Genomic DNA, 72,089 nt, shown 5'->3' on the forward strand with positions numbered 1-72,089 from the left:
TATGTTGACCAAGTTACATAGGCCTAGATCCACAGGGCTGTTTAGAGACACCTAACTCCTACTGAAATAATTTTCATTAAAGGGGGTATCCACTGTGCATAGAATCATAGAAAGTTAGGGTTGGAAGGGACCTCAGGGCGTCATCTAGTCCAACCCTCTGCTCAAAGCAGGACCATCCCCAATTAGATCATCCCAGTCAGGACTTTGTTGAGCTGGGCCTTAAAGATCTTCAAGGATGAAGAGTCCACCACTTCTCTAGGTAACCCATTCCAGTGCTTCACCACCCTCCTAATGAGAACATTTTTCCTAATATCCAACCTAAACTTTCTTTACTGAAACTTGGACTGTTGCTTCTCTCTCACCGTGCATCCCACCTGAATCGCTCAATATTTCAGTCGACTTCATCCATAGGTGTAGAAAATAATACTTCCCTGTCTCTCACAGGTATTCTGGGAATAAATCTATACATACACAGCAAGTAACCAGATATTACAGTAATAGGGGCAAGATAGGTACACAGAGAGATAACTTGTGGGGTAAAAAAGTTAAGGGGACAACCTGAATCAGCGTGATAAATTTAGGATTTAGACAAAAAAGGAGAGGAAGGAGGGATTATAACAGAAAAAAGAATGTGCACTTCAATATATATAAAATATACATCTTCTTAAAAGGAACTATATTTTCTTGGAGTCTGTCCCCCCAAAGCTCTTAGTTGAAATCTCACATCATCTAAGGACAGAAATAAAACTTTTTGCTTGAAATAACTCGGGTAATGGATAGGCTGCCAGCCCTTCCCATTGTAGCAAATTTGAGAGGATGATGCGTTAGATGCCACCCTATTTGCTGTCATGATGGGTGTCAGATATCTATAATTATTATACAAAGGGCACATCTACATGTGACGCTGCATCGCCATAGTGATGTGCTATGGTGCCGTAGTGTCCGTGGGCAAAAACTGTGACGCTGCTACGTCGCCAAAGCAATGTGCTCCCTCATTATAGCATGTTGCTACAGCAACACAGGGGCTAATAATAACTGTGTGCTGCTGGCATGGCGCAGCACAGGCTATAATTGCGCTGTCGTTTAGTACTTCCACGAGGAAGTACTAAATAACAGTGCAGTAACAACAGTGTTGTAAAGGGAGGTGTAGACATGCCCACTGATGAGGACATAACACAGGTCACTAACCCAGTTGAAGAGAGATTATATTAATAGGAAGGTAGGGGTGTGTGTGTGTGTGTGCGCGCGCGCGCGTGTGTGTGTGCGTGTGATATTTTAAAGTGCCTATTTTAAAGTGCATTTCAGAAATATACCAAGCAGAGAGGATAGAAGGAAATAGCAGAAAATATTTACAAAGAATCCTGTTTTAAAGAATCGTAATTACTAAAATAAAAATGGTGCAAGTGAATGTGGCAGTGATTTTATAGCTACATTTTAAAAACCTATGTAGCAAGAATCTAGTGTGACAATTAAATGGATCCAAATATCTCAGTTCTGAAAAGAAGCAGGCAATTCAATGAAACCAGATTACTGCTGCTTCATGCACCTATTCCTGTACATTAGGCAAATCATTTGCTCCCCTATGTACTAGGAACATCACTAATCATGTTTTGCAGAATCTAAGGATTTGGGTTTCTTTTAATTTAATGTATAGCCTTTGGATTACAAAGAATCCCTTGAAAACGTAAACAAGAGTTCAAATGGATGAAGTGCTGTCTTTCCCAGTCTTCGGTCAATGGCTTTGAATAACTTTGGGATCAGCTGGAAGAGGCCAAGATGCTACTTCTAGCTGCCCATTATTTTGGAAGTTGGATTATATATCGTGTGTCATACACTGTCACCACATCTAGTCTCCTGCATTCACAGGCAATCACTAACCCAATGAATCCCCCAAATCACCACTTCAAACCTCCTTGCACAATTGCAAGGAACGCTACCTGAAATACTGAGAAACCCTATAACATGCCACAGGTAAAAGCTGAGGAGATGAATTGGTATAACATGCCTATCTAATACTCTCATTTATAATGCTAGAGCTCATCTCTCATTCTTTGCTGGGTGCATCTACACATGCAATTATGTGAATGAATATACTGCAGCTCAATCTGAGCTGGAATAAACTAATCCCTATGTCACTGTCTACACATGCATTTAAGCACAGTAATTTACTGTGCTGATTAATACAATTTATATCTGACAGAGCTCTCTGGCAGGGCAGTAAATTAATCTATTGCACCCTAATTGCCATGTAAGTGTAGACAGTGACACTTTACTGCACAGCAAATTTGTCAGCTGCCTACTAAAGCATCTTGTGTAGATGCACCCCCCCTTTTCATTCCAAATGACTAACCTAGATCATCAAGGATTATTTAGACACATCTAAGAAATCTCAATGTGTGTATAATGGATGCATAAAAACTCCTTTGAATGTTCATGGTCAGTTTCCAATTCAACTGTGCAAAGGCTAAGATATAAATTTAGGATTACATACAAGCAGCAATCCACACTGGGTCTCTTCATACTATCTACAGGAGGTTTGCACAAAAGTGTCAGGGGTGGAATAGGAATTCCTTGAGGTAGGAATTAAACCCAAGATTGCCAATATGTTCATATGCCACTGAGCCTAACTCTTGGAGCACCCTCTCAAAACACATGCTTCCGCTTTGAACAATGCAATTAGTTGTTTGTTCAGTATCTTGTTGGGTTCAAGAAGGTATACTAATGTTGGGGAAGACCTGCTTCTTTGAGATCATCACTCCTCCTCCCCCTTTGTTTCTCATATTTTTTTCTTTTCCTCTTGCCCAGGTGTCTCTCTCCTGTCCTGCTTTTACATTTTCTCACCCTGCCGCTGTTGACTTCCTTCCCATCCCCTTCACAATAAGGCTCAACACTTAAGGCTTACATTTCAATGACACCAATCCTTGGGAACCATCATTCTCCTTCTAAAACTTATCTCAGTCATGATATTGTACAAATAAAACCTTTAAAAAAAATCTTCAAGCATTTTAACAGAGTCCTTTATGCATGCTTTTAAAAGGTTTTGGAGAAGCATTTATATAGCATTTGCCCTTAGAACTATAATTCAGCTATACCCTTTCCTGTGGAAACGCTATATGCTTTTTGGTACATCCCGCAAAGAAATATATCCTGGAAAAAAATAATATACATTTTTAATAGGTATCTGCTACCCATGTATTTGGACAATATTAACCTGTAGGTTCAAAGAGCTAACATTTCCTCCTTCCTGCAGCTTCATTTCACTCAGGGCACTGATATTTATAGACCTAAGCCTCATATATATTATTCATAAACAGCATATGATCCAAGTTGTTGATAATCTGCTGGTAACTGTAAAGGAATAATTGATGTAAGAACTGTCTGGCCCTCTAACCCATCTCAGATTTGGTTAATTCAGGTTTTTACCCATATGGTTTAGGATCCAGGAATATTAAGCGATAGGTGACTGTTAAAGACATACATCTTGTCCGTCTGTTTTGTTAATCTGAGATTATTTTAATCCCAAAGAAGATGAAATCTGTAAATTGAGTTTGCGACGTCAGCCCCAATTCATTAAGAGTGAGGACTCTGGGGAAATCAGGTGCAATTCATACTAGAGATTAGTGGCCTTTGAAATAGCTTCTTACCTGCATATGTAGCTTTCAAAGGTGAAAGGATTTTTCTCATGGACAGCGATATATACTCACAAGAGCAAAAATACCCTTCCTTGTTTGAACAAGCACAAACACTTATATCCAGCCTCTGCTATGAGTTACATCAGGACTGTCCAAGTTCTAAATGGCTTGGGACCAAATGCCCTGAGGGTCACACTAGTGCAAGCCATAGGCCCCTGCTGCATCCCATATGTGGATGGTTGCTGCACCATGTAATTTTCAGATTTGAAAATCTGACTACCTTCATCTCACATACTGCAGGTGCGTGTGGCCAGCACCTCAGCTCCCTGGCTGTAGGCTCCCTTGCTGCACTGCACCTGCACCCCTGCATAAACAGGGAGCAAAAGCCAGGGGAATGAAGGGAAAAACCCAGAAAACCTCTATGTAGCAACAACTGAAGTGATAGGGGGAATGGTGACCAGGTGGAAACCCAGGGTCTGAAAGTTGGACAGCCCTGGGTCACACCTTTAGAGCAGGGCACAGGAAAGGGAAGATTATAACACTTGCTCCTTCTTGCTGCTACTTCCTCTTCACATGGAACAATTTGTTATGTGGGCCCAATCAGTAGAGTTAAGGGCACTTAGGCTGATATGGCTGTTGAAAACTCAATTTGGTGCTTATTTTTATCTTTAGGCCCCTAGAATACCTTTGAAAAGCTGACTGTTAGTGCCACTTCTAATACATCTATGTGTGCTATTAAGGTGAAACAATGAATTCTGGCTCTTCGTGTGCTGGAGTTTATTGCTCCCAGGTGCTGTCTTTACACATGCACCTGGGATCACAGCATGTTGAGTTGGGTCAGAGCAGACCTGGCTGGCACGGAGCCTGGGGTGTCAGCCTGCCAGCCTGGGGATACTCTGACCCAGTTCTCTGTGCTGCAGAGGGGCTGCCTGGGGCAGAGGAGTGCTCTGGTGTGGGGCTAGCTGGTAGGCAGTCCTGCACTGAAGCACCCTCATGCCCCAACCAGCCACATCAGCACCTACACATGCAGTGCTGTGGACTAAAAAATTCCGCAGCAAGATAGTACCTGTATTCATTATGAGCTTGTATTTAAAATGACTATCCTTCTGTGGAGTTAATTTTCTGCAGCCTAATAGGGACGCACATGTAGATGCATGACGTTAACTGCAAAGCTAATTAGTCTACTCTGCAGTAGATGTCTCATGTAGAGGCATCTTCTACACATGATATTAGTCCAAAGCCAAAAAGCTCACAATTTGCATATAGTTCATTGGGCTGGGCCCCACCAGTCAACAAGATTTCAAGCTATGGTGGCCCCATAGCTCAGCACTCCTCAATACGTGTATGTAGTTCAGATACCCACCACAAAAGATCCATGTGATAATTAGCTCCCACTCATGACTGGAACTGGGTGTTCTTGTCATGAGTTCTGGGATCCTCCGAAAATTTGTATGTAGATGAGATGCAGGGCAATTTGGTCTGGCTTCATCTCATGAAGGCTGGGGCCACACTAAATCAAATATAGAAGACTGAGGGGGGCAACAGAGGGATTTCGGGTGAACTGTTTGGGACCCCATTTGGTGTTGCTCGCTAGACATTTAAGGCTGGTTATAAAACAGGAATCATTGGAAATGGGAAACAAAGGTACAGCTCAGCTGTGGGAGTGAAGAGGAAGTTGAAAGGTATTCATTGTAGTGGCTCACCATGATTTAAAAAGTGAGTCAGTGCAGAGGGGGACTGCACACAATGGCCACTACCATAAGTCTTTTTAAGATGGATTGCACTAACCTATCCTTGTGGTACAGTCTCATTAGCATGTTTACCCACTATGGGAACAGGCCAGGAAAAATCTTCCAGGCCTGGGCACCCTGGGTGAAGGAAGGAGAGGAGTAGTCTGCTTACTTTAGCAGGTTAAAGACAACCAAGAGGGAGGCCATGATGAGCCTGAGATATGGGGAGAGGGTGGAGCACTAGTTGGAGAGCATGCTGGTAGAGTCAAGGGTCTGGCAGGGCTGCCTGCTCTCCCCAGTCCTTCTAATCTGCATGATGGGACACCTACCTCAATGGATCAGGGAGTACCCCAGGATCAACAGAGTATTGATACCTGGTAGCAGCAGGGAAGAGATCAGGGTCCTAGCTTACATGGACAGTCTCAGTGTCCTGTGCAGGGATAAGTAATCAGTCAAGAGTGTTGAGACCCACACAAGTCTACGAAGTGGCTGTAGGGGCCAAGAACAAAGGCACCTGCCTGGCACTGGGTGAACTCAGGGACTTGTTGGCTCTAGTAGTCTCTGTCCTCAGAAGGGGGTCAAGAGCTTTAGGGTAGTTTGACCCCGAGTTGAACAGACAAAAGACATGGGGAAAGATGGAGGACAAAGTAAAGCAGAAGTTGGAACTGTGGCACGTGTGCTGCCTCTCCAACGGGGTGGGGGCATGGTGCTCATGAAAGTGGTGCTGCTGTACACTTCACTGGTCTTCCTCCTGCCAAAATATGTTGCCCACAGAATCTAAAGGGCCATGTGTGTCTCTTTCTAGGAATCCAGATGGGAGAAAGTAGTGAGGAAGATGTTGTACAAGAACAAACAGACCAGGGGCAGGTGAATGGCAGACATCCTGCTGTTCCTCTGGCACAAGTACACAAGCCAGACCTGCAAACTGGTGACCAGGATAGAGACAAAAGCAGTCTGCTTTGTCAAATACTACACATGGCACCTGCTGAGACACTGGCAGGTATACAAACTGCCCAGCAGGAAACCGCAGATCATGGAGCAGCCACACTTATGAAAAGTTTTGGACATTTTCTGGAGCATGTACGACCTGCTCAAATAAGCCCCTGGAAGATGCAGGAAGCAGTCAATGCCAATGAATCTTCTGATGTATCGGTGCCGAGGACTGTGTTAAAATAGAACTGAGTGAGCTGCGGATGTACTTTCAGAAGACGGTAGCAGAAGACGGCGATGAAGCAGCAAATATCATCTGGCAGAGGTGTCACTGGCACAGACTATTCAAAGATACTTCCCCCCTTTGAAGAGAGCAGAGACAACAACGAAGAAGAAAGAGGGTTGAGTGACAACGCAGCAACAATGGAGACAAAGACAGTGACAGTGACATGAACTAAAGACCAAACACTAAAAACTAAAGAAACGAATAGAGGAACAGCATATTTGTAATGGTAAAGGGACTACAGATGGGTACACAGGAGCACGAGTGTGAGATTTGTAATGGGTGCGTTAGAGCACAGATATGTTTATTGTAACGGGTATACAAGTCTGTAACCATGTGCTTGAAGAGTGGTAAGGCCAAAGTATATCAATCTATCGCCAAAAAAAAATTTGCTCAATATGGGCCATGTGTTTTATATTAAATCACTATCGTAGGTTTCCATTGCTAAGCACATGCTATTTCTGGCAGCAGTTTAATGATAGACAATGTATTTAATGAGGGCTCTTTGTATGCAAATGTAAGATGAAAGATTTTTCCCCTTCAGTCCGACTGAGGGAAAAACCCCTTGTCTTGTATTTAAGAAAATACAATAATATTGTTTTATGTAAACGGCTTGGATACCTAGCACAGTTGGGTTCAGGCTCTTAGATCCTACTACAATACAAATAAATCAACCATGATCCATGTCAGATAGTTAACCTGGAATACACTTTTAAAATGGATTAAAATTAAACTATATTAAACCCCCTTGAATGGACATGTTTTGGAAGTGAAGCAAACTAAACTGAATTAAAGCCACTAATTCTAAATAAGATTATCTACCTACAGGTTTAACACAATTTACTCAAAGCCACTTTAAATCCATATCTTCACTTAGTTTGGATTCACTTCTTGACTGTACCAGTGTAGACAAGCCCTTAGCAACATGATCTAAAATGACTTCTCAAAAACAACTAGAGCAATATCCACACAGAAAAAAAATCTCAAAATAAAGCCTGTAAATAAATAACATTTGAAAGTTTGCAAGTTTCTCTTATTCCTTTGTATTATAAAGCTCATTATAAACAACATTAATGCACTGAAGTGAATATTCTCTTAATGTCACTATAACATAATGTAAGTAGCATTCTAACTACAAGCCATGAAATTGAAAGACTGGTGGCAAATTATGGGTCTCTCTCACTTTTTGAAAGTTTCCTGTAACTCAATTCCTTTGGGGAGGGAGAAGGAGGGGATTAATAACTGTAAAAATTCATACCCATGAAAATACCCCCACCCACAAACAAATCTTAAATTTGCACTAGCAACTCTAATTTACAGGGTGTGTCTGTCTGCTTGTAAATTTTAAGAGATGTTGCTGCAAGTACCAAAATACCTATAACAAAGTAAGCCCTTTTATAGTTTAAAAATGTCAAGGCACTTTCTAATGTGTGGTCCACTAGCTCAATCTTATATATAAGAAATGAAGAACAAAGTTATTCAGCATTTGATTCAGTTAATACTACCCCCTCCCAAAATAGTAAAGTTAGAGACATCACTTTTAAGTTTAAGAATATGGTTCATTTTCATAATCTTGATTTTAACTTCACATCAGAAGCTGAGCTTGGACTGATTGCTTGTCAAGATGAAGACAGGCACCAAGTACATTTTTAAACTTAAAAGTAGTACCTTTTGTTTGAAGACCACTAAAACATTTAACAAGGACCAGTAAATCAGTAATATGAACCACCTCACCATGACAAGGTAGTAAATGGTGCAGTTAAGATGACATGACAAATTTCATTACTAGTGTGTTTCCACCGGCCCAAGAGTTACCCGACAAATACTGGGACTCACCTTTTCCATGCTTGGTTTCAACTCAGGTAAAACATTATGGAAAAGTTGAGGTGAATTCTGATTTTAATTAAGGGGAAGAGAAATAACACTGAATGAAGAATGTATTTAAAAGTTATTTTTGAATATCCATACAATTTAAAAATTATGTCTGGACTCCTATCTCTTTCAAATGAAGCAACAAAGTTGTCCTCATTAGGAGAAGTTATATAACTCTGGTTGGGGGTGGGCGATGGAGAGTAAAATCTATCGAACAAGCTTACTTCAGTTGGCTCCCAGTCAGGTAACTCTTGGGCCGGTAGAAACAGACTAGTAATGAAATCTGTCATGTCATCTTAACTGCACCATTTACTACCTTGTCATGGTGAGGTGGTTCACATTACTGATTTACTGGTCCTTGTTAAATGTTTTAGTGGTCTTCAAACAAAAGGTACTACTTTTAAGTTTAAAAATGTACTAACTACATCCAATTTAAAATTGTCACTATTTTCAAATCCTGCCTGAAAACTTTAGTCCTACTTATCATCCCTTGTCAATTTAACCTTGTACCAGGTTCCTTTATTTTCAGTGTTATTGTCAGTTTCCTATATTATCATTTTCATACCTCTGTGCATACTTTTTTCTACAGTATAACTAATTTATGCGATCATTCTGGTAGCTGCAGGTTTAAAAAAAATACCAAATACTGCAAGATGTTTAATAAAAGGTCATGAGATTTAGCAACAATAGCCCAAACCAGTGCAGAGATATTTGAGTTGGTTCTAAGTAAGCTAGCTCATTTACCTGGGTTCAGGAAGGACTATTTGAGTTGAAATGTTAATTATAGAAGCCACCCTAAGCCCTTTTTTGAGATGGGCAGCCTTAAATCTAATAAATACATAAATAAAACTGTTCCAGCAGACACTTGAGTCCGATTAACAAAGCTCCTGCATGTGCAGCAATTTCCGTTAAAAATTATATATAACACCCATGGTCATGATGTACTATTTCTTACATTACACACCCCAAAAAGTTTGGAAGGGTTCAATTTTTGCTCAGAAATTTCTCTCTCAACTGTTTTTCCTCTTAGAACCATGGTAACAGAAGCCCATACTGAGCAAGGGTGTATATAAGTTTCGAAAGGATATACATACAGAAACACAAGATAGATTGTTTTTCAAGCAGGCTGACAAAGCTTGTAGACACAATTTTACACATGATTGAGCATACAAAAAGAGGAGACAGTTTCCTCTCCCTAGAGGCAGAGAGGGAGGTAGGTTGGTTGGTCCTATAGACTCTGAAGGGAGAGAAAGGGTTGCTCATGACCAGACACACTTAAACCGATTTCCTTGTGCCTAAGTGTATGTGGAAACGTACCTGGTGAAGGGCATTCCATGTGCCATATGCTATTGTGGGTGAGGGGGGAAAATATAGTGCTCATAAACACTACCCTGCCCCCACCTCTAAATGTAATGCTTTTCTAGGGTCCAAGAGCTGTCTTGCTGGAGTTTGCTGCCTCACCTTCCAAGTCACCTGTGGCCAACCTTTTTGGCAAGGATGTCACAAGTTAAGTCTTGCTGCCTGCCTGAATATCATTCCAAAACCTGCCCCTCAGTAGCAAGCCCTGAGCCACTGGAATGGAAACAGAGGCGCTCAAGTCTCTAGGCCTCTGGAGCAAAGCAGAGACAGGATGCTGCTGCAAGATAGTCTTTATTGCCAAGAGTCGCATGAAACCTTCCTGGTCCTGTAACCATCACAGTTTATGGTGAGTGAAAATCCAAGCCTGCATATACACATGCTTAGAGGTGGGGGCACTTCCTGCTGTAATTAGAGTGATTCCCAGAGAGATGTTCTAATTAAAACACTTCACTGTTACATATATTAAGCTCCTGCATGTTTAAAAGAGCCATGAGACCCTTTATCTAAACCTCATTCAGTCCCATGGCCATTTTAAAATGCACGAGGGCTTAATCCATGTCATGCTGCAGTGATGCTGGTGCATTCTAATTAGAATGTGGAGCAGGCTTGATTGAGACTGCTCTAACATGTTCTAATTAGAATGCCAACAAACACATGCATCCCAAAGCCCCAAATTTGGCACTGGCTACAGGGCCAGGGAAAGGACACCTCTCTTACAACATCCTTCCCCTGCTTTCCTCCATACAGGGAGAGGCTTCTTGAGCCCCCCCTGCCTCCATTCTGACACCCTCCCTTACCGAGTAACTCAGGGCTCACATACCACACAGCAACTTAGAATGTCACTTGTGATATGTATGCAGTGGGTTGGCCACCCTCACTCTAAATGATTGAGGGATATATTTTGAGCTGTTTCCAGGATGCTGTATGGGCTGAGTGATCATCTGGTTTTGGGAATTAAAAGCCTTTTTTTTCCCCATGGGGTTGACCAGATTGGGATCTATGACTACAGGCCGTCCTTGGACTTACAGCACAATTGGTTCCTGAAAACTGCGTCTCAAGTCAAAATGCTGCAACTCAGAACCAATTTTCTCAAAAGAAACAATGTTATAAATAGGGGATTGGTTACTGAACCAAGGCCGGACACCATATTTTCACTAAAAATATCCCAGAATTTTGTACACAATCAATTATAGATGAGTAATATAGCTATATTAACGTAGTTATATTGTAAATAGTAATCATATTGATTTGGAAGGACTTCTTTGGAGGCAACTGTTGGATTTTTTGAAGGGCTCTTGGCTGGAGTCTTCTCAGGAGTCTTGGCTGCAGGTTTTTCTGGAGTCTTGTCTGCTTTCTTAAAGAAAGTGTCCAAGTAAGTTTGGACAGATGTTCTCCAGGTAGATGAGTGATGCAGTGAACTTGTTCACTGGTGTGGCATCGCATTGGGTCAAGCGTTGTAAAGTCAAAACTGACATCATAAAGTTGAAACGGTGTCGATTTATAAATGTTGTAAGTGCGAAATGTTGCAACTCGAAACATTGTAAGCTGAGGACTGCCTGTATTTGGCTTCCTTGTAGCATTACAGAAATGTAATTTAGCTAGGAAAGTGTAAGATTTGGAATGTTTAGTTCATTGGAACTTGTGGCTGATGTTCACCAATTTGTTTTTGCCCACGCTGAACAACTGACTCAGCGGCAGTGCTCAAGAAAAATGTGTGGGTTTTTACCCAACAGCATTCCGGGTCTTAACAGATGTACTGCCTGCAAGTCAAGGGAAGTGATTCTTCGACTCTATTCAGAACTGGGGAGGCCTGACCTGTAGTACTGTTGTCCAGGTTTGGGCACTGGACTTCAAGAGGTGGATAAAGTAGAAAAAGAGTCTAGCAGAGAACAACAAAAAATAATTAAATGTCTACAAAACTTGATTTAGGAGAACAGGTTGGAAGAACTGGGATTACTTAGTCTGAAAAAATGATTGCAAAGGGATTTGATAACAGTCTGCGTACATGAAAGGCAGTTAAAAAAGGTTAGCGATAGACTATTTTCTGCAGCCATGGGGGACAGAACAAGTGCTAACTCCCTTAAATTGAAACAAGGGACATTTAGGTTGGTTATTAGGAAGAAATTGTAAGACAGCGTGATTAAGCACTGAAACAGACTACTCAGTGAGGCTATGGGATCCCCATCACTAGAAATTTTAAGAGCATGTTAGACATTGAACACCTTCAAGAGTAAATTGGATGCTTATCTTGCTGGGATCCTATGACCCCAGCTGACTTCCTGCCCTTTGGGCAGGGGGCTGGACTCGATGATCTCCCGAGGTCCCTTCCAGCCCTAATGTCTATGAAATCTATGAAACACCTGGATAACATAGCTTGCACATGAACTTGCCTTGAGCAGACGGTTAGACTATATAGCTTTCTGAGGTCTTCCCAGCCCTATTTTTCATATTATTCCATAACCAGGTCAGCTGTCTTAGGTAAATGAGCCCTGGGATATGGGCAATGTACCTTTTCCCATAGGGAAGGAGAGGAAACATGAAGTCTGCAGACTGGGGGTCAACCCTAGCAACTGGCCTTTACTTCTTCATGGAGGGGATCGTACAAAGATTAAAAATGAGCTCTCAGTCCTATGAATAGGTCAAGCATGTCTCTTACTGGTTATATGGTGGGAGCCCTATAGCCTTTAAGTGGATCCAATTAAATGACTCATATGCGCACAAGGGTAGCAGGATACAGCTCCGCATCATCATTAAAGTTGTCGTCCCACCCACTGGAATCAAGCCAGGCAGTCTGACCCGTAGCAAACAATACCACTGTTATCTACTCAGTTTTGGAAGTAAAAACTTAAGCAACTGATAATTATCTTAGGGCACCCATATGTGTGAAGAGCATCTGAATTACCATGCTCCAGCAGACTCCAGTGTCACATGTATCAGCATCCCCATGCTGAAAAATGGCAGCAGGGGCACTTTAACTAAAGCTTGTTCAATGAACTTTAGTTAAAGCATGTCTGGTACCATTTTTTGGGCAGGGACATTGATGCATGTGATGCTTCAGGCGCTTTAATTAGCTTGGCACTTAGAGCCACTCTAATTAAAGTGCCACCCCCTCCCCACTCTTGGAGCATGTATACTGGAGAACTTTTACTTGTACTACTTTATGGCACTACAATATAGAAGACAGAAGAACACTCTTCCCATGAGCTCTCATGGTGAAATATTTTCTGTAGCGAGAGACCTTCTTGGTCCTTTCTTGACTGTTCTCATTAGTTTTTAAAAGGCTGAACAAATAAGAGCAAGGGGAAGATGAATGGACAAGCAGCTCAGGACTGTTTTTGGCGTGCAAGTCAAATTTTCCAAAGTAAACCACTGCCCGATGTCTATTCTTCCACAGAAATGCCAATTATATTAACAAATCTGCCATCTAGAGACAATCTGATGAAGAACGTAAAAAAAACCCAGATTTTTATTTAAAATGAAAAAATTCATGGCATACCATATTCTAAACCATCCAGCTTTAAAACCTCAATTTGTTTAAATCAATCACTGATTTGATTCTATTAAAAGTTAATATAGTACTGCATAAATAACCCCACCCAAACAATTACTAAAGACAAAGAATTGCTAATCTTAAATCAGCCACAGCTGTTATTATTAAAATGCCCAAATTAAGCTCCCACTGTGTCCCATTTGGAGTGCAGTTTCTCAGCAGTTTACCAGGAACTGCTGTCCTTCATTACCTTGATAATGCCTTGTGACAATGGCCTATAACACCTTAGAAGAGGAATTCAAGTGCTCTGAAGAGAGGGCTCGCGTAATTTTCATTTCTACCCATCTTCAAAGCACACAATGTCTTCAACTCCTTTGGTTTTAATGTTCCCTTTGGAAAATGTATCAGTTAAAGACTGTTTCAATAAAATAATAAGTCAGATTCAAGATTTAGCATAAGCCACTGTCTACACAGTTTGTGACAATGTCCTTGTTTTTCTTTCTTCCAGAGTTTTGCTCCAAAGACTGCGTATTGAAGGTAGCTTGAATTTATCCATATTCTTACTGTAAACATTGAGAAATATGCCAGTGACGACTAATAAACCTGACCATACATACCTAAAGGCAAAATAAAGAAGAAACTTTTAGCTATTTATTTATAATTATTTGTCATTAGAAGGGAAACATAATACACACAAAATAAAGTCTCTGCCTCAAGGAACTGATAGCTTAGAAGAATCTCAGCCAAGAGAAAGGAAGTGATGAGGCACCTTCCCATTTTCCAACTCTTATATAAACTGGCTGGAGAAAAACAAATTCCTCTATGTTACCATTTGTAGACAAGACACAATTAATTGTAAATGCTTTTTCTATCTGAGGAACAACCTCAAAAACCCTAATCTGCTGTTCCTTTCTGTTTCTAGAAGCTAAGCTTCTTCAGTTCTACTGCTCATGAATACGGTCCTCTACTCAGCAACCTTTGCCACTGCCGCCTTACCTCTGATTTCAGGACATCCTATGTCGTTCCAGTACCAAAATAATTTGTTTCAGTTGAAATCAGTTAAAAATATGTTTTCTGTAATTTACTTGGATGAAACCTCTTGCATTCTTCTACTATAACTGTAACAATGACAGATGGCAATAAAGTTTAACAATATCTTGTTCCAATCCAGAAATAATTAGGCTTGATGTAATAATTTAGCCTTATTTACCAATTTAAGCTCTTGGTTAAGCTCTCTTATATCCCTTCTAAAAAGCTATTTTACCATTGCAAACACATATCATAATTTTGTGTCAAAAAAACAGAAGCTTATTATAAAAAAAAAAAAAGAATTAGCTGAGATTTCAAATTTGAGCCCCATAAAAAAGAAAGCATTTTAATGGAAAATGTACCAATTAGGAAAAGTCTTCTCTGTATCACAAATCCCTAAATAATTGATTTACAAGTGAATGGTAGATGTATAACGGATTTGTCTTCTGATGTTTCAGAAAGCTGGAAACTGCTTTTTCTAACACAGTTATCAACCATTGGTCAATCATAACAACAAACCACACACTTATAAGAGATGCAAAATGAAAATTATCAAAGTCTGAGTAAGATTTATCAATTGTACTGTTACACCTTCCATGATCAAGAACCTGATTTTATGCAGTGCAAACTAAAAGGACAATAAAATACTTACTGGAATGTGAATGGCTTTGCAAAGAACAAAAAAGAAAGCACTATGGTCATCGCTTTCCTTCCTGTTGTTACTGCAGAGGAAAAAAAAAAAAGTTAACTCAAGTTTTGGATTGGCAAACAGTCCAGCTAAGATGCTTTTCAGCTTTAGGTTATATTCTTTAACTGGATAACTACAGGACTGTCCAAACTGTTGAGAGCCTTTGGTGAAAATCTCAATTCTAGATGTACTGCTGCATTTAACATAAAGCTATTTTACAGGGAACTTCTGGTTTGAAAACAGAGTGCGACTGTCTGCTGTTTGCACTAATGGAGAAAGATCAGTATATCCCCAGTATAGATGCTCCTAATAAAACGAGATTAATTTAACTCAGTACCTGTACCTTCACTATTATCACAGGTATAAGAAAGCGATAAATAATCTTTGCAAACCAAGATTTCTATACCAGTGGAATTTGTATACAAATGCAAATTAGAAATAAATTATTTCAGAAGCAAAATGAAGAGCATATGTATGGTTACTATGCTTTATTAAGATTTGGGTATATTGAACTTTTCACCACTCAAATCTCATTTTGTCACAATCCAGAGAGATGGGATGGTTGTAACTTGATTTTATTTTGGAACAGAATGGCACTTGCATTTTATAGCAGTTTCAGAGCCATTAAAAAGTTTTGTTTATCTAATATCAGAGTTCAAAATAGACACAATAGCTAGGTCCAGAAACTCAGAAAGACTGCAATTACTAACTTGCTGATGCATATTTAATCATCATCAACTTTAGAAAGCTGTCTGTATTTCACTAATCTCTCTAGCTACATCCGTTTTCACTACTAAAAAGGCAATCAAAGGTTATTAATGCTGAAGGATACAATGCAATCAACATGTAAATAGAGCTACAACCTGGTTACTCTCAAATTAATCACAACTTCCATTAATTATTCCTGTAATATTTCTATGAAAGTATATTTTGACTGAATAAAATGTAAATCCTGCTAACACAGGTAAACATGGTTAACAAAAGCTACAATTATTTTTGTGAGGAAGTTATCTGAAACTGCTCAACAGCAACTCTCAGACCAGGCCTACCCCGCAGACTTCTGCCAGCTTATAATTTTGTCAGTAAGGGGGTGGTGGGCTATGACCCATAACTGATATGGCAGAAAACTCTTCTGCAAGCACTGTTATTATATTTGCTCATGAAGGGGTGGTTTTACTGTACTGGAACAAAGTGAAGCTCTGCAGGTATGGCCACGTCCATAAAAAGTGTTTTTTACTGGTGTAGCATACAGATATGCCTAACATTTTAAAGGACTCCTAGTGTTATCAGCCTCAGAAGTGAAACGGAATTTCCCCCCAAAAAGCATTCCCTTAAAAATCAATAAAAGGAAACTTATGCAGAAATATTCTCTTGCACCTGCACTTGATCTGCCCTAATCTCAACTCTTTTGGTAATAATTTTCTTAACATTTTAGAAGTTTATGCACATCAAATAAAATGATTTTCTATTACATGAAAAATGAAGGGAGAATGAAAAAGAAAATTGAGTTTTAATTAGAAAACAGTTTACAGATGAATAATTTAAAAAAATGGTTACATTACTTCAGTTTTTCTAATTACGATTATTTCTGTTCTTTCACCAAACCAGTTATTAATTAAAATATTTATGTAACCATTTCCTTCTAAATTAAGTGCCTTTTCTTCTTTTTTTCCAATTAAGTCTGATAATTTCTCATTCTACTAATAGAAATACAATTTTCATTAAACTCTTTCACCCCTCTCCCCCCAGTAAGGGGGAGGATGCGGGGGGGACAATAATGAATGTGGTGTTCTTCCAAGACACGATAAACATTTTCACATTGCTACAGGCAAAGTACAAAGGGCTAGAGTGCTAATATTGTCAAGGTCATGCACAAGAAAACCTGGGAAGGGTTTGCTATTCTGCATCATTCTTTAACAATCTTTACCACAGTAAAACACAATTTTAAAACTGTTTAAGCCAAAAATTAAGTCAAAAAGCAGAAGTCAAACCTAGCTACTACAGTAGCAGCACTTGATTAAATTATTTTATAGGAAATTAGATCATGCAAGTTTGAGCTCAGAAATAGATTTTCTATATCTTCCTCTTCATTAATGTGAATGTGGTAGAGCATTATCTGACAGAAACCAGCTTGTGTGGACAGACAAAGAAAAAGGAAAGACATTTCTTGGCACCCCTGTCTCCTCCTGAATCCTTGTGACTGAAGTTTGCAGTTATAAGAAAAGAGAAAGTAGGAATGAACCTTCTGTAAAGATTCCTGACACACAACCATCATTATTAGTTAGATTTGTATCCCAATCCAGAAAGGCTCAGAGCACTTGTATATAACATCTATAGTTATATATCTATATAAACTATAGGGGGATTAGGGAAACACCTCAGTCTACAGAGAAATGCATATACATGTAATTTTACTCTCCAGAATTCTCAATCTATTCTTGTTACGAGTAGGTCTGGTTCTTCAAGAGCCGGCTAGACAAAGAGCACTAATTTAAAAAGGATGTCTTGAAAACAGACAGAAAGAGAACAAAGGTGACAAATGCATGAGTCCACTTGACTTCTTTTTGTTTCAATGATGTAGACAACTCAGTAGCTACATGGATAATACAGCTGTTTTCCCATCTTACTATCCAAAACCAGGGAACTTAACAGGCAAGCAAGCAGCTTCTAAGAGAGCCGAGTTGCCAAGTCACGATGGAACAGGATAACAGTGTTCATTAGATACATAATTTTTGGAGCTAGCTTAAGCTACATTCAGGTAACACTCATTTATTTAAATTTTATGACCATCTAAATGATGGTGGCTGAGTGAATACAAATATAAGCCACACTAAATGAGTACAGATAATCCCTGAGTCATGGTTTTTGTTATGCTTCCCTTTCTAGCCACCCACCTGCTGTAAAACAGTTTAAGATTTAAAAAATTCTGGTAAATAATTAAGTGGAATCAGGATGTCAGACAAAACCCAAATAGATTACATTGATACTTTAGTATCGGAAAAGCTACTCCTCCCCTCTACTTCCCTGTGGCACTGCAAAGTTCATCCATAAACAGATGAAGTTACTTGCCAGTGCAGCATTGAGGCTCTGTGTACTTAATGACTTTAACTTGCAGGTAGATAATAAAGCTGGAGTTGACTAAAGATTTGAGGCTCAGCACATTACTATTCCATACGCCTGACTGCTCAACAAGTACAGCTGGACAGATACTTGATATATTGTTTGGCAAGGCATTCAAAGATGGGTGATCGGAATTCTATCTTGAGGGAAGAAGTGTTGTTGCGGCAGTTTCTCTTTATCCATGTCGATATGGGTACCGACCTCTGCATAAAGTAGAAGTTGTACTGGTGGTGGTGCTGGTTCTCTTTGTAAATGGATGCATGTCAGATGTCCATGCTACTGAAAAGCTCACAAGGTACTGCTGATTTGCCTGCAGACCCTTGCAGAGATAGACAAGATGTCCCCTAGGTGATTTTCTTGCAGAACATTCCTATAGTAATAGGGAGTGGCTCCTCTTATTTTAGGCCTCTCTTTTCCTGAGTTCCACAGGATTCTTGTCACCTCTCTTAGTCTGTGTATATGGGGCTGTTAGAAGCATTAGTAATTGGCCTAACTGCTTTCAGGATATTGACAGCAGCCATTGTGCATCTACGTTTCAGAACCAGCTGATTCAGTCAACTGCCATGCTAAGTATCTGACTGAAATTGGGGCATATATAAGGGCTGTCTGGAGCAAGATGCAAGCAATGCTGTCAGGCTAGGAAAGCAACTGGAGGATTAGCCAGCATATATCTGCATCTGTGACATCTGCCAACATAAGTTACAGTCTAGAGATCTAATGAAGAGTCTCAACTGCTGTTAGACAATTAAATAGGAGCTATCTGGTTTTTTAAGACAGAGCTGCTGGTACAGCATTCAGCTTGGGAATTCATTGTTACCCTCTGTCTGAAACATCTTTTTTGCTGACCTACAGGGCTTCATGCAAAGCCCAACAATCTGCATAGACTTTTGGGGTCAGAGGCTGGGACAAACTCAGATTTCAGAAATGATCTTGAGGGATGCTATTATTTTTAAGAAGGGTAATGGACTACTGGATTTATATTTATAAGTGCTATTTTTAATTTCTTTCAGGAATGCCTAGAGCGCAGGATAGGCAATATTATTCTATATTTATATTATTTTACTATAAAAATAAATAATAAAAGTCAGAGAAATGAAATATTTAGAACCCTTTATGCTAAGCCCTGACAACAGAAGTAAGCATATATTACTATTCCAGTCACCACAACAAGAGTATTCCAGATAAATAAATGGGACTGAAAGGACTAAAAATACACTAATTTCCTCTACTCAAAAAGAGATTACTTTGTATCATGTGTGCAATGTACATTTAACACTTTTTTAAACAGAAAGTCAAACATTTGGAAGTTCAGGGCCACAGCAGAGTTAACTGGGTAAATAACCTAGCAAGGACATTTATAAAAAAAATTTCAAAAAGCTCTTGAAGGCTAAGATTTTATGCTGCAGAAACATAACACTACTTTTTTCCTACCTGTGTCCCATTTAAATTTTCTCTCTCCTCACTGCCCCAAACAAATTCTACTTTTTTTTTTTTGGAATAAATTTCTGAGACAACACATCTATAAGGGAAGTTCTTTAAGGCTTAGGCACCAGGAAACCTGTTAAGTTTCTGCAGGTTGCTTTTTCAGGTTGAGACTGTAGGAAAGAAAGAACTATGAGGTTCTCAAATACACTGCAAGAGTCACTGCATAAAAACTTTGGAAAAATCAGTTCATAGAGTGAAAGAAGAGTTTAAGCAAGAACAATTCTCATAAGCTTTGTTTTAAACGAAAATGTGGGATTTACACTATGCTTTTATATTAAAATACGAAATATGCAATTTATTCATACCTGTTACAGCCAGCAGGGCACCAAAGATTTTAATCAAAGCTAGAACAAAGGATATTCCAAAATACCCAGTAAGTGAAAAGAAGAATGCATAACCATAAGTCTGGACTGGATGCTGCAATAACAACAAAAAACCTTTTAGGAAAATGCAAAACAAACCCTGAGGTATTGCAAAATGAAATAAAACTATAGACTTTAATCAACTGCTTGAACAATAATAAGCTGTGCAACAATGCATTCATGCAAAGATTCTTATTTAATCAAGATTAAGAAACAGAAAAAAAATAATGAAATTATGAGCTTCCAAGTCTGGCACTTCTAATAAAATGAATCTACTTTGAACATAACTACAATTAAAAAACCCATGATTTATGTGCAAGGGTCCATTTCCTGCCCCCGCCTCTCCACACCTTCAGTATGCAGCCACATGGGCAACCCCCCTCCACTGCTGTAGTGCATGTCAGTGCACCCAAGCCCTCTTCCCCTCTCCCTGCTGCAGCACGCAGCCTCCACCTCTCTCAGCTCCTTGTGCTGTGTTGAATAACCTCATCCTACTCCATACAGTAAGTGCAGAAAACAGAAGCCAGAAGAGGGTGAGGGAGCCCAGAGACTATAGCTGCCATTGTAGCCTGACTGATGGGGATGACCAGTAGGCAGGCAGGAGCCCAGAGAATGCAACTTAATTCTTTATGGGTCACATATGGGCTGCGGGCCACCAGTTGAACAGTTTAGTTGAACTAAACCAAAACTTATCTTAACTTGAAATTCAATCATAGATTCACAGACATTAGAGCTGGAAGGGACCTTGGAAGATCTTCAAGTCCAGCCCCCTGCCCCAGGGGCAGGAAGTCAGCTGGGGTCACAGGATCCCAGCAAGATAAACATCCAAATGTCTCTTGAAGCCGTTCAAAGTAGGTGCTGGAACCACCCCCAGCAGCAGTCTATTCCAAACCCTGGGGGCTCAGACAGTAAAGAAGTTCTTCCTTACGTCCAGTCTGAAATGATCATGGAGGAGTTTGTGACCATTCGATCTTGGGGTGCTCTGGTGAACAGATGTTCTCCCAGATCCTGGTAAACACCCCTGATAAACTTATAGGCAGTCACTAGATCACCCCTGAGCCTGCGCTTCTCCAGGCTAAAGATTCCCACAGTTCTCAACCTCTCATCATAAGATCTGTTTTCCTGACCTCTGATCATGCATGTGGCTCTCCTATGCATCCTCTCAAGCTTCTCCACATCCATTTTGAACTGTGGAGCCCAAAACTGGATGCAGTACTTCAGCTGCAGCCTCACCAAGGCTGCATACAAGGGGAGAATGATGTCTTGGGATTTGAGAAGCATCTATGGATGCAAGCCAGCATTTTGCTCACTTTACTAGCCACAGCATCGCATTGAAGGCTCATGTTCACCTTGTGGTCAAACATGACACCCAAGTCCCTTTTGTTCACAGTGCTAGCCATAGTAGCACTGCCGAGCCTACAAGCATGCTGTTGATTTTAGTTCCCAAGGTGGAGAACCTTGCATTTTTCGGTGTTAAACACCATCAGGTTCTTGTCCACCCATTTCCTGAGCCTGTGAAGGTCAGCTTGTATCGTCCTCCTGTCCTCAGGTGTGGATGTTTTACCCCAAAGTTTGGTGTCATTGGCGCACTTGGCCAGTCTGCTTCTGACATCAATGTCCACATCATTAATGAAGATGTTGAATAATATAGGCCCAAGGACGGAGCCTTGAGGGACCCCACTGGTCACAGCGCACCACGATGATTGATTTCCATCAACCACCACCCTCTGGATTTGACCATGGAGCCAATTCCCCAGTCAGTGGCCATGGTGAAGCCAAGACCGCAGTTGGCCAGTTTTGCTAAAAGGTGATCATGGGATACTAGATCGAAGGCTGTTCATCTATCTGTTCATATCTTAACTCATACAGTTTTTTTCTGTATGCCTACTCAGAAAGTCAGGTTAAGGGAATGGTAAGACATTCCAAACTACACTAAGGATAGACTTACCAATGAGGAATCACCAAGAAGTACATAAAATGTTAATATTTCCTTAAAACAGAAGACTAGTTAAACTAGTGCTAATAATAAAACCAGTATTTACCTTCGAGCAAAATGTTATTGCAGGACTTAATCCACCAATGCACATCAATCCCAATAAAATGTACACAAAACCTATTGAATAGGAATACAAAACCTGGAATAGTTAAAATAAGAAAAAAATGTTACCAAAGAGAAGTAGAAAATGAAATGCTTCCAAATACATGACCAAATTAACAATTTATGCTAGCTGAATCTGTTGTACAACATCCTCAGAGGGTAGAGTTCAATAAAGAGTACTTATAACTGTATTAAAAAAAGAAATCCTTCATTCATAATTAGTCAGTTACTAACTGGTCAGTGAGGCCAATGCTGATCACGAAAGACATTTCAAATTCATGATTTCATTACTTAAATAAAATGTCACAATCATAGATCAAAACGCATACAGCAGCATGTGTTTAATTTACAGGGCTCTTAGACAATCTACTTCTAAAAAGAACTATACCTCTACATTATATTAAATTTGCAAAAAGTCATGAAATCATTCATTAGGGAATCCTAGAATTAGGGCTGCCTATGCTAGCTTAATTCAAATCTCATGTGTGCATACATTATAATGAAGTCTATAATTACATGAGCAAATACCATTTTTTTCTCCTAACAGGACACCTGATTCTTTCAGTGGTGAAAATGGATGGTACTCACTGGACATGTTTACACTTGCATTTATGGTGGCTTAAATTTACCGTGCAGTAAGTGGGAATAGGCTGATGTGTACATGTGCAGGCATTAAAGTGCATTAATGTTGTGTGTGGACTGACTTGGGACTAAAGTTAGACCTAAGTCAGTCCCCACACAGGGTTATTTTGCAGTAAGGGGTTTACATGTAAATTACTGTGCAGTAACTAATCTGGCATAAATTTTATACCAGCATGATGCAGGTATCAAATTTATGCTCAAGTTGGTGTAAATTGCCATTTTTACTGTGCATTACAGGGGTGTATTTATAGATGTGCACCCACACTGTGCAGTAATTTTGGTTACTATGCAGTAAACGTGAGCGTGGATGCGCCCACTGAAATGGGAAGCGTTTTCAATATTTTACTCTCCTCAGTGGTACTGACATAATCCAAAGTCTGCATCTAATGGAGAACTACTGCTTAACTTAGGGGCTTTTCTATCTTATTCTGCTATAAAACTTTAGTTATATACTGGAATAAATTAAATTATTTTCAGGACAGCCCTGCAGGGACATTTTAATCCCCTTTGTATAGATACAGAGTTGAGGCACAGAGATTGTAATGCCAGGATTTTCAAAAGCACCCAATAATTTTGGATGGCCACTTTATGACACCGAGGCCCAGAATTAAAGATTCTACACCATCCTGCTCAAGTCTTGAAGAACTGTTAATGCTAAAAGGTGGGTGGGTCCTCCTTCTCAGTGTCTTTTTGGTTTCCATCTTAATAGTATGATAATGGCTAACAAAACTCAAATATAAGATGACCCTGGTTACAAGACAACCTCCCAATAATTGGGTCTATATATGGAAAAAAATGTATAAATTTGTTATATTTTCCAGGTATGGAATCTATTTATTGGAGTTTTGCCTTGATTTCCACCCTCTTTCCACTGCTGCAACAGAGAAAATATATCTGGGGAGTCAGGTAGCCCCTTTGCTCCCCCCCACCAAAAAAAAACAAACCTTCTTTCCCTTAGAGCAGGGTCTGACAATAAGAAAGGAGCTGCATCTGAGCACATGGAAGTGAGAGCAAATTTGAAAACACTACCCTAGAAATAAACATACTTGCATATAGGGCAATTATTACAGATACACACAGACTTAGTTTCTCCAGAATTGCTGCTGTTTATTTCTTTTGAAACTGCTACAAGTTTTAGCTCATGTACTCCATAAACACACTTTTAAGCAGCACATTTATATCTACTTATAGAGAGAACAAACTATGCATGATATTAGTCCAAAGCCAAAAGGCTCATGATTTACTATACAGTTCACTGGGTTGAGTCCCAGCAGAGGGGTTTCAAGTCCTGGTGACCCCACAGTACAGTACTGTTCAGTAGGGGTGTGTACTTGATACCCTCCACAAAGGATCCATGTGTTAATCAGCCCCCCACTCAAGATGGGAACCAGGTGTTCTTGTCGAGAGAGTCCTAGGATCCTCCAAAAATATATATGCAGATGAGGTGCAGGGCAACCTGGTTTGGCTCCACCTCCACCTCATGGAGGATGGGGACACACTAATCATGTGGGACAAGCTACGGTTGGGGGGAGGGGGGGAGGCAATAGAGGGATTTCTGGGTAAACTGTTTGGGGCTCCATTCAGTGACGTTTGCCAGACATTTAAGGCGGGTTAAAAACCAGGATTCATTGGAAATGGGAAAGAAAGGTGCAACTCAGGTGTGGGAGTGAAGACGAAGTTGAAAAGTATTCAGTGAAGTGGCTCACCAGGATTTGAAAGAGTCCATGCTGAGGAGGGCTGAGTGCAATCAGCATTACCACATATCTTATTCAGATGGGTTATACTACGACTAATATCATGCAAGGATTTTCTTAACCGATACTGATAGCCAATTATTAACCAGCCATATTGGCCAATTCCAATCCGATAACCAATATTTAGTGATAAAACTCATCAAATGAGCTTTAGTTCAAGTGTCCCTACTGCTATTTCTAAGTGCGGAGACTAATACATGGCAATATTTTAATTAGAGCACATTCCTCCCCCCCACCCCCAGCAAGCACACGTATAAGTGTCCTGTGCCAGTTGCAGCCCCTGCCTTTCAACTCCAGCCTGAGGACAGCTGCTGGAGTCCGAGGCTGCCCAGGGCTGGGTGGTCTATGGGCACTTTAATCAGAACGGCTCTCAAAGCCACTTTAAATTAAAACACCACTGTCCCACTTCCCGGAGACTTCCTTCCCGCCAGGGGAAGGACCCTGCAGCACAGTGGGGAGTGGGGGGAGACCTGGCCAGACTCTGCCTCCAGCCCCCGGGGCACAGACCCCTAGGCACTGCGAGTTAAGTCATGCTGGCCTGGGGCAGGCCGCTCAGGTCCACCCACTGCTCCCTGCCCCAGTCATGTCTGAGGATTTTGGTGCCTTTTATAGCACCCACCTTGGCCCCAGCCCAGAGTTTATGTCACACCAGCACCCATGATACTACAGCAACTACTCCACTCCAGCCTAGCTTGGCCCGCTGGTGATGGAATGGGGGTGTATTCGAGGTGACCTTGGCTTGTAGGAGGGATCCCAGGTTTCTGGGGGCCCCAGCATAATTAATTAATCAGAGAACATTATTGGGTACAATGGCCAAAAAAAAAAAACCTGACACCCAATGTTAATTTTCCTTTTATTGATGCCAGTCCAATACGCAACCAATATATCGGTGCACCTCTAAGCACATAAGCCATGTCTTTTATAGTTTTGCTCAGTGCTGTCAGTTTTATAGCTGATTTCCATTACTGAGCACATGCTGTTTTTAGTAGCAGGTTAATAATAGACAGTGTATTTAAGTGAGGTTTCCTTATATGTGAACGTAAGATTCACATACAAGGTGACCTCCCCCCGATGTTGGGGGGTGGAGGGTGGCAGGGGAAAACTTGTCTATATGTATTTGTGGATTTTCGTAATTTAAGAGGATGTAACAGAATCACATTTACATGCTTAACTTCGCTGACTCAACGCCTTGACTCAGTACTTCGAATTTTAAAAGCACCGTATGTACAGTCAAAGCAGAACTCCTATTGACTAACATTTGCAGCTGTGAGGAACTAGCACCCCTCCACAATGTCAAGTTTAACCACAAAACAATTCCTTTTTCCTTCCAAAGTCTCCTGTCTGATTCACTACTTTCTAACTGCTGCAAAATAATAAGGTTCCTGCATACAACAGCTCCTTTGACTATATACCCTAAATACAGTCCTATAGCATTGCTCATAGTTTGCACTAAATGAGAGAGGGGTCCTGCTGGAGGGGTGGGGGAGAAGAAACAGTACGTAGTCCTGTAATTACTTAATTTTATTATGGTGCAATATGAAAGAGTGAATCAGGCTTATACAAACCACCTTAATTCTGACATTTAACTTTTAGTTGTTCAAGAATGTAAAGATTGCATACTTTTAACACAATTTTGTATGCAATCTCTTAAATTGTGCAATATTTAAATCCTGGGAAACAAACAAACAAATACCATCATATAAAGCCACCCTACCCCTCCCCAACTTGCCAAGTTGTTAGCAGGGTTTGTCTGTATCTTTAGAGACTAAGTTGTAGCAAAAGACCATTGCCTTTTATATGGACCTGCTACAAAAGATGAATGGACATACATATTGTCAATGGATTTCACACTTATTTGCAGTAAAGAGTGCTTAGATATGTGAATGTAAAATTTAATTCCAGGTTCTGGAAAACCGTGTTTTCTTGTAGTTACAGATCCTTCTACCATTATCCCTCCTGATCCCTTTCTACTTTTCTATTGTCTTCTCTGCCTGTGCTTGCTCATGGTTCACTAGGGTACTGTTTCTAGGCTCAGCCTGGGACTTTCTCCACCCCTTTTTGTTCTTTTCCCTAGCCCCTTTTTCTATCCTGCTCTGCTTCTGCCCTTTTCAATTCCAGCTCCTCAATGCTTAGCTCACTTGCACACCACTTGTTCAAATCAGGTTGCAACCTTATTCCCCTGAGATGCCCACAGAAGGAACAGTCTCTTGGACACTCTCAGTCTCCCTTTTCTTAGTTCTAGTGCCCGGAATTTGAATGGTCTCTTTCTGCTGACAATAATCACTGTAGCATGTCTTGTTCAGGTCTTGTAGCTTTGGGTACATCAGGGGTATCAATCTGGCTTGTCATCCCCAACCTGGACCTAAACTGTGGGACTCCTCAGAAGGCTATGCCACTACCAAAATAAGTTTTTAAAGGAACTCTGCACCCAGGAATTCAGCAACAGGGCAAGTGGCAGCAAGGGTTCTGAGTTGTGTCCAGGAGTCCTACTGACCAGCTGACACATATATATGCTTCCCTTGGATAGCACATGTAGAGTCCAGACTCAGACAGGACCTTTATGGAAATGTCTCAGATCACATGGACTTTTCTGAAAATTTAGCGAGTAAACTTTAATATGCTTACTAAGCATGTGCAAACTGAGTTTAAGAGATTTGTACCTTGACTAAACATTGGTACCTTTTCCCAGGAACAGAAAAATGCACAATCTCTGACAAAGGGACTATTCCCTACTAAATCCAAACTCCTTGCTTTGTGAGACAAAGTCTCTTAGGAAAGTTACTGTAAATTCTTTTGTAACATGGGAAAAACAATGCATTTCCCTTATCCTGTTCTTGGGAACAGCTAAACTACATTGCCAACACTTTCCAAAAATATTCAGCTACAGGCAGACATACAGCACAGAAAATTTCAGGCTGAGCTTGGTAATCCTGAAAACAGGATTTTATAATAGTAAGTGTCAGGCAATTCTAGTTGTGACACCACTATCTACATTGGTTATGCTTAAAGAAGCCAATGAAGCAGGGGGAAAAGTAGTTTTAACTTACAAAATGTACACAGCAAGGAAAGTAAGGAGCATAAAAATTAGAATGGCAAGATCATACAGTATGATAATTATCAATTTAAATTAAACTCCTCAGAGACAACATATTACACATATATACACACAAACACATATATATATGCATGTGTGTATATATATATGCATTTGTATGTGAGTATATGTGTAATGTGTGTATATATTTTAGAGTTATCCAATTATACACCTAAGAAAGCAAGTACTTATCCTAACTTTGCAGTCTACTAGGAAAAAGAGGTGCACTGATATATCGGTTTGATATTGGATCGGCATCGATATAAACTGATTGTATAGGAAATTGGCCTGATGTGGCTGATAATTTGGCTGATAAATGCCTGTGTGTGCACGCAGCTGTAGTGTAGCATGTAGGCAGTGAGGAGCACAGCTCACCGGTTTGGAGAGCTGCGTGCAGCTGGTAAGTCTGGTTGGGGGGAGAGGAAGGAGGAGACAAGAGAAGGGCTGTGGTGGGGCAGATCAAGGCCCCTGCGGTGAGGCAGGAGTGGAGCTGGGACAAGTGCTGCCCAGCCCGGGTGGTGCAGGTATGGGACAAAGCCACTGCTTATCCAGGAGGGCATGGGGGGGGGGGGAGGGGGCAGGGAGGAGGGCCTCGAGACCTGTGGGACGGGCTAGGACTGGGGCTGCGTGGGGCTCTTCCTGGCTGGCTCTCTGCAGATCTGAGGGCACATGCCTCCTCCATACCCTCCAGGATGAGCAGCGGGAGTAGTGGCGGGAGCCACCAGACAAGCGGGCGAGTGCTGGACCAGCAGCTCTTAGATGAGTGACATGCAGTGGTGGGAGCCATCTCCCTCCCAACGCTTCTCCTCCCTCCCCTTGGATGAGCTGCAGTTCTGTCCTGCAACTGGTCTGCCCTGGCTGGACAGCACTTGCCCCAGCCCAACTCCTCCCTCACCACAGGGGCCTTGATTTGCCCCACCACACCAGACTTACCAGCTGCATGCAGCTCTCCAAGCTGCTGGGCTAGTATCGGATCAGTATCGGCCAATACGCCTCCTTAAAAACTGGCTATTGGTATCGGTCCCAAAAATCTCAATTGGTGTACCCCTAGTATTAATTCCACTAGATGAAAGAAGCCATCTTAAAAAGAAAATTCTAAAAGCATATTTAAAACATTCTCATTTTGTTTTACAGATTAATGACTTAGTCAACCATGCATATTTTTAACTGGACATCATCGTCATCATCATCATCAACTGAATTCACTTCATAGTTTCACTTCACTAGTCTAAGACAAGGGTGGTAAACTCCTGGTTCGTGGGCTACATTGGCCCATAGTGCTGTGTCATCCAGCCAACAGGGCTCTCCATAGGTCTGGAAGTTTGGAAGCAGGGGAGCAGTAGCACTGTTACGTTACTGCCTAGTTTCCTGACCGTGAAAAACCCCAGGCCCTGTGGGCTGGATGTGGCATCCTATCCTAGTGTGCAGGGCTGGGCCCCTGGGATCCAATCCCTGTGAGTGGGGGATGGCATCAACCCCCTGGGATCCAAATCCAGCACCCAGAGGGTAAGAGCAGGCAGTGCTGAGCCCCACTGACAATCCAGCCTGCAGACCATCCCTGTACCACTCAGTTAGCTGACAAGGCCAAAAGGTTGCACACCACAGGTCTAAGACATCTGTTACACTGATTAGCTGCAGATCTCTTGCTAAAATTTGCCTGTACCTCTAGCAATTTCTTCTCTTCCTATAACATTCTTCTTATGAGGGAGCGAGATAGTACATGTATGTAATGATAAAGTAACCACAGTTATTTAGTTTTTAGCAATGCTCTGCATCTAGGCTCATTCCTTCAATCATATCACTATTTAGGAGGACAAGGGTCTTAAAAGTGGCCAATTACTAGGTTAAAAAAAAAAAAATCACAAAGAACTTCTGGGCTTCTCATGGATTTTGAAATCCCATACTGCTCATTATTAGAAGATACTTAATTTTACAAGCTCTGATTATTTTCTAAAGTAATTTCTAATGGGGTAGTCACAGTGCCTCTGTTCTACACTGAGGACAAACTACTACATTCTGATTAGGTGAAATTTTAATGGATGTGTGTCTGTTGGTATTTGTAGATAGACAAAAATTTTTAGAGAAGTTCATACGAGTTCTCTAATAGCCCTAAACTTTTCAGCTGCATCTTCTGGTTCTTTTAATCTTTGGGCATCATATTTTGTATCTTTAGGGATTGACATCCATGTTTTTCAAGGCAATCATTAAGACTGTTACCACTTCTTAGAAACTAACAAATTTACCATTTGGCTTTTTTTTTTTTAAAGCATCGGTGCTCTTGTGTTTTCACTAGCTGCAGTTATTTTTATGAGCCTTTTATAAGCTTCTTACATAAAAAAAGTTAATTGATTTTAAATCAATGCAAATCAAGCCCATTAGGATTCTGTCTGCCTTTTATCAGTAATTTGAGATAAAGCTACCAAACTACAACAAGCATTGCAAAGCTCATCTGTCTATATGCAAACCCTTACTAGTATAGTTTCCCACACCATTTAGGACGGGGGTGGGCAATTATTTTGTCTGCAGGACGTCTAACAAGTTTGGGTAAACTGTCGAGTACAGAAAGGGTAGCTTTGCCCTTTGACAGGTGCCCTGCCTCCTAGTCACCACCTTAGGACCATAAGTTCCGCCTCCTAACCTCTGACCTTTGCCACCAGAAGTACTCCTTTTGGGAAGGGGGTTTGCCAACTTGGAACTAGAAAGAGAACAAATTATATACTAACAACCAAACATCTACAATGACATATTTTAACATTATTATTTCAAAAAATATTTTTGTCCCGATTTGTGTGTTTGAGTTGTATATATAGAAGTGATTGCATAATAGCCCAAAATGAAGTCTTACTTTTGTATATAGTGAGGGGAAGAGGTGTGGGGGGGCTGTGGGTGGGTATGGGGTTTGTGGGAGTCTGTGGGGAAGGGCGTGGGGGTGTGTGGAGAGAGACGGTGACTAGGGAGTGTCTGGGGGGTGCGGGGGGCCCTACAAATAGATTCCTCCCACAATGCACATAGTCCCTGCTGCCAGTGGCAGCAGCAGCAGGCACAGCCCTCGCCCCACCCTGGCAGCGTACCATCCTGACAAGCCCCAGGACTACACGTGGCCAGGCTGCTGGCTCCATTGCGCCGGGTTTACATACCTGAACCCTATGCGATGAAGTCTGCATTACAGGTCATGCAGCTTAGCCAGGGCAGCAGGAAGAGGGGTGGAGCTGGCCTGGATCCATAGTGCAGAGCTCTCTGCCATTCCCCAGGACCTCTGTGCAGCAATGAGTGGAGGCAGGCCACCAGCTCCATCGTGCAGGGCTTGCCCCAGAGGTGAGTGGTCCAGGCGGAGAACCCAGGAACTATATGCAAGTCCTGCGCCTGCACCAGCCCCAAGCTCTGTGCTCCTGCTGCCCTGCCCTGGGTCCCACTGGCTCTGGAACATTGGCACAGGTCCTGCACTTATACCCAGCTGCTGCATTCGTTTCTGCCTGCTGCCACCACCACTCCCTCCTACCCACCACTAGCATGTCTCTTTATATTAGTTTACATGCATTTTCCTGAGTACTGTTTACCAGACTTTCAATTGTTATGAACCAGACACGAAGTCTTAGTCCTCTTTTGCAAGGCAACTAGATGCCTTGATGCATTTGAAAAAAATATTCAAAGGATCTTCTCCATGTTTGATATACATGTGTTGCACCAAGTTTTCATTCTTGATTTATGTTTCAATAAAAAGTTTGATTTCAGTTAGAGAACACATATTAAGTTCCAAATAGAAGAAACTGTCTCTTAAGAAAAACCTCAAGATACTTTATAGGTTTAATACAGTATGTTACTAAATCTGCAAAACAAGATTTTTTGAAAGCCATACATTTTGAAAGATATGGAGATTTTCACATAATGCCCCAAGTCCTCTACCACAGAAGCCAACAAAGTTTTGCCATCAACATCAAAGGAAGCAAATACAAGTTCACTGATGAACCTAAGTCTGATAGCATTCCAGCTGATGGGGAAATAAGGGAGAGGAACGATACCATAAAGCACTGGGGACAACCTGTCTGGCAGGTATACCACAAATTATCCCTGCACCCTCTGGGTGCCACTCCAATCCCTTTCCTTATCTACTGCTCTGTTTCCTTGCTTCCTGCCCCACCTGTTAACATGCCGCCTGTCACTTTCCTAGTCTTCACTTGCCACACCCAGAGGCTGCCTCTGCCACTTCGGGCACGCATGCCACAGGATGGCCACCCTTGCGATAAAACAGCACAATGCACCTAATGTAGAGGGCCGTGCCATATTTGATTAAAACTAAAGTACATGATCTTATTGAATAGACACTGATTTCAGAGGTGTAGGGTGGGTATATAATCAAATACCATATTTTCTTGCATACAGGCCCCTGAATAAGATACGTACTTTGTTTTTCAAAGGCAGAAGGCAGGCAAAAAAAAAAAAAAAGAAAGAAAGAAATTTCTTGTAATAAGCAACTGAGTAACAGCTAGGTAGTTCTCTGTGGATTGTGTACAAACTTTATCTTTGTTTTTTCCTGGTAAGTGGCAGAAATTGCTTGTACCATATTTCTTGGATACAATGCATACTCCATTTCCAACAGCTGTTTTTGGAAAATAGGTGTTGTATGCAAGAAAATACAGTAAAATACACGCACATTTATGTAAATATTCAGTGCAATTAGGGAGAAACAAATATGCAACCTCAAAAATATTATTTGATCATAAAAATGTAGACAAATGCATGCCTTTAAGGGTCAAAAAAGGAGCAGTGCACCAAATTCACATTCTTTTTATATGCAAGGCAAAAATGAGTAACTTTTCTTTATCATCACATTTTTTGTATCTTGACTTAGCAAGGATTATAATGGTAAGAAATTCTAATTTCATATCTATCCAACCCTTTGCTTCCATTCATTTAGTTCTATTACAGTTTGACTGTCAATGTCGTAATATAGCCGATGTGACAGAACACTAAATTAAAGTCAGGTATTTACCATTTCTGAATTGGAACCATTGTGCAACTTCATAGCTTTTTCCTGTACATTTCCTATAACGGCATCTGCACAGAGGGCAAGGGATATAAGGACCACACCTTCAAGAAAGTAAAGAGGGGAGAAAACTGTTCAGAGTGCTGATTTACTAAACAAGCAGAACAGTAACAAAGTGCCACTTCAAACTTGCCCTCATAAATCTTGAGCTGCAGGGGGTATCATTTTAAAAATGCTAGCTAAAACTATATCTGTTAGAAGTTTTTTTAATTTTGCTTTTCTTGTACTGGCATATAGGAAACCGTTTAATTTGCATTTCCAATAGGAAGGTAAATAATGGTGAATTATCCAGCAGTGACCAATCATCAGGAGTTAGTAGCAAAGGGAAGCAGGGGGGCAGTCACTGGCAAAGAACTGGAACAATGGCGAGTTATCCAATGTGCAAATTAACCAAAGCTTACTGTATGCTTCTTATATAAAAAAATCCATCATAATTCTTCCTTTTCCCCACAAAAAATTTGATAGGGGCACTTAATCCCACAGTTAAAACATAAATAATTTGAATCAAATGAACTATTTCCCATGCACTATGGTACCTTATAGGAGTTTGTATTTTTTGGGGGGGAATCTATTGCCTTATTAAAATGCTTTGAAGTTTTATTCCACATCAAGTTCATGAACAATTCACCTGGCCTTTAAAGAAAAAAAAAAACTGTTTTCTAATTCTGTTATTTAAGTGCAAGACTAAATGGACAAAATGATCTTTCAATATACCAATTCAAATATTTTGATATTTAAAAATCTGCCCCGCCAAACACCTTTACTGTAACATTAATAAAGCTAATAATTCTCTGTATAGGAAGACTAGAGGGGACAAGAGTGGGCATGGAACCCATCATCTCCTATTGCTCCAGGCAGTGTTCCTAACACTGACTAGTACTGCCAGTAGCCTAGATAAAAATCTCCCTTGCTGGTTGCTGCATAGATCTAGCAAAATGTACCCTTTTTATATGTGGTCTTCCCTCTTTTAAAAGCACAATACTTCCAATCACAGCTGCTTGAGAAAGTAACTTCCAACTTCCCAGTATGACAATGCCAACAGCAATTACTGAGCTCTAAGTATGTATTCTATTTTAAAAATTAATTTCCTTCCTAGTTACAAATACAAAAGTACACTGGCAAATGCCACTTTGTTTCCTTGGCTGACAAGAGCAGTGGATGAACGGATCCTTGAGTGAGGTATATTTCATTAAGCCAATGTGTTTCTCTTGCACAACAATGCTGCCCCTGGATTCCACTGGTACTAAGGAGCCTTAAATCTAATTTACACAATTCTGCATGGCACAATTTTTTATCAAGCTGATGCTTTAAACCACTCAGGTTTTCTGTTTTTAACATTTGTATCAGACAGCAAAGATTACTTGTTCTGTTTAACCTCACAGCGCAGTTTTGCTTCCTTAGGCAAAATTGTGACATGTAAATAGATTTGCCCTTGACAATGTGCACGTTTAAAGAATTCTGATTAAATTACACGAGTAAAGAAATGCTTCCGCTAGAATCATACAAGTTTGTGTGTAAATGCTTTCAATATATTTATGATTATGAACCACTAGAAGGAAATCTGACGTTATTTGGTGACTAGCAACTAGACAGTATAAGGCAAGTGAATTCCTAGGAATTTGTCATTTTGGGGTTACAATCCAGAGTAAAAAGTTAACTTTGTTTTGAAAGACTTAATATGTTTAAGTCTGTAACCAGGTTTTCTTTTCACTATCCTTGCATATATTTCAAATGTCAATTTACTTTCTGCTTCCTATGGACATCTTCACTGAAGTTTTCTTCAGGGTGTCATCAGGAGTCATGGAATAAAACTACACAGAACTACTAAAGGACAAGGTAATATTATGTTATATAATAAACGCTCTTTAGAAATATGTCACACTTAAATTGGGAATACAATGACAGCAGTACATAGACTACTGTAAGCCACCTTCAAGCATGCTTCTTATGCAATGTATTAAGCTGTTTTCTACCTCCATCATTTGGCTACTAAAATAAAAGACTTAACTTCTACACCTGTATAACCCCCCTCCCCTCTCTGAAACACTACATAGGTAGAATGGGAATAGGTCTGGATAAATAAGTAGGATGGGAATCAAGGTAAAGATATAACTTGCCCAGGATTACCCAGGAAGTGAGTACCAGAACCAGGAAGAGAACTTGGACTTAGTCTTTTGATACGAAACAGTTGTTTCAAACCCCAGTTTTGTGACCTATTATATTCTGGATATCAATATACCTTTGGTTGAAACAGATCCACAGCATGTTAAAAACAAAAAGGTAATACTGTCTGTAGTGCTATAGTGACAATTTTCAAACACTAGTATCTACAGATGATTTTCTCACTCAAAATTATTGATTTTGGCACCAACATAGTCTCACTTCCTTCAGTTTGCAACATCTTTCCAATCAAATTAAAAATCCCCAAAAGAAATCTTTAAATGTGTGGACTATTTAAATTTTGCATTTTCACATTTAAAACCCATTCTGAAAGCAGAAGGAATAATATGCACCTTCATATGGCATTACATTTGGGCACACTTATTTAGCAGGCACCAAAAGTCATACCATCTTCACATCATACCCATTTCTCTCATTCAACTACACATCCAGTCATGTGTGATGCTAACTAAAATGTACATTAAATAAATGCAGTAGATCCTATAATTCACAGATGGGAAATAGTAATGTTTTCCAGCTCTAATACACACAAATAAAACTATTAAAAAGGCAACATAGCAAACTCATGAACAGAACTAAACAAATATTTGCATTCAGACACTTATAAAATAAACTGGTATACTAACAAGGCAAGTACTGCCAATGTAAAAACACTGTCAAATATTTAAAAGCATTAATTTATTAGAATAGTTACAAGAAAGACTTCATAATTTGTACTAGGTTAGAAACTTATGCTCAGTCACAACCCCCTCCTGCCCTCAATATAAGGGAGACCTTTTAAAGTCTGAAAACTATTAAATATAATTTAAAACAAATTTAAGAATTATTACATCCTTTCTAGCAGTGTTTGGTTACTATTAAATGTAAACATTATTGAAGACCAAAAAGAGGTCTAAAACAAATAATAAAAAAGGTGACACATATAAATGAAAAAAGTGTTCCAAAAGCAGTCATGACAGGGTGGCAGCACACCAACTCCTAAACTTTCTGCTTTATGTTATTTTTTTAAAATCAGTCTCCACTGCTTCATCTTTAACTTTTGTCATCAAATTCATGAGTGACTCCCACTTTTTCCTCTTCATCCAAATATTTACTCAATTCTTTATCAGCCCTTTTTTTTCCAACCCTAAACTGTGACATGGTTCTCAGCAGTACATTTCTGGCTTCTGAATGGACAGTTCCCCAAAATGACCTACAACTAGGTTGTTCAGCACACACAGAAATGTTGAAAAAAAAATTCTTCCAATGTAGCTAGCGTGCAAGGACACAACTCTTTCCATGATAATGAAACAATCTCATTTGATCTGCACTGTTTTATAAAACACTTGCTTCTTGCTTTACGATTTGCTGTCTTTGCCAGAACTTTTCACTTGTTTCCACATAATTTATAATTTGCACTAGACAGTACAAGGTCATCAGCTGAATCCAGGGTACTCTGCAAAAAAGGTGCTGTAGCAGCATGGTTCAAGAAGCCAAGCAGCACTGTGCAGGGGAGCGGTCACTTGATTTACCTTGGAGTTTTTCTCAATCTTTTCCTCTTCAGCTTTTGTAAGGACTTTACTCAGCATTATCACAAATTTGTATTTTTTTCTGCTTAGACCAGTGGTCTCCGAAGTGGGGTGCGCAAGACGATTCATTGGGGTGCGGGAAGAAAATATTAGAACTTCTATTTATATTTATATAAATATACATATATTGGGGGTGTGTGCTCAAAATTTTTTCCTGATAGGGGTGCATGATCAAAAAAGTGTGGAGACCACTGGCTTAGACCATCATTCTCGGGTTCAAACAACAGAAAATTATCACTCTTCATATTCTGAATGGGCTCTGTACGGTTTCAAGCAACAATATGAATTTTGAGTTTTGCATCCAAAAGACACTGGAGTTAGCAAAGCCAAGAGAAATTTCCAACAGCCAGAGTCCAGAAGCAAAGCTATGCAGGTTCAGAAGTCATGTGCTTGGTGCTCTTTGGCCTACAGGTGAAACCACTCACTGGCCTACTTTGTATTGCTCTCCCAGGCAGCCAAATCAGGAAGCCCCAAGCGACCAGCTGGTTCATCAGATAGGGTGGGACTGCTAGTTAAAGTCTGGCAGGTTTGGCCAGCTGGGCAATTAGTTTGGGCTGGGGGACCTGTTAGGACCCCTGACTGTCAGTCACTACAGAAATAACTTTCTGTGGACCAGATATGCCAATTATATTTTTAAACTTGTCATGCATATATTGGGCTATGAAGTGATGCTCAGTTGTTCATCAGAATGCAAAACTCAGTGTTCGTCAGTTGTCATGAAACCGACACCGTTCCATCAAGATACCAGAGACAACCAAGAAACTTATGCAATCACATCACCAACTCTGCTCTTTATTTCACTTCTCCCACTTTAAGATACAGAAGGCTTCCTTCAAATTGTGTCCTGCTTGGAACTTTGTAAATTGGATGTGTAGAAGCACTTAATGTTTTCAAGTACACAAAATGGTGTACTTCTGGCATGGGTACCAGAATACAGTGACGTCTATTTTCTGGTCATTGGGAAATATGCCTAAAAACCTAATACCCAATTTGATGAACAAGTGAAGGCCTTCCAGGAGTGAAAAGTTTTGAGACTGACATGCATGGAATAGCAAAATTAGAAAATGTAATGCATTAGAAAATGAAAAAATAATTGTGCTAAGCTCCACTTTTATTCTAAGATCCCATGCTTTGGGATGATGATGCCAAACAAAGTTGAAGGATTATGCAAAGAAAAATGCTGAGACATACGAGTTTCCCCTTTCATATGGTTTGACTGAAATAATCTAATCTTTGACAGCAGCTAGACACCCATTACAAAAATTCAACCAATAGTTCTCCATTCTAACTTTATCCTATCTACTCAGAAGAACAGAACTTGCACTTCGCTTTAACAGTTTTTTCATATTCACTTCTAGTAATTAATTTCCACACAGACTACTTTGGCTTTTCCTGACTCTTCATAGTTTATTAATGCCTGACTAGCTCACAATCCAGAGGCTTGTATTCAAACATCCCACTACCTATCAAACATCCCACTACCTAGCTAGGTTTGTTTCTAACTGCTCTATTCCACAAGATTCCAGCCAATCAACATGTTTTCTCACTTCCTGGATTTTTAAACTCCCATGCTCAATAGAGAGGGAAGGAACAAATGAACCATCCTTTCCACAAAGCCCAAGGTAATCACAGAAGCCTGTGCCACCTCAGGGGTTCCTCTTCTCTCTGCAGCTAGTAGAGCAGAGGTGGGCAATTATTTGAGCTAGAGTGCCACTTAAGAAATTTTGATGAGCTGTTGTGGGGCTATGGGGGAGTAGGAAAAAGTAGGGAGGGGTCCTGAGTAAGGTCAGCCCAGCAGCAGTGCGGGGGAGGTAGCAACTGATTCTCCCAGGCCTCTTTGCCCTGCACCCATAGGCAAGCAGGGCCGGGGCCTCAGAGCAAAGCCACAATACACTCCCTGCATATCCTTGCCTGCAGAACCAACACCTATTGCAGGGATGCAGAATTACGGCTCTACGCCAGTCCCCGTACTGTCATCTCCCCCTGATCCCAGCTCTGCCCCTGCCCATCCTGCTCCCAGATGCCATCCCCATTCGCCTGCAGCCCCATTACCTGCCTGGCTGACCATGCCCTGCCCCAGTCTCCGTGGAAACCCTGCCAACCTGCCTACTCCCCACCACCAGTGGCTGTGGTGTGGACAGGCTGGGGGGCCAGGTCCATAGGTAGCACCCAGAGTGAGCCACTGCTGCAGGGGCTACCAGGAAGCTGAGTCTGGCTGCTGGGCCACCTCTGCCCCACTCTGCACCTGGGGGTGGCAGGACCTGCTGCACATGCCACGGCTGCCCCCTTACGCTTGGGCCAGACAGGGCCAAGGAACCCACCAAGAGCTGGTTAGAATCCCTCTGTGGGCTGGATTCCATCCACAGGCTGTATTTTGCCCACCCCTATAGCAGAAGGTATCTAAATTAGGAGCAGCAAAACTGCAGCCCCACTTGGCCTAACAGCCTACAAGAACTCAGGAGAAGAGCAGGGCAAGATCCACCTGTGTCGAAACATAAGAGAAGGCTTGTACTATGGCTGCATATATAGCAAGGAGCTTTGTGTTATTAGTGAAGGGAGGGGAGTCTGCCCGTGTGAATCTTGACCCCTGCAACACTGCGTTTACTAACAGATGGCACCATGATGCAAACCTACATAATGGAATCCTTAGCTTGCTGAAGTATTCACCCAAATTTGAGCACATATTATTCAAGCAGAGGCAATGATCTGGTCAACTAACATTACCAAGACTGGTCAATTGACTGGCTTATACTTCGGAACATTTGTCGCTGAGACTGTCAATTCTACAGAAAACATGAAAGTAGAGAGTTTGCAAAAATATAAAGTCTGAAATATTTACTTAGCAAAACCAAACTTACCTTTTAATGTTAAATGTTTAAAAAACAGTCAAACAGAATTTCATCTGATTTATTAACTTATCAAAAACTTTTATTTCTGGACTGAAGAAAAATATAAGGGGTAATATTTTTGGAAAGTTATAAGTTCCTAATAACTGGGACTCAGAATAAAAATGCCTCTTCTACCATAGCTGTAGTACTGCTAGTGCAACAATATAATAAAATCTACATTTTCAGTATGACACCTTAAGGCATTACCACCAAAAACTCCTAAAAACTTTTATGGAATACTCACTCTAGGCAAAATAAGAATTTTATTAAACCATAAAGTACAATGCTTCTTTACCTGTCAAGTTGAAATTTGGTGCAACTGTGCTGTCAGCTAAAGTAAACCATATTAGGCCGAGACTCATACACATTGCAGCAGACACATCTGCAATATTATAACGTTTTCCTATAAAAAAAAAAAAAACCCAGACAATACAAACAACATGAATATGACCATGTAATCGGTGTTAGATTTAAATCTGTTTTGGTGTTTATGTGGGCAGTAAGCAAATAAAAGCATTTCCTTCATTCAGTTCTGCACTGATACACAAGACCCAATGTCCTGCTTCCCACCATCTGAGGAGAAAACTTAATAGGTACCTCTCTCTTCAGCAGCAGTTCCAGAACTTTTTCATGATGTAAAGAGCATTTTGATAACAAAACTGTCTTATGAGCCATCTCTTTTATTCACAGTGGCAAAAACCGTATTTTCCCTTCAATGGGGAAGAACTGATATCACTTCAGGAAGAACAATTGTTTACTTAACTAATACTACTTTCCCATATATATAGTATACTTCAGTTCTCTTTAAATGTAATGACAGAAGGAAACAAGAACAGCTGTTGCCATTTGGCTAGCCATTTCTCTGCAGACCACCATCAACAGGTTAACAGGCCAGACTGGGAACTACTACTTTAGAATCCAGACCTCCTGTTGTTGTTCAGTGGTAGAATCCTTGTCTGGCCTACAGGAGACACAGGTTCAATTCCTGGATGCACGTATAACCACAGCCATTGAGGCACCAAATGTCTGGACTTGGTCTGGGCTTTTAGGCCACTGAAACAGTATCCAAAGAATGGTGAAGCAAGAAGGAAGGGGGTGTGTGTGCGTGCGTGCGTGCATGCGTCAGGTCCTTCTGCTCTAACACATAAGTCATGATCCAGAAGGATTGACGGCTGCCTACTATTTCAGAATCCTGTACTTCCAGGCAATGATTTTTTGGGGAATGAGGTGACATCCCGAGCATGTCATCTGAATAACATGTTCCCTTCCCCTAGAACTGTACTTTCAATATGTTCTCAGCTGCTGAATATATAGTATTATATAATCCAAAAATACTATAAAATGACCCACAGATACCAAATTGAAATGACATACGAAGATTCCATTACAAGAAAAAACCTGAAGTTTTCATTATATATAAAATATTTGCCTTCTAGTATGAATTATTTTGCTTTTTTAAACTTGTCTATTTTATTTCATCTCACTCCTGAAAGAATCACAATGTTCTACTCTGACTATAATACATGGAACTAACTACTATAACAGGAATATTAAATGTTGAGCTCTGTACTAGAATAATATTGCTTGCTTGAAGCTTCATCGACCTTAAGCAGCCCTGCATCTTCAGGTACAGAGTGGGAATTTTTCATAATATACTGTGATTCTTATTTAAAACAAAATATTTAAGTATGCCATATATATATATTTTTAATAATCACTATATTATGATTTTCAGTGAGATTCATTCAGCAGAACCGTTTTTATTTTTGGATAATGACATCAAGAAATATAAAATTAATCATGTTTCTTTTATATAAATTATAAAAGTTTGCGAATTTGTAATGGAACTTTTGCATGCCTAAGAAAGGTGGTTTGTTAAAACCAAAACTTTATACAGAAAAAGGGTTGGATTTAAAAAACTTTCATTAAAAAAAGTTAAACATTTTGTAGCAAGATTAAGGCATACCTTGTATAAAGACTCCTCCTATCATAACTGGAATAAGTTTACAGCATTTGAAGATGACTTGAGTAGGATAGTTTAGATATCCTAGTGAGGTATTTGATAAACCCATTGTACCCACTGTTAAAAAGGCTATCATCATGTAGGTTTTGCCAGGAATTCTGCAAAATATAAACAGATGGAGGTTTTTTTTTTTTATACATATACATATACATACATACATACATATACATATATATATATGCAACACTTCTAAAAAGTAAGACTTTCATACTGTGAAAAAAAGAAAAAAGTTTTAATAATGAGCCAAAATTTCCCCAGGATTCCGTTTTTTTTACTGAAATTGCATAAAAATTGTTGCAATTTCAATATTTTTCAACTCAGTTTAAATGAACTATACTTCAAACTTTAGTGCCTTTCATTTAAGAAGTATAAAACATATCATGAAATGTTAATATATAGCACTCTTCTCAGACATTATTTCAATTTACAAATGTGGGAACCAAGACAAAGATATTAAGTAAAAGAGCAAAGACAGCACAGGAAGTTGGGAATCAAAACCAGATCTCTTAAATCTCAGTTCTGTTCTTAACTAACTTTCCCTCATAATGACTGCATAACAGTTTATATTACAACCACTTTCATGTTCAAATGCTCATAACTTTCTGAAATATTTATGGTTCAGACTGTTTTTTTTTAAAATGTATTTTTGTAAAGTTAAAATAAAAGTGAATCTCTCTCTATTTTTAGAAGTTGGGAAAAACCCATAGTCAATTTCAAGTAAATGTTATGCTTCTTTAATAACTTCATAGAATAGGATGAAGATAGTTTAATGCCAAATCTCACCCAACTAACTTTCAGTACAAGGTATCTGAGCATTCAGATGAACACACTTTTGATCTGGTAAAACCACTGTCTGGTGACAACTGTAGTTTGCACACAAGCAGAATGCTTCTAAGTATTACAGTAGTAAGTTTGTGAAGTGAATTCATCAACACAAACATGCTGTGCATCAAGTCTGGCTAACTTAAGAACAAGCTAAAAATATCTGCACAGGGGAACAGCAAACAAGGTCAAGTCTTGCTTTATTCACAGCAAATTGTGCTAAACTGGCATGCTGCACACAGGGCAGGGTGAGAGATTATACAAAAGATTCTAAATCAAAGAAAAGGCAGAAACATAATAATGATATTTTTCATTCTTAAATACTTACAAAATGCTACCCACATTACAGAAAATAATAATATAATTTCCAGTGTAACGTATAGTGACACATTCCACTAGTTTTTACAGGTGGTTCCATTTTGTCAAACATATTAATGCCCATTTAAAAAGAAACTTAACAAATTAACAACTCTGTGTAACCTGACACATTACTTCATTTTAGAATATCTCAAGAGGTTCTATAATTTAGAATCTGTCAGCATCTAAAATAAATCATGCTTTCCAGAAGCTGTCTATACAAGTGTGTTATGATCTAAAGTGTAACAGCTAGAGTCTTAGCCCAGGATTGCGTGAGGCAAATTGGGGATGAGAGAGTGAAAGAAAAATCATGGACACTAATACTACAGAAATGCACAGGCACAAGAGAAAAAACAAAGCAACATTTAAAATGTACCCTTTTCAAACGTTTTCTCTAAAATGTCAGTAAATTTAGTAACCTCTCTGCTCCCACCAAAAAGGATGGTCTTTAATGGGCATGTTTATGCTGAGCCATGCAGTCAGAAACCTAATTTATCTAAGATATCAGAAGCAGAATAGTGGAACTCCACAGAAGTAGCTTCTCTGAGAAGCAGGGTAATGCATCTTTAAGTATTGCATGCCATCCCTCGACAGTAATCTAATGATTAGATACAAATTTTAAAGCGCCCATTTGTACATCTCTAAAGGATCAATGCCTAAAATAGTAGCTTATCTTGCTGCTTACAACAGACATATGTAAATTATAGGAAAAGTTATTTACTTGTTTCAAGGTTTCTGATACAAATGTGCACAGTAGCATAAATTTCTAGTTAATTAAGCTAAACAATCAAATATAAAAAAAGGTCGACATTTTAGGACTTGCTAAACTAAATGCATGTTTGAAAGCTTTCAAACATACTTTCAAGGACAGTTGGCTCTTTTGGTCTTCAGTATATGCATGACAATGCACATGCATGCACACATATATGCTAGTTGACAGAAAAGTGATGTATATATTTTCAAATCTCAACTCTATTTATCAAATATTGTATTTTATTCTATGACAATCCATGAAATTGACTCAAAATGTTCTGCATAGTATCAGCAATATTCATATTTCATATTCAAATACCAGAAGGCAGTTTTTTCAAATCAAATTGGGGGGAAAAAAACAAAACAAGACATTTACTTTTTAAGCTCACTTAAAAAAATACGTACCGTCTCCTTTTGTCCTGAATAAGCTGAAGTTCTATTAGTCCAAAAATGGAATAAAACCCAAATTGTACTAATGTAAGGTACCAACCAAAGGGCTTAAAACCCTCCACTGAAAATATCAGTTCCTATTGAAAGAAAACACATTCACACCCAAAACATTAAAATGTGATTAGTGGACCAGTTCTCTCATTACAAGTCTGCAATTCTTGTGCTTTTAATCTATAAACATTAAGTAGAAATCATCTACAGTATGTGTCACTTAAGTATTGAAGAAAAGCATGATTTAAAGATTCTGTGAAAAAAAAAATAGGGAGAAATGTATCTACAACGAAGTTAATGGAGCAATACATCAGAGAACTACGAACATCCATCACAAATTGGAAAGGACTTGATGTCTGGGTTTTTAACTGAATTTTCAAAATTATTTATTTAAGTTTGACTCTGGTTCTAGCCAGAATTTATAAACTGCTCATAAAGATTAAGTTATATACAAATCAACACCTTTAAGAGACAAGTTTATTAGAAATTTTCATTTCTAAAGAACCCACACGTAATATTTTGAGTACCTAAATTAAGTAGCACACATGAATTTATAAGTCTGCAGGCTGCTAGCATATTAAAACTGGTGGTTTGAAAAAAATGTTATGAAAAAATATACATATAGTACTGTGCACAGAATGATATGGATGTGTCAATTATAGGCAGAGCTGGTGACAATGCCTACAGGTTGCCTGCCTAATATTTTCCAGGATAAGACTCTTTTCTCAGTTACCAATAACTTTAACAAAATAACTGCCTCGGCTTAACTTTTTTTTTCCTTTTAAAAGTTTCAACAAAAACTCTTCAGCTGTTTCTGAAACTGACATTAGGGGAAAATATTTTTTTTTTGGTCAAAATTCTTATAATCATTTCCTTGAGAAACTTTTGTAGCTGCATGCTTTGAAATAGATATTAACAGTTTGGCTCAGTCACACCAGGCATTTTTACACGCACAAGTGCCCAGTGCTGCATTGCTTATAGTTTCATAGTTTCTAGGATCGGAAGGGACCTGAGTAGATCATCTAGTCCGACCCCCTGCCATGGCAGGAAATAATACTGGGGTCAAATGACCCCAGCAAGATGTTCATCCAACCTCCTCTTAAAAACCCCCAGGGTAGGAGCCTGCACCACCTCTCTTGGAAGTTGGTTCCAGATCCTAGCCGCCCTGACCGTGAAGTAGTGCTTCCTGATATCTAGCCTAAACCTGCCCTCTGCCAGCTTGTGACCGTTATTCCTGGTCACTCCTGGCAGTGCACGGCGGAACAGGGACTCCCCCAATGCCTGCTGATCCCCCCGACTAATTTATAACAGGCCACTAGATCCCCCCTCAGCCTTCTCTTGTGGAGGCTGAACAGGTTCAGGTCCCGTAGCCTCTCCTCGTAGGGCCTGCCCTGCTGCCCCCGATCATGTGAGTGGCCCTCCTCTGGACCCTCTCGATGCTGGCCACATTCCTCTTGAAGTGTGGCGCCCAGAACTGGACGCAGTACTCCAGTTGCGGCCTGACCAGTGCTGCATACAGGGGGATCACCTCTTTGGACCTGCCTGAGATGCATCTGTGGATGCATGACAAGGTGCAGCTGGCCTTCCTGACTGCATCCCCACACTGCCGGCCCATGTTCATCTTGGAGTCAATGATGACTCCAAGATCCTTTTCCGCCTCTGTGTTGACAAGAAGGGAGTTCCTCAACCTGTAGGTATGGTGCCAGTTGTTCCTCCCCAGGTGCATCACCTTGCACTTGTCTGTGCTGAATCCCATCCTATTCACATCCGCCCACCCTTGTAGCCTATCTAGGTCTGACTGAAGCCTGATGCATCCTTCTAGTGTGCCAACATCCCCCCATATCTTAGTGTCATCAGCAAATTTGAACAGGGTGCATTTTACCCCCTCATCCAAATCACCGATGAAGACGTTGAACAGTGCGGGCCCAAGGACCGAGCCCTGCGGAACCCCACTGCCCACGTCCTTCCAGGCTGAGAAGGACCCATCCACTACCACCCTCTGGGTGCGGCCCTCCAGCCAGTTGTCGACATCCACACAGTCAATTGGGTCGCCACCACAGTCCCCCAGTCTGCAGTTGTATCAGTGGCAAAATGCAGATCACCACTGAGAAAATGGCAGTGACGCACTTCTGAGCTAACACACACACAGTGTTTTAGTTCAAAAGCACAACGCTGCCATTTTCTGCATGCTGATATGCATTTTGCCATTTCTACAACTGCACACAGCACACCACAGATCACACCACTTTGTGGCCAGAACAGCAGATCTCTGAAGTGGCAGATGTCCAAGTGTGTCACAGGAAAAAAAGTGTGTGTATAAATGCCATCTGGGTACAGAAATTCAGTTAACTCTATAGAACATTCCAATGTAAAACCTAGAACTGAAACCAGGATTCCAAAAACACCCAGCATTCCTCCGTTGTTTAGCAAACAGTTTTGATTCCTATCGGCAAAGCACATTTTTCATCCATCATCATAGTGGTTGTGCAGAGAGGATATTACTAGGGGTGTGCTGATAAATAGGGGTACATAAATAAAGGTATTTTGGGCTGATACCGATGGCCACTTATTGATCAGCCATGTTGGCTGATACCGATCTGATTGACAGTATGTAGCCCAGCAACATGGAAAGCAGTAAGGCTGGTAAATCTCTTGGGAGGAAGGGGCAGAGGCCCACACAGTGAGAGACGGAGTGGGGTTGGGGCAGGCACTGCAAAGCCAGGGTGGGGTGCAGGATGAAGCAGTGGGCAGCTTGTCCGGGGGGACGTGAGGGTGGCTCCCACCACTGCGCACACCCCTGGGGAAGCATGGGGGGCATGTGACCCCCAAATATGCAAGCAATGTGAGGGCAGGCTGCCTATTGAGGGGTCAGGGCCAAGGGCTGCGTTGGCCTCTTCTCAGTGGGGAAATGCTGGGCCAGGGTTGCGCTCAGGGTGGGCAGCAGCAGTGCTGGGAAGGGACTATGGGGGGCTACAGCCACCCCAAAAATTCCTGTAACCCAGCTCCTGTCCTACCTGCCTGTCCCCAGCACAGCCCCAGCTCAGCCCGACAGGAAGAGGATGGTGCTGCCACCAGCCCCAAGCCTGGCCTTGCCCCACACCCAAATCCAGGGAGCATGTGCTCTGCCTCCCCACAGGTGCTCGCAGTGGCGGTGAGCTGCTTCCTGCTCCCCACCCCTCCAAACAAGCTGCCCATGGCTCTGCAGGGCAACTCACCCCAGCTGGACAGTGCCTGCCCCTGCCCCACTCCATCCCTCCCTGTGGGAGCCTTGATCTGTCCCGCCATTGCTCCTTCCCCCTGAACAGACTTACCATGCTGCTCTCCAAGCTGTTGGGCTGCTTTCCTGGCTACGCACATACACGCAGCATTCAAATTGGTGATGTCAGCTACACAGGCCAAAAAAAAGCCGACTGCTAATAATGTCAATTTTCCTTTTATCAGTACTGATCGGATATGGACTAAAGTATTGTTGTATCTACCTATTATTAGTATGTGTTATTCAAATGGTGCGAGTGATTTACTATAGATTTAAAGGTTTTAAGCTTGCTGAAAAACTATATAGGAACAGACTATTCTGAAATTCGTGTTTTCCTAAAGGACTAGGTACTTGGATACAAAAAATATTTATTAGAAAAACATTAAAATTTCTAAATATTGCACTCAAGGAACCTGAAAGGGCAGAATTAAAGTTGCCCAGCCAACCTTAAGTAAACCCTCTTGTGTATAACGTTGCGAAGTCAAGCATTCAAAAATAAAAAACAGTACGTGCTTATTAAATTAGAGTGTATCGTAATCTCATCTTTTCAGTGTTCTTCTTTTTAAAACATAGCTGCATAAAGCAGATATTAAATTTACCAATAAAAACACTATCATTTTAGAAACATATATGGTAAAACAGAAGAAGAAAGGGCTGCTAGCATAAATATGACACTATAAAGTTTACCTGTAAATATCCATAGATTAGATAAAACATAAAAACTCCAGAAACACATATGAAGAACTGAGTAGGTTTGTTAAATTTGCTGAGATTCATGCCAAGAACAACAACATCATCTATGGACTTGATATGAGGCGACATAGCTTGCGACTTGGAAGGTACAGTGATAGAAATGTATTTCCTCGAAGAGTTGAATTTCAGATCCATGATTCTTGGTTCGCTGCATTCAGCGCCAATGGAATTATCACCTTTTTGTTCCTCTCTCTTTCTGTGGTCTTTGTTTGGAAGCTGAAAGAAACCACAGAAGTGAGATAAGCCACAGCAGAACAACATTCCAGTGTCACCAGTATGCAAGTTAAATTAATTAAAAAAAACTGAAACAGAAATATTAAATGCACAAAAGCTTTACAGGAGTTGCAATAATGCACTACTTGCACACGCATATCAGAGGAAACGCAGTATGCATGCACATGTAAGGAAGGATGGAAAATAAGCAACAGCAGTAAACTCAAGATACTGTACCAGCACTTAGTAGTAATCGCTAGTTTGGGGGGGGGGGTTAAGTTTGTGCAACTGCTAACACTTTTTTTATTCCTGGATCTTTTCTAATATCCATAAAAACACTCTTTCAAAACCTTTGAACATAATTTGCAAAAAATGGGAACTGGTCTTTCATCAATCTCTAGAAAGCATTGGTGCAAAAAACTTGTCTCATCAGTTTCATGGTTCAGTGAGCCCCTTTAGCCCAGAGCCAAAACCAGCTGTATTGTACCAATGCTCATAGGTATGACTAAAGTATGTTGTCATGGGATGGGAATGATCACAACTCTGAAATCACAATTAAAGAGCTGGTACAGAGATACTGTGGTTATCACCATTCTAATTTATCTCTTTGTCACAGTATACTAAACTCAATATATTAAGTGTTCATCTAGAAAGATTTAGCAACAATAGTAGGATATACACTTGTAGTTACCTCAAGTGTGAAATTACAAGAAATCCTCCCTTCTCTCTACCCTTCCTTCAGATTTCTTTTAAATATTCAGGAAGGTGTGCAGACCACCCCAAAATCACCAAGGCAAAGGTCCAGAAACATCCAGGACCTCAATCTTTGTCACCTAACAAAAAGTGTGGCGTTTCAAAAAATTAGGCCACATGAATAGTCAAATGCACTCATTTTTACCATAACACGATAAAACCTGGTGACTGAAACTAAAGAAAAGAAATTTAGAAAAATACTGGACTGAGAAGCAAATCTTTCATTTCTTCAGTTCAGTCAAGTATGTGGTAACTAATGTTTGAGGCATTTTTTTCCAACCTCAGGCTAAATACACTAATCATGCAGGGCTCCTAGGGTTTTTGAGTGCAAGTCAAAAGCTAGTTCAGCCAGCAGTCGGTAAAAAAATGTTATTCGTCTCAACTGTTCTTCAGGTCTCAGGCTAAGAATACTTTCCCTTACTAGGAGGAACTACAAGAATCCCTACTCTGTCCTGCTTAAATGACAAGCGTGATAAATGCTAACATGGTTTTACTACAGACAGAGCATGCTATTTTCCTTGATAGATGATTTTCTAGTCTGGGAAATGCCATTAATCTAATTTAGATGAACTTCAGTAATCTCCTAGCGACAGCATACTTTATTAAATTAGAGAAGATAGAGATTAGTAAAACAGGTAGGGTAAGGAACCATTTACAGAAAAGACAACAGTAGTGTGTGCTGAAAGGTGAAGTAGCAGGCTGGAGACAGCTTATAAACGGAGTTTCTCAAGGATCATTCTTGGGACCAATTTGTTAAACATTTTCTTTAGTATTCCTGGACTTAAAAGTAGGACTATGTCAATAAAATTTGTCGGTGACACAAAGTTGAGAAGTACTGTTAATGCAGAGGAAGCTACAGATATCTGAGAAACAGAATTAGAGTACAGGACCGTGGTAATAGAAACAGGACAAAATTTACTCTAAGTTAAAGATCAGGCACTGGGGGGAAGAAGAGGGGATGTACAGACAGAAGAATTTCTGCTATATGCTCTGAACCTATCAGTTGTAAATGACACAGGAAAAAGACCTGTGTGTATTATTAAATCACAAGATGACTATGAGACATTAATGTGATACAGGCACGAAAAAAGGCAAGTGTGATCCTAGGATATTTCATGCAAGTCAACTCAAGCAACAAGATCCTCCTTATAGGTCGTCCCTTAGGTATTTGATGACTTAGTCATCATTCAAATACCCCCTCAGTCTTCTCTTTTCTTTAACTAAATAATCTTAGGTCTTTCAGCCTTTCCTTGTAAATCATGTTTCAGGCTCCTAATTATTTTTGTTGCTCTGCTGGACTCTAATCTGTCCACATCTTTCTTGAAGTGTAGGGCCCACAGCTGGACATAGTACCAGGTGAGCTGTCACCAGTGCTGAACAGAGGGGGAAGGATTACTTCCCCTGATTTGCAAGTGACACTTCTGTTAGCTATTCTTTTTGGTTGTGCAGAGGCAACAAGAGCACGCTGCTGGCTCGTGACAACGTTCTTCTCTACAGTCCTATAGGGTTCTTTATTATTTCCCAGTTATAGATACAGGGCAGATTAATGCCAATGGTGGGGGGGAGAAGCATTTTACTTAAAAGAGCAATGTTGATGCAAGAACAAATTTATATGAAATCTCTATGAATATGGACTGGGAATTAGGAGAAGAGCTAACCATCAAAAGAGCAAGGTTTTGAATAGCCACCCAGTAGGAGGTGAAAGGGAAGCCACCCAACTTCAAAGATGGGATCTTAATATGTTTATAAAAGGGATTATATAATGCATGGTTGGCTGTGAACACAGAGGACTGAATCTGGCGATGCAGAAAATCCCATTTCTCTGTTCTGGCAGTTCATTTCTCACACTAAAAAGGAACAGAGTCAGTCAATACACCTCATTTAGTTACACAGAGACCACAAAAAAACTTGTGCATTATCACCTTCCCTAGAAAAGGAATGTTATGGCAGTACACTCAACTTAATGCCAAAACAGGAAGTTACTGTAATTTAGAAACTAATATGCACTGGTATTATTTTAGATGATCCCTTCTTTTCATTCATCACAACTCCTCTTACTGCACATCTTGTGTACCTTCTGTATTTTTTTTTCCGGCACCAGTCTGGCATACATACCCCAAGCATTTTCTCAGGTCTAGTGACTTCAAACTAACCTATCTAGTGACTTCAAACTAACCTAATCTTACCCAGTTTCATTGTTTCCTTAAACTTGGCCACAGAAGATAAGTTCATCAGCAGATACAGCCATAGTATCATAGAGGAACACTAATTTACAATTAGTGTTCCTCTAGTCTGGGCCTCCCAGCAAACCATGATAAACTTTACAAACTCCATTTTGGACCTACAGTTTTCTCTCTTGCATAATCCAACTGCTCCCACTGTGGCTGCTCATAAAGTGTGCTGCACCAAGTGTAAGAGAATGATTCTCTCTCAGAAGAATTTCAAAATTAGAGAGGATTTCAAGAATTTCTTCAAACCTCATGGTAACGCTAATGTCTAGGACAGTGGTCTCCAGCCTTTTAAGCAGAGCAGCTTTGGCATTTCAAATTAACCCAAGATGTACTGTGCACAGGTAAGTATGGGGGGAGGGAAAGAGAGGGGGCAGATCAAGGCACAGAGAGAAAAAATTATTTGGGGGTGTGCCTCCCCAGCAGGTAAGTTCCACCTAGCTGGGGACCCCATTCAACTTACCCCTGCTCCTGTGGCACTGTCTCTCATTGTGTGGGGTCCTCAATCTAGCCTCTGCCCCTTTCCTCCCCCACAGACTGACATGCTGGGCTGGAGCGCATGTGTGCATGCAAGTGGGTACTCAGACCTCCACCCCAGCCTCTGATCGACTCCAAGAGGCTCTGAGATCTACTGGTGGATCAAAATCCACTGGTTGGCGACCACTAGTCTAGGACAACACAAAACCATTCTTTACCATTGCTTTATGAATTGCTATAGTAATAGCAATTACAATAATGAAAACTAAACAATGAAATTGAATCATAAATTAAATGAGGAAGTGAGATACTAACTAACACACACACACACACACACACACGGCATTAGCTATTATGAATGTAAAACTACTTTTATAGAAGAAAGTACTTCATTCGCCATGATTCAGGCAGAACTCAAGTAAAATCCTGGTTTTGTCACATGAACTTTTGGGATCGAATCAAACACTACTGTGATTCAATCACCCACATTATTTCAAACTCTCCATCATACCAGCATTTCAGACAACACTGGACTGTTTCTGAAATAAGGTGCTTTACTAGCATACACGGCACTGCATTTCTAAAAAAGAAAGAAAAAAACCTGATCATAGAATCAAAGTTCCTGAAACAAAGGATCTATTTTAGGATCAAAATTCCAGATCTGTCATCAGATCCAAATTCCTAAAAGAAAGGATCAGGTATCCAGGTTGCAGTCGTATTGGTCTAAAGCAGCAGTTCTCAAACCTCGGTCCACGAGCTCCATTCAGGTGGTTGGCAGAAAGGTTGCAGAACAATTAAGAATATCTGTACCTGCACTTGATTTTTTGAGACTTAGATGAAGTGGTCTTCTGAGACCCTCAGCAATTTTCAAGCGGTCCGTGAAAAAAAAAGTTTGAGAACCACCGGTTTAGAGGAAAAAGCAATCAGGACTTGTAGTAGAGATGATATCTTTTAATAGCTCAACAAGATTTTTGTAAAAAAATTTCTTTAATTGCAAGCTTTCAGGCACAAATATCTGTCATCAGGAACTGGAGAAAATATTGTAAAAGTTCTCATGGGTTGAAATGAAAGTTCATATTTCATATAGTTTCACAGAGGGGTCAACAGATAAAAGAACAGATCCATTTTCTAGGCCAAGCAGCAAGAAAACGTCCCAACAGATGGTAAGGGCCTTGTGAAACTTCTTAAGAGACTCTTTTAAGGGTGAACTTGGGCAACCCAAGTTTTACTTACAATGCTTCTGGGGGTGTGTGCAGATGTATGCGCCTACGTGTTCACACCAGTGTGCCCGCCCATATGTGCATGCACTTACATCCACTGGAAAGCTCACACACGCGTGCACTCACACGGGTACACAAACGCGGTAAAACAGCGGACCCCATGGAAAGCCCTTGGCTAAGCAAAGCAAAGCAGAGCGGCCCTTCCCAAGCACACACGGGAGCGGCGCTGTGGCCACGAGGACCCTAGGGAAGCCGCCTCCGCCGCCACCCCCACTGGGCCCGGCGCAGACCCCTGCCTGCAGCGGCCCCCAGGGGAGGCGCGTCACAGGCCTCGCGCCCAACTGTTGGGTAGGGCGCACGCGTTCTGGAGGCCCCGCCCCCCGCGCGAGGGGAGAGAAGGGTGGGGCCGAACCCCCTCCTCAGCCACAGCCCCCCACTCACCACTGCGCTCATGGCCGCTCCCCTTCGCGTGACGCCGCCAGGAAGTGGCTGCGGCTCGGGGAGGGGGAAGCTGCGATTAGCAGCGGGGCGGGGCAGGGAGGGGCTACATACCTGTTCACCGCGCGGCCGCGGAGGAAGCGGCACCGCCCAGCCGCCAGCTCTCCCCTCGGCGCCGAAAATGGCGGCTCCCGAGCGAGCGCAGAGCGCATCGATCCGCCTGCTCGGCGCTCTCCGGCCTAGAGGGGAGGGGGTGGAGCCATCGTGCACCCTCCCCGCCCCCTCAGCGGGACGGACACGTGACCCCGCTGCAGGCGCCTGCGGGGGGCGGGGCTGAGCTCAACGGACGTCAGAGAGGGGGAGGGGCGATGGTCGGACAGGAGGTGTCACGCCGTGCTAGAACAGCTGGGTGCTGGCCTGTTGCACAGGGGGAAACCCAGCGATTTCAGTCTGGGATGGCCAGGGTTGAGACCACCCTGCCCGGCTGTGGGCAGCCTGGGTGCTTTGCTGCAGGGGAAGGGCTTTAGCATGTCCCCATATAAAAACAAGTGAGAGCAAAGAGTTGGCACCTTCCTGCAGGGTCTGGAGTCTAGAAAAGGTTGCAAACCGCTGCTCTAGAGCAATTCTGCACTGGCTCTCACTCGGTTTCTGAGTAGGGCCGGAATCAGCACTGATCTCCGCTGGTTATTGAAAGCTGTCGGGGAGACTGAGGAACAGGTTGAACAGCACCATTAATGAATGACATTATGTCACGTTGGGGTGGGGAAGTGGCCTGGAATAGCTTCAGTTAGAGTTGGCAACCCTATTTGTGAGTGAAGTTCAAGGTGCTGGTTTTGACCTCTAAGACCCTAAACAGTCTAGGCCCTAAATACCCCAGGGAGAACCATGAGAGCCTATTATGACCCCTGAGGTCAGCTGAGAGCAAGCTCCTGCAAAGACCATGAATGTGTCAAGCCTGCTTGGCAAAAGTGTGTAGGAGGTTGTTCTCAGTACTTGCCCCTCAGCTCTGGAAGTCGCTCCTACCCAGAGCCACAGAGCCTGGACATCTCTGAAAAGGGCTGCGAGACCCTCCTGTTTGGGCAGGCGTTTAGCAAACAAAGCTCGGCTGGGGTATTGTTATGGGAGGGGGAGGAAGAGGGGAAAGGAAGAGGGGTTCTGCTTTATGGTGATGCTCTGCTTGTTTTTAAAGTTTTTTTTTGTTTTTTGTTTTAATCCCTAGGGACCTACTTAACTCATGGTGAGCCAAAGCCATTTTCTTGGCTTTGCCCTGGCAGGAAGAGCCCATTTCATGGGCTCTCTGATTGGCAGAGAGGTCCTGGGGGAGAGGAGGTGGCTGATATCTCAGCTGCTGGCTGCTCTTCATCCCACGCAACATCCGGTGCCTTCACTGCCTGGGCTGGCTGGCTCTGAGGTTCATCCAGGAGGGGAAGGCTTAATAAAACTTTATTTATTTATTATTGTGGATTTTGACCTGGAATTCATGAGCAACCCCAGATTTCACAATCTCTGCAAAACCATGATTTAGATAGGTCCCTATTCATAAGTTAATGTGTTCTCTTACACACTGCTCTGAGGCCTTCTTGGGAAAAGCAGCATATAAATTGAATGAATGAATATCACTTAATTCCAGTGAGCACCTTGACTTCACACTAAGCCTATCTTCCATTTGTCTGGATTAACTTGTGAGTATCTCATAGCGGGACTTTAGTCTTTCCATACTGTTTGGTCAAAAGCTATTTTTGGTAATGTTCATAATAAACTTAGAGAGTCAGACGATGACTCTCTTAGTTTTATATATGTGTAGGCAACAAATTGAAAGCGAATTCTCTTTACAACAGTCAAAAAATGTAGTCTGCCCTGCCAAAAGATCTCTGTTGTTATACTATAGAAAACATAAAGCAATAAGAACATCAAATAATTTAATAAATACACAAAAAGAAAAAGGGAATAAAGAACCCACATAAGCAGCAGCAACAGCAGAATTCAAAAAGGGATGCAGCAGTCCTAGGAAAAAAGCCAACTTCAAATGACCTATCATAAGAAGGCAATATGATGTCAGAGGGGTGTAGGTTGTATTTTCATAGAAAATTATGGATTAGATTCAAGAACTTTACAAACTATGCAAATTAATTATTCCACATCAAATTGTGATGCAAGTATGTGCTTTTCCTTAGCAATAAAAGGAGAAGTAATATATGGTTCACACCAATTAGAAGCATAAAATGTTGTTCTCTATTGCGTAGTTAATTCTGAACAAAAAGTAAGGACACCTTGCTGAATGTAAATGCTTAGCCCCAGAAAGGCATGCTGGAAAAAACAAGTCGTGTAAGAAGGCAAGCCTGGATTACAAGTTGGTTAAAAGGAACTAAGCATTTGTTGGGGTGGCTCGGTTTTAAGTAATAGGACTTTAGTATATTATAAGCATGCATTTTCAAATTATAGTTTCTAATTCACTAATAACACTAATACAGTTGAATATTAATAATTAGCATTAAAATAATGTGCAAGACTGACTTAAAAATCTTGAGAAAAAGGGAAAAGATTAAGTTTCTCTTAAAAACTTAAAAGATTAAGTTTGTCTTAAATTTATATTTGGTATGGAGCATTTCAGGTTCACTTTTTTAGATTATTTTATGAGCATAAGGGCTGACAAAGTCACTTTTAAATTAAAATTGAGTTTTTCTTTGACTATGACTCTCCACAGTAGCTGGGTTGAAGGAAAACTCTTAAAGTTAACACTATCAATGGACCATTGATGCTATGTTACCTTGCCATAAGAAGCTAACACGACATTCAGATGAAGACATGAGGGTCAGACATCTTGTTTAGGTTCACTACTTTTCCAGTTCACCTTCTTTTGTTCTTTGGGCCCTAAGGTACATGAACCTGTACTGACTAGCCACATACCTAAGTAAGATCAATTCAGGTCAACTACTTCTATTTTGGTATACTATGAAGGTATTGGTGATGGTTCTGTCCCACTGAAATGGCAAAAATTTAAAATCTAGAATTTAAACTTTAAGGCTTACTAAATTATACATCACGGTTTAATTAAAAATGAATAGATACAAAAATCATAATTAAAAAACGAATCCCTTTTTCATTTTTCTTTATAACCGTTTTGCAAAATATTTAAAACACTGTGTTTCACCCGTTCGGTTGCTTCTCTTATGATGATGTGCTTGAATATTAGTTACAAGTGGGTATGTTGAAACATTTTAGCCATAGCAGTAAGTTTGAGCATCTAGATCAGTAATTTTCAACCTCTTTTCATTTGCAGACGCATAAAAAATTTTGAATGGAGTTGCAGACCCCTTTGGAAATTTTGAGTGGAGGTGTGGGCTCCTTTGAATTGTAAGTGTGGGTATTTTCATTTTTTGACTGATCATAGTCATCTTTCACAAACCCCTTAGACATAGTCTTTTGGCTCCCAGGGGTCTGTGGACCACAGGTTAAAAAGCATTGATCCAGGTGAGCCTGCCATATCTGTTGACATTTCTGCCTCATTGTAATTCACCTCATTGCCTCACTTATTCCTGTGAGCAACAAAAAAATATGAGAAACTGATACTTTCCAAATACTTTGAAATGCTAAGGGAAAATTCAGTGACCTCACCAGTGTTATGAAAAATGTTTTAACCATACTCATATAGTGCAACCCACTGGTTGAGTAGATATTCTACATCTACTTAGTGTTTCTCAGTCTTTTGAGACTCATGACACCCCTTGTTAGATTCAAAGCCCTTCCCGCCCCCCCACCCCCTGCCCGCTTGGAAAATGCCAGCTCTTAGTTTTCCTTCGGTTTTTGACTTCAGAAGAATAATAAAGCAATTCTTCTGTTGCAAGAAATTCAAAGCCCACAACAGGCCAGAATGTTTTTAACACCACAAATGACTATCAATTATTTTTCAAAATTTCTGGATTTGTGAATCATATTTGCATGATTAACAGTGCTAACATTATGTTGCATGCTCTGGCACCCTTGAAAAGTTCTCAAGGCATCCTAGTGTATCACAGCACCCTGGTTTAGAACAGTGGTTCCCAGCATTTTTTTGCTGTGACCTGCTACCAGGAGTGGAGTGCAGTGGTTTCCCAGGAGCGGGGGAACTCCCGGCATGCAGCATAGCTTGTCTTTTGTGTGCAGCACTGCCGGCATTGCCCCTGCAACCCTCACTTGGGTTGCAACCCGAGGTTGGGAACCACTGGTTTAGAGTAATCACTTTATATTTTGTACAAGGGATTCAAATTTGGAAATAAGGGTGCCCTTTCAGGGATGTGTCCTTTGCTTTTTCCATGAAAAAAACACCTATGTGTGTTGAAATTATAAACCTTTGAAAAATCTGTTTGCACATGTCCAGTTAAGACATATTAAGAGTTTGGCAGCCATGTTCTCCAAAGATTTCATCTATACTGAGCTAGTTCCATCCTGAAGAAGTATTGACCAAAATGGACTTTCCCTTGGCTGCTGTTATGTGGGGAACAGGAATTGAAACAAGAGTCTCTCTTCTGTAATCACTGTGGTATCCAGGCAGCATGGAGAAAGAAAGTACTCGACTAACATGTAGAGGGGGCAGGAGCTGGATTTTAAGTGAGTAGCAGTGAAGGGGGTAGATTAGCCCAAGATAATGTTAGAGTGGGAGCTGTCGTAGCAGACTGGGCGGGGTACTGTGGTCTCTTGGCCTGGATTTGGCTGATGAGTATACATGTGTTTGTAATTAGGACAAGGGAGGAGATTGTGATGTCAGAGCATCCTTAGTTTTGGCATATTTTAACTGAAATGTCTGACTTTGCAACCTTGATGTTTTCCTAATATGGTTTTGATCAATATGCACAAATTAAATTGCTGTCTGTTTTTCCACACTAACATTTCACTCTAACTGGAAATTGTAAGGTAACATAGGGTATATACTGGAGAATGTTCTCGTTAAATGAAGTGGAAGAATGAACCACAAGTAGGATGTTTGTTATTGATCTCACAGATGTTTTTGCTGTCTGCAATATGAACACAGATATAGAATACTGGTAAAGCCAGAAAGCAAATTACATTTTCTTTTATCATTTTTTAAAAATGAATTTAGGGCTTATGAAAGGTACTGGATTCACACCTCTGGAGATTGAACTTCTGTATTTATCCTCAGAATAATATTGTACAGCACAAGCAGAGGCAGTAGAAGTATTATATGTCTGGAAGTTCTGACACTGCCAGTCAATGTGCCCCGTTCTTTACCTGCTTAGAAGACGAATGGCTAGTTTGGTCTTTGTACACATGTAGTCCTTGGTCTTCTTGCTGAGATTGCTAGCAAATATGCCAACTGTGATGGTAGTTTTAGCTCTGTAAATTTACATCCATTAGGGCAAAATGATTTGAGTTCCTGAAATATAAAATGGTATAAACCCAACAACTGTATGCATTCAATGGGTAGCAAATTAGCCAAACTAACCTGTTTTTAGTTCAGTGATTTTCTTATCTGAAGGGAAGTCAATAAGTGCATGTGGAATATTCATAATTGGCAAATGAATCCTGTTGTTTGCTAGTAGATTATGAACAGCATGACATGCTCACAATACAGAATGCCTTTCTATTAAAAATTTAAAAGAGGTAAAAAAAAATCTTCCCTGTGGCTGCAAAAATTATTCATTAATCCCAACCTTTCTTTTCTTGTGAAATAATATGTTGGCTTCACAAACCTCCCCAACAAGCTTATCAATAACCTCTATAATGTCAGTGAGGTAAAAAGAAATTTTTGCTTTTATTGTGATTGGTATAAGTATGAAGAAAATCACTCTAATTTGCTTGGTCCATCCTCTCAAAATTGTGCATTTTCAACTCTTAATGTTTCACTTATTCCAGAATCTATAGCGTTGGCTAGAAATAAATGTGAATAAATAAGGGTGCAGTCTGTGAGGCTTAACAAATGTAAATACCATTTTATTCACCACCCTGTCATTTTTTTCAAGTAATTTATAGGATATTATGTACAATGTAGTCTTATTTATACTGTACTGTCTGGACTACTAACAAGAAGATCAACTTTTATGCAATAATTTATAGCTTGATAAAAATGTTAATTTTGAACTGATTCAGCTTCCATTGAGTTTAGTGTGAGCTGAACTGTACCCAGAAACACTATGATTACATAGAAAAGATGTGTGATCCTAAAGAGCAAGGAAAGCAGCTTATTTGTCCCCCTTTATCTGTAAATTTAAAATAATTTTATAAGAATTTAATGCAGTATATTTTGTGAGTTTTTTATACCAGGCTTTAAAAATACTGTGTTAAAAGGAAGTGTTGCAGAATTGTGAATCAGTTTGATAGAATACATAGAGAGATGCTTTAACTGAATTTTTGCTAGCTCTATCTTGTAAACTGGGAGCATGTGCTAACTAGGTATCACAATGTTTTCTAATTAAAATATAGTATCTAACCCCACTATAAATTTATGGGTAATTGGTTTCTAATATTTGCTCAGTCCCACAAGCTTTTTGTTCTGTTCTTAAATCCATTCTGAAGCCATTTTTCTTAGCTTATTTTTTTTAACATTTTAAATATATTCGTTAAAGTTTTGAGTTTTGTTATATTAGAACTTAAACTGCAGTTGTAACAGTAACAACATGCTCTATGATTATAGAGTACCTTGTTTAAAATGCATGATACAGCACTTTAAATTCAAAGAAAAGCTAATGCATTTAGAATTGTAACATTAAATTAAGGTTCTGCCACTCAGACATTACAAAGTATTCTAATACTGATTTTAAATTGCATGTAAGACATGGAACACATGTTTAGCCAGATAATCTGTAAAACGTTGATAAATATTGAGAATTATACCTGCATTATCTCTATCCTGTCACTTACACACACACTAGAATACACAGCTGGAAAGAGCCATCTATGTGCACAAAGTGAGGACAATTTTTTTTCACAGATAGTGTTTCCACAAACACATTCTGTCACTTATATACCATCTCACTGTGGGAAATTTCTGTCACAATTGATTTTTGTATGTGAAACTGCAATGCATAAAGAGGCCAAATTGTAATCGCTTTGAAAATTCAATGTACTGTGTTGAGTGCATAGCCTGGAGACTGAAAAAAAGGCTATGCACTTATCCAAACTCAGTATAAACAATACTCATTAACTACAGGAGCAACCTGCTCTAAGGTGTTTACACTTCATTAAGGCACATTATGCCTCTAATATTAGCCTTGAAATTGACAGGATCCAGTTCAGGGCTATTTTAGAAGTGCTGAGATTGATGCACCTTGTCAATTTCAACCAATTATCCAGGTACACAAGGTAAACTTTATAAAGTAGACAATTGAGTTGAAAGATGCTATGCACTTAATCAATATGCAGATATTCAATGTTTGGTGCAATGTAGGCAATAGCTAGTAAATTGTCATTGGTATTGCATTATCTTGTTAAGGACATTTTGCATTTAACTGATTGTCAGGCCACAGCCTCAAATCTAGGTCCTCAACCTAGCCAGCATAGCCTCTCATCTAGGCCTGCTAACCTAATTCTGATTTCCTTGACTGGTCAAGGCTGGTGTGAAGCCTCCAGCAGGACTTAACCCTCAGCTCATTCCCTGTTGCCAGAGTGGCCAGCCAGGGGCAGCTGATCCTGCACTTTCCCCATATAAACTACCTGAACCAGAACTGGAGGTGTCTGGATAATATGGTTCTGTTTGATTCATGGGTGCTTTGAGACTCTGTTCTCTCACTGATCTCTTGGCAGCCTGATTTGGCTTGCTGGTAACCTTGCTGTCTGTCTACTCTAGTGCTTTTGAACTCTGCTCTCTGATTGACCTCATTGATCTAGTTTGCCCCAAGATTCTGCTTGTCCTTCCTGACTTTGACTAGAGCGTTTGTCCCAGGGTGGCCTAAGGCCTTCTTGCCCATGTCCTGATGTCACACTAATATGCATATACTTCATTTTACTACATGCCGCAGCCACATGTCCCCAAATAAGGTGCATACCTTAAGTGTGTGTTTGTGTAGTTGTTTTGAGAGGGACAGGGGGGTTGGGTTTTCAGGGGGTGGGGGCTGGTTTCCTTTTTTTTTTTTTGGAAAGCAGAATGTAAAAAATTTGTCTCCAGAGTCATGGTTTAGAGCTGGCTTTGTCATAAAGACATTGGGCTACAAAATGGTTTCCAGCTTCTCTGTCCCTGCCAGGAAGCAGATGAGGGTATGGTCCAGTGTTAATGTTTTCATAGCTCCTCTCAAACTGATACCAGTTCATGGCAAATTTTTTCCCATAACAAGGGTATGGGGACTATGCAGTACTGTGGTAGGGTATGGTTTAGGAAGGGTTAACACTGGATTATGCCCCTCTTCACCCCTGTGCCCTGCTTCCTAGCAGGGGCAGAGAAGTTGTTTCATAACACAGTGTCTTTATCCTTCTGTGCTTCCATGCAGTTGAAGCTGTAGTGAAGATAATCATCCTCCCTGCTTAAGACATGCACCCCAATTCTTGAGGGCTGTTTTTTTTATTTTGGCTGGGAGGGAGATGTGTGTAGTACATGAATAAATATGATATATGAAGTTCACTGTGGAGCCTAAAGAGATGAAGAGACGGTATCAGTTTAGGTTATAGGAAAAGATGTCATAGGCCAACCCAGCTGGTAGGTAGTTGAGTGGTCACCTCTGCTTCTCATGAGGTGGATGAGGTGAAGCTGAACTCATGACATCTTCCTCCCATGACTGCTGGTTAGCCACTTGGTTAGAGGAAAGTTAGGGGCTTTGCACTAAATATGAAGTCCCTTGCTTTTATTTCAATGGGGGTGCCATGTAAAGGGGAGGGGAGAAAAACAAACACCCAACCAGGTGGTAGATTGACATGGGTCTCAAATCTGTGGCTTCAGCTATAGGAGAGCAGCACTTTGATAGGTGAGCCTCCACCCAGGGTTTGGTGTTCTTCCTTCAGCACTGCCTCTGTGTGTGGAGGGGAGTAGGAGTGGGGAAGGTGGAGCCATTCAAGGGAAGTAGGCTAGGGTTACTGTACTCTGGTGTTCTTTCGTTGGTGGAGAGGGGCACTTGAGCCTCAAAGTTTGAAGCAGGGCCTTTGCAGTGGGGAAAGTAGATGTTACCATTTTGCACTCTGCACTGCTGGTGGTAAGTAGGCTGGTGACTTGGTGATTGAGCTAGCGTAAGGTACATTTGTGTTGAGCAGGAAAAAGGAAAAGGTAGTGTAGCTTGGCTGGTAGGGAGCTGAGCAGCCACTTCTACTGTTTGGGAGGTGACAGAAGAAGAATTTGAACTTGGGGCCTTCCACTCTAAGTGGTGCAAGTGTGTGACCTAAATATGGAGCTCTCTATTTTGAATTCCGTGAGGGTTCAGTGAGAGGGGGAAAAAAAACACCCAACCCAGGAAGTCTGAAACCTGTGGCCTCAGCTTTGGGACAGGTGGGCTATTTCCAAAGGGCTGACATCCTTCTCCCTGGTTAGCCCCTTTGAAGCCAAGACCCATTCCAAGGAACCAGGCTAGGGCCCAAGCCTCCAGGCTGAGGGGGTCACTTTCCTTTTTTTAGGTTAGAGGGATACTGGAGCTTCATGGATTGAAGTGGGGCCTTGGCTTAGGAACCTGACTTCCCATCTCAACCCCTGGTAGGGGGTGGGAATTGTAGGTGGGGTGGGTCTAAGGTACTTTTACTTGGGACAAGAAGGAGCTACAGTCCAGCCTGGAGCTAAGCAGCTATCTGTATGCCTCATGAAATGAAGAAGTGACTTTAACTCAGGTTTTTCTCTTAAGTATGCAAACTTGCCACTTGGCTGTGGAAGTTTGAGGTACGATGTTAAACATCGCAGAGAAGTACCTTCCAGATGTGATTCCTGAACAGGTGAGTGTCCTTAGTCCATCAGAGCCAATGGAAATCAGCTGTTTAGCATGATGAACTGAAGATATGTTGGACTTTTTAGCTCTTTCCTAAAGCACTGAAAGATTTGGGGAAGTATGACTATGGATTGGGTTGTCTGGGCTGGAAGGTAAAGAAGCAGCTGTGGGGATATTAAGCAGATTATGAAACTGGAAGTAACAGAAGAGGGTACAAAATGGGGGCTCTGGAACTGGAGGGCAGAGCCATGATAAAATTAGGTGATGGGGAGACATAAGCATGTATGGGAAATGGCTAGCAGGCAAAAGATAGTTTTGGAAGACAGCACTAACAAACTTGGTATGTTGATGTCACATAGGTTTTGGAAGGGAAGAGAGGACATTGCAGAGATCTAGATGAAAAAAATACAGGGTGGTTTTGGGCTGCCCTTGATGTTTCAGGAACAGGAAGAGAGTTTTGTACAGGTTTGGCTGAAGAGAAGATCCCTCTGTTCATACAGTGACACTACTAGATTAGCATGTGTGTTGTTTATCCATATTGAAATGAATTTCCACAGTTTGTGCAGCTCATCCATCACTACCTTTTAATTTGGCTTAAAAGTGTTATTGAAGTCATTTTTACATTTCAGTGGTTTCTTCTGCTGAATTAGTTAATAACTTGGGTCAAAGAACTCTCTACACCCTGCTGATATGCTGGAAAAATACAAACGGCTGGGAATTAGGTTAGCCACAATTGCAGTTAAAAGCAATATACTGTATTTATTACTAAATAAGCAGAAACTAAAGGCCTGGTGCAATAAATAATGAGTTTTACGTGTACTCTGAAATTTTCTGAAGGCAAAAGAGATTTGCACAAAACTCCATAACATAATGTAATTTAAAGAAACCAACATGTTACACATGGGAAGGTTTTGAAATGAATGCTCAAACCATTTATTTTGTATTCATGGATATTTTTATGGTGCTTTTCACAGTGGCTTCTGAGTGGCTTACAAACATGAATTAATTGATCTTTACAACACTCCTGTGAGGTAGGGAAGAATTTATTATCCCCATTTTACAGTTTGGGAAAGTGGCACATAACCAGCTACAGAAAAATTAAGTGACTTGCCCAAGGTGTCACAGGAATTCCATAACTTAGAATCCAAATATCTTTTGCCAGAACCACATGTAGCCTTTATACATATGGTAACCACTGACATTTGTTCGCCAAGCATTTCCTACAAAGTTCTACAATGTGGATCTTAAACAACTTGCTAGCAGCTTCCTAGGATCCAGACAGTCTTGCATCCTGGATATTATAGCCTCCAGTGAATTTAGTACCATAGCAAATGATTGTTTTCTCTCCAGCCCAAGTACACATTAACCTCTGTTTTTAATGTCTGAAATCCATAGATCGGTTTCCAAAACTATGGGGTGTTCCTAGTATGGGGGCGGGGGTGGAGGGTGTGCTTAAGGACAAAGTATTATCAGAGAATAAACGTAAGTCAATCTAGACTACTTGGTACATTGTCTACAGTCGAGGTGTAAGTTACAAACATCAGTTCTCATCCTACCAACTGGGATGCACACCTCAGGGATCTAAAACAGGGTTTTCCCCACTTACATTCCCCAAATTGTAGCCAGTCAAACTGAAACAGCAAGACTCAGACTCTGCTTCTACCTGGTATGATATCAATCCCATGACAAGTACAGGAGGATCTCTCTAGTCATTACCTGTAGCCCCCCAGCTTGAACACCTTAGATGCATCATTAGTGACCTCCAACTCCTCTTGAAAAATGAGAACCATCTCAAAGACAAGCCTGTCTTTGCTTACTAGAACCCCTTCCTCCCCCAACCTCAGAGGACATTTTTTGAGCAACAGACTACCTAACTCCAATACCTACCCAGCTAATAGGCCTTGCTATAGACATAAATGCCAGCCATGCCCCCTTGTCAACATAGACCACATCACCACTGGAGAAAGCAAAACAAATTATAAGGGGTTCATTCACCTGCTCATCCACCAACATTATATATGCTACCACTGGCTTACAGTGTACCTTCATTGGCGAGATAGCACAAGCCCCATGTTAAAGTATTTCTAGACACTCATTTAATATCAATTCCAGAAATACACAGACGCCTGTGGCAGAATACTTTAACCTCCCTGGATAGTCTATCACTGGTCTCAAGAACAGTTTTTTATAAACAAGCACACTTTAAAAACCAAATTGAATGTGAAATAGTGGGACAAGAAATCATCCACCACCTGGATTATGATAACCATGGACTCAACAAAAACCATAGATATTTAGCCCATTACCTGGAATAGCTGTAGAGCATGTTCCTCAAGGCATTAACTGCACTGTTGATCTCAGTTGATTCAGTTAACCCCCTTTGAGCTTGTTTTAGCAGTGTCCCTCACCTTCTCCTTTCCCCTTCATATAGAACCCTTTCTTTCTGCCAGTCAAATCACAGCATCTGATGAAATAGATTGTTACCTACCAGAGCTCATACTTCTCTGAACCAGTTAGTCCAGGGGTGGGCAAAATACGGCCTGTGGGCTGGATGCAGCCTGCTAGCTGATTGGATCCAGCCCGTGGGTGGGTATCCACCAATTAATTGTAGCCAGCTCAGCTGCGACTGCCCCACTATACTCTGTATGGCACCAAGCACTGCCCACTCCAGCCTAGGGCAGCACATGCTACACTCTCATCCTAGCCTACAGGAGGGCCATGACCCTGACCATTGTGTGCAGCTTTCCAGTTGGGCTGCTGCTGCAGTCACCCAGGGAACTACTCTGCTCCCCACCACCTCTAGCAGCTCCTCCTCCTTCCCCTGTCCCTGCTGCAGCACTCTAGGCATCAGGTAGGGAGGGGAAGCAGGGGAAGTGGCGGTGGCCCCTCTATGCACACATGGTCCGTGGCAGGCAGAGCTCCCTGGCAGTGTGCAGCTCCCCGCTGAGTCCTGGGAGCCACGTGCTGGCAAGGAGCAAGGCCAAGCTGGCTGGGCTGCATTGTGCACAGCTCCTGGCCGAGTACTGGAAGCTGCATGTGACAGCTGAGTGAGTGGAAGGCAACCCCACCAGGAAACTGTATGCATTGGCTAGGGTCGGGGCCGGGGCTGGGACAGTTGCAGGTAGGAGTGTGGGATGGGCTGCCCCTGGTGGAAGTGGGCAGAGTTTGGCCCCATGCAGAGCATCGGGGGCAGCTGTGGGCTGGGGGGGAGCGGGGTCAACTGCATCTGCACCACCTGGGCAAACTTTGTTGCACACGCCCCCTGCCCTTTCCTCCCCCTATACCTGGCCAGCTCCCAGGACCTAGAGCTTGGGCAGCCCCCCACACAGGCACACCTAACCCACCCCACACACATCCACACCTCAACCACATTCCCCACCCCCACCATACCCATCCACCTATACACCTGCCTACTCCCCCCACGCACACACAATATACAAGAGTAAGACTATTTTGAACTATTATGCAATTGCCTCTAGATATACTACTCAAACACATGCCAATCAGGTCAAAAATATTTTTTGAAATAAAATGAAAATACGTTACAGTAGATTTGTGATTTTTAGCATAAGATTTGTTTTTTATCTATACTTTGTTTCTTCTGAAAGATTTCTGAATGGCTTTTTCTGAAAGATTTTTATATGAGCAGGCCTTGACTTGATTAATTTGGTGCTGTTCTTGGGGAGGTCTGACACTGTTGAAACCATGACCTTATTGATTGAGGGCAATGGGGCAGGTTGGTAGAGTGGTCACAACACCTTGCTACCTGATAGGTTGCACCTGTGCTTTGTGGACTAGAGGGTAGAATTTCTGGGGTGCCAGAGGAAGGCCATGCACCATGAAGTGCATTCAAAAGCTATCCCAGCTATGCAGTTGGTTCATTAAAAGATATCACTCTAAGAAATCCTTACCTCTCACATTATTCCTGGACAACGGCTACACTATCACTCTTTCACCACGTTCAAACTTAGTCAAAGGTAACAGGAAAGGCAGTGTAAGGTTGTGTTATAAGTTGAAATGTAGCAATGATTTTGAATATCACAGGAAAATGTAAGAGGAGTTGTATGTTATTTATGCTGACTTCTAAAAGTTCTTTTTTACAGTTCCATTTGCATTGCTCTTGCAACTGAGGCACTCCTTTAGGCATTAACTAATTAAAAAAATGTTTCATTCCTTTAAATGTTTGTTGAGTTAAAATAGGTGCTTAATTTTGTTATTTCATTTTTCTTAAGTATTCACGCATTAAATGCAAAGGAAAAGCTTCCCAGTTTTGCATGAAATTGCTAATTCCACCATAGGTGAGTATTCTTTGCTTCATGTAGGAAAAATATTACACCTAACTCATAACTTATACAAAAATTAGAAAAATCCATTCAAATATCACCCCTTAAATTTACACTGATATTAGTAATTTCAGTAAAGCAGAAAACAGTCATCCCAGACATACTGAAGTACTGTATTAGTCTTTTCATTGCTGCGTGAATAAAAAAGCTACTTATGCTTTTACTGAATAAATAAGCAAGGGTATTCTGTTTATGAATATGTCAGCATCATTTATATGTGAGGGAAAGGCTTTTTTCCCCTTTGTCAAATTTACATGGGTCAGGAAGCTGATATATATGACAATACGAATGCAGGTAAGACAGCATTATTTATTTTTGAAGTTGATGTACCATGCTAAGATCTTTCTGTATTACACATTCAAGTCTCTGAAAATTAAGCATACCATATGCATTTATTTAAAGAAACAGCCTAAAGTCTGTGAAAAACATTATCTAAAGAAAAATACCCTTTCCAGGAAGGGAATTTGTTACTTAGCTATTTTAATGTGAATTGTTTCTTCTTTGAAGCATGTTTACTATGTCTTTGGTAGCCAACCTGATTACCCCATATCATAAAAATTTAGTACCTCTCTACTGCAGTAGTTACTGGCTTATTGTTCATTTTGAAGGTATAATCAAGTCCATAAATTGCTAACTCTGCTGTTGAACTTAGGCCAATAATCTGAAGTCTTTTTTTCCTTATGCTCTCTCATGAGTTTTTTTTCCCTCCTCTCTACTAGGCAGTTTAAATCAATATTCACAAACAAGTTAAAATTATATCATGATCATTATTTTAGGTTTACTGCAGTTTTGTCCTGATTGCTTGGTTATACCATAGTAAGAACTTCTTTCAAGCCTACAACGGTATTTTTGGACAGTTTGGTCCATTTCTACTGAAGCCTTCAGCATGTTCTTTATAGACCCAAATTACACTGCAGCAACATGGTTAGGTTACAGTGTGCCAGAATCACTGCAGTTGGGCTCCATTAATTATAGTGTTTAGTGGTACCTGGAGCAGTAGCAATATTAATGGTGTGTGAGAAAGATGAAAATTACTTGGGGCGCAGAAGCTGGTGACAGAAATGCCTTCCCAAAGCAAGAACCAGCAGGATTCACTATAGGGAATTAAGACAGCGTGGAGTAATATTAACTTTTATAGAAACTTGTAACATTTTGTTCCCTTGTAGCTAATGCATTTAATCATGAAGAACAGCCAAAAAAGTCAGTGCTTTTCTACCTTTTACATATATTGGAAACAAAAAAAAAGGGACTTTAAACAAAAGATTTTGTACATCTTTGCTAAATGATCACCAGAAGCTCTGCTCATGGTTTTGGCAGTGAGAACAGGTGAGTGACAGGGGAACAAAGTTTTATTCACTGTTGAATTATTATTTGGAACAGATTTCTATATATTCTATGGTGTGTGTGCATATAAATAACATCTAGCTCCATAAATATATAACATTTGTGATCCTTTCTTCTAAGGTATAATGCTTCAAATACCTTAAATATTATTATTGATTGAAACACACTGAATATCTAGAGCTGGACATATATTGAATTCCCCTTTAGGAGTTCTCTAGATGATAGTTGGCTAACCAAAATAATTGTTCCAGACCTCATTAACCAACATAGTTGCTGTTGGCTGAAATGTCCAGGCAAATTTCCATCAGTTTTTCAAAGCCAACAGGTATTTATTTTTAGCGTGAAACACGGTTCCTTTGTGTCACCTTATTTAGGATTCTTCAACCAGTAGATACTCAATAATGACCTTGGCCAATAAATTATTACTTATTCCATTAATAAAGGGAATGAACATTTTTTTTTTCCTTTTTGCTTCGTTCTTTTAAATGGAAAGAATAACCCTGACAGAAGTGCAGTCTTATAGAACACATGTTCGACAAGTTTCTAATATCCAGTAATTATGAAGCATTTTATATTTTCAAAGGACAGTGCAAACATTTTGTAATTAATGCTCATGGCACCCCTTCATGTCTGATGAATATTGCTACCCCTGATCTACAAATGAGAAAAATGAGACAGTGAATGAAGTGACTGCAAGGCCATGTTGTGAATCAGAGGCAGATCTGCTATTAGGGTTCATTACTTCTTTCAGTCCTTTGCCCACTCTTCTAGATTGCTTTGGTATCTAAGGGGGTTTGATAGAAGGTTTAGTAATACAAAAGTGGATTTATTCTATTTCTATGCTGAAAACTGTTATGCAGCTTTACTGACATCAGGTCCTGTGTGTTTATCTGGTTGGACTTCTTATACAACCATTCGCTTTACCCACTCCATTCATCTCCTCTCTCCCCCCATAACAATTAAAAAAGTTTAGTATTATAAAATTATTGTTGGAAGTATTCACTTTAACATATGGAAATATCACTTTTAGTCAATTCAAGACTTAAAATATTTCAAGAACAAATATGTCAAGGCAGGTTAGCTGCACTGGTTCTGACTGAAGTTGGAGTGGCACTATGTTTTCCTCATCTGGCAGCAGGCTGAGGTTAAATTTATTTATTTCATAAGCAATAAAAAATGCTGAGGAGTTGAATCATAGTGATACTAGTGGGAGACCACAGTTTTAAGCATTTTACTCATCCAAAATTTGAATGTAAATGCCAGTGTTTTGATGTACTGTGATGCAAAGAATATGACAAAGCCATCACCAGCGCAAGAATCTGACAGATAGTGTATGGATTTTAGCTTGTTCTGTGGGTATGTGCTCAGATGTCATTAGCACAAACAGTTTCTGAAGCTAACATTCATAGGTGAGAGTATTTTTCACATCAGTTAATGGGATTATAAAAACTGCATGGCTTAAAGTGGCAACAGCAGTACTAGCAGCAGTGAGCCTTCATCTGTTATTGAACTGGTACATAGGGAGTGATGTGAATGTTTTCCACATGTTCACTGCATGAGAGTTCTCTACTGTACACGTGAAATGGCAGTGTACTCTGATTTTCTGGATGTAGTAGGTACTCTTTGCTCCATCTGCTGAACACACATAGTAGAAAGACTTTGTTACAGGGCTGTTTTGTTACAAACATATTTTATATGTGCTAGTGTGTTCCATTGTGTAGCACTGCATAGTGCAATTCTGAAAGATGTATTCCCTCCATGTTTTTCCCCCTCCAGAGTGAACAGCTAGCTAAGATATTGTAAGTTTTCAACATTTTCCTCATTGTGTCTTCGAGATACTTTCACTTACTAGGTGCTTTACATGTTTGTTTAAATAATTGAATATGGAAGCAATTCATTCTTTGCCTATCAAATATGAGGTAATTGATTTTCCAAAAACAACAGGCCACACCTTTTTCATATAAGCCAAAACTAAGATATCAGTGGATGAAAGGGAGTATGATATGTCATTTATATTACATTTCATTTGAATATGTGTGTGTCTCTTCTTTAAAAAAGCACAAGAAATTTTAAGTGAAATAAAAATGCTCTCATAAATTTTCATTCACTAATGTGAGCCCCAAGTTATAAGCATGTAGACTTCCTGCCAAATGTATTCCATTCCTTCTTGATGTAATGGATGTGCTGAATAATACTGAAGGGAAACGAAACACAAAACATCATGTAGCATGCTGTGAAGTAAATTGTTTAATTGTACTTTCAGTCCAAGCCTCCAAACTATGAATAAAAGATTCCACAAATACACCACCAATTCATATTTAAAAAAGCAATACTTGTGCAGGTTTCACTTCAAGACTGAGACTAATAAAAATTATTGGAAGCAGAGAACTAAAGGATCATATGGCTTATACTGTTGGCCCTCCAAAAGTCTGACACAACAGTTACGCTTAAAGATCTCAGTTGTTTAAACTACTCTGTTCTAAGAGTTAGAGGTGCCTTGGGTGGAGGTGTAAAAAGTGGTAATCACTGCATCATCTGGACTGAATGTGGTAACCAGAAACAGTTGTACTGAAAGTCCTGTGTGCTTCTTCTAAATGCAGTTGCTTGGTGGGGAAACAGGGGAGGGGAGAAGAAGTGGGGAAAAGATGCCCTTTGGAGGAAGTATAGCATTCAGGAACTATGCCCACCTGATAAAGTTGCCAGCTGCATAGATTAACTGGGATGGAGGAGCCTCTGAAATATCCTTCCAATGAGTGCAAACATTAGTTAGGAAAGCCCTAGGGTAACACTGAACTATACGGCTTTATACTTTGTTAAACCCCCCATTAAACTTTCATATATTTTTCTAAATTCCAGTTACTACTCATTGCCAAGGTATGTGTGTAAATAGAGGTTTCCTTTAAAGATTATTCTGCCTGATTCATTCAGTGGTGTCTCAACAAGTTGTTCAGGTATCCATTGGCATCAGTGACAAGTAGTGATTTTGTTGTACTATTGAATGGATCCTACAGAGCACTAGTTGTGGATACACTATATATATAATCCCTCAACTCTTTCAAAGAAGACCTACTTTCATTATGCCTGATTTACTTCTTATCAACACTGGTTTTCATCAGTGTTACTACTACTTATTTACATGGGTATACACGCCCAGGGCACACAATCTAGGCTTTGCCTGATGTCTGTCACTTTCCATAAACAGTAAGTAAAGTCGAAGAATACTGTTTGTCTTGTGTAAGAAAGCATTGATATACTAATGCATGCCACAAGTAGATTACATGAATGTTGCTGCCTTGTGCTTAGATAATGTGTTAGTAAAGACATCTAGGGCAAATCAACTTTGTTAGACTTACTATGGATCATTTCCTCCTTGATATAGCCCTCACAAATAGTTGCATCAATTCCATTTCTAATAGTGAGACTTTCTGCAGCTCGATATTTACTAGAAATGCCAAGAGTGCATCTAGGAGAATTGACACAAAAGAAACTAGATTACATACAGAAATACAGAAACATATATATATATATATATATTTTTAGAGAGAGAGAGAGAGAGAGTGTATTTTATACCCGACATAAGTCTTTCATC

The 72,089-nt window shown here is 40.6% G+C and overlaps 1 protein-coding gene across 4 annotated transcripts; it reads right to left on the bottom strand.

The window, feature by feature from the left end:
- Positions 1–13,254: 13,254 nt before the first annotated feature.
- SLC35B3 (solute carrier family 35 member B3) lies at positions 13,255–53,229 on the bottom strand. 4 transcript variants are annotated; one of them, XR_016441332.1, is made up of 11 exons: positions 52,987–53,053; positions 47,589–47,870; positions 43,610–43,731; positions 41,216–41,370; positions 39,545–39,652; positions 32,559–32,656; positions 22,023–22,115; positions 19,924–20,035; positions 14,978–15,047; positions 14,293–14,414; positions 13,781–13,913 (listed from the first exon to the last, which is right to left on the bottom strand). XR_016441332.1 is itself a non-coding variant. In XM_090039173.1 (10 exons), exons 2-10 carry the CDS (start codon positions 47,787–47,789, stop codon positions 13,763–13,765), a joined length of 1,110 nt encoding a protein of 369 aa, XP_089895299.1. In that variant the 5' UTR covers positions 47,790–47,870; positions 53,098–53,229; the 3' UTR covers positions 13,255–13,762. The 4 variants fall into 4 exon arrangements, 3 of the variants coding, with proteins under 3 accessions (XP_089895299.1, XP_089895298.1, XP_089895301.1); XM_090039173.1 differs by lacking the exons at positions 14,293–14,414; positions 52,987–53,053 and adding an exon at positions 53,098–53,229 and having other exon boundaries at positions 13,255–13,913; XM_090039172.1 differs by lacking the exon at positions 14,293–14,414 and having other exon boundaries at positions 13,255–13,913.
- Between the last annotated feature and the right edge of the window lie 18,860 nt (positions 53,230–72,089).

Source organism: Crocodylus siamensis, chromosome 3, assembly GCF_052110815.1.
Source record: "Crocodylus siamensis isolate JL-2025a chromosome 3, ASM5211081v1, whole genome shotgun sequence".
Classification (NCBI taxonomy): domain Eukaryota; kingdom Metazoa; phylum Chordata; order Crocodylia; family Crocodylidae; genus Crocodylus; species Crocodylus siamensis.

Excerpts from the sequence above, each read along its gene's own strand:
- SLC35B3 (XM_090039172.1), bottom strand. Across the intron at positions 20,036-22,022 it reads CAATAACATTTTGCTCGAAG|CATCCAGTCCAGACTTATGG; the intron begins GTAAATACTGGT and ends TTGTTATTGCAG. Across the intron at positions 13,914-14,977 it reads GCAAAGCCATTCACATTCCA|GTATGTATGGTCAGGTTTAT; the intron begins GTAAGTATTTTA and ends TTTTGCCTTTAG.